Raw genomic sequence first — 72,089 nt, forward strand, 5'->3', positions numbered from 1 at the left:
AATATATACCACAAAAGTATAAGAATCTGAGTTCAATCCCCAGAAGCTGCATTAAAAAGAAAGAAAGAAAGAAAGAAAGAAAAAAAGAAAGAAAGAAAGAAAGAAAAGAAGAAAGAAAGAAAGAAAGAAAGGAAGGAAGGAAGGAAGGAAGGAAGAAAGGAAGGAAGAAAGAAAGAAAGGAAGGAAGGAAGGAAGGAAGAAAGAAAGAAAGAAAGAAAGAAAGAAAGAAGTCAAAAAACAGTTTTTTAATCCCAGAGCTGGGGAAGCAAAGGCGGGAGGATTTCTGTGGTTTGCTGGCTCTCAGCTCAGCAACCCCAGAGCTGAGTGAGCTATCCTGTCTCAAAAGGCTAAGTATAAAGAAGCTTGGGAGATGCTCAGTGGGAAAGAATGTTTACTGAATAAGTCTGAGGACCTCAGTTCAAATCCCCAGAGCCCACAGAAAAGGCCGAGCATGGCTCTGGGTTGCCTGAAAGCTCTGAATTGGGTAACGGAAACAAATGGACCCCGAGAGCTCACAGGCCTGGTGGCCTAGACAGAAGCGGTGAGAGACCTTCCCAAGGCAGAGAGCAGTAGAGAAAGACACGGTGTCCTGCTCTGGCCTCCGCATGCTTACACAAGACTCTGTGCACTCACGCTTCACAGACATGCTCTATGAACGCACATCCCAAGCTTGCACACACGCACACAGAGGGGTGGGGAGAGGGGACTCTGCCCTCGTGAAAGTTTGTTTCAGGAGACCCTGTCAGATACTGTTTGGTTGATCCTGGAAATTGCTAAACCCAATCTCACCTCACCTTTGCCCTTGTGGCTCCCTATACAAAAGGAGTAAATTTTTGTTTTTATTGTTTTTTCCCACACCCTTTCCACCTTTGGAGCTCACATTTCCCAAATCGCCCCCCCCCCACTATTCATTTACTGAACATTGGCTGACAGTAAGAACAAGTATAATCTTCCTTGTGAAGGATCAAGTGTCTCACAGGGACTCTAGCTGCCTGTGCATGACCAACAGAGCTCTGGCAGGCCTTGCCTTTCTCCCTTACTCTCTCTGCCCTGCTTAAAAACCATTAGATTCTATTTCTGCAGCTTCCCACCAAGTCTGTTCCCTTATTTAGTCACTTTCTCCTCCTGAGACTATCAAAGTCCAGCTATCAAAGTATTGAAGCTCAGCAATCAAAAGTCCCCTTTGGCCGTCCTAATTAACATGCTCAACTAGAATGAACACCTCATTCTGACGGTGGTTTCCCCTTTTACCCCTACAAATTGTCTTTTTCCTATGTGCCTGTCTGTCTCCTCTCTATTCAGAGGCAGGCCTTGTTCCTCTGGGACAAATACCTCTCCTCCCTGTTCCTTATTCCCTTTCCCTTCTCTCTCATCCTCTATCTCCGGTCTTTGTCTCCTTCTCTCTCCTCTGCCCTCCCTCTCCTCCGAAAGTAAATCTCCTTTGTGCTGAGAACTTGCTCTTACTGTGTCCAGAGCAGATACTGACCTTTTCACACTTCCCATGTGTGATATCAAATACTGTCTCATTAAAGAAAAAAGAAATCTAAGGTGAGTTAAACAAAATGTTTTTGTATGGAAGTTTAAGATTTTTTTTTCAATTTCATGAATAATTTTATTGGAAATTTAACACAATCGTATTAAATCTGTAAAGTGCTTTGGGTGCGATGGCTATTTTAACAATATTAATTCAAAGACTGTGAGAACCTGGAGCTGCAGATGACTAGAAGGAGACGCAATTTTCCAGACACAACAGGGCAGATGCTCAGATGAACTCAGAGAAACTGCGCATTCGCAGTACCCGCACAAGCTCAAGCCAGATACAACCCTCACAGGGAGTGGGCACAAAGCTCCCCCCAAACCAAGAAACTCTTCACAAATGACAGCTGATGGCAGAGAAGAAAAACATTTCTTCAAGGGAGTGACACTGGTTTTATCAACCACACTCTAGTGTGGTTCCCGTGCTCAGAAGTTAGCCAACTGAAATCAGACTCCATGCTTTTTTTAAGTGGCTTTTCTCTGTTTAAAGAGAGAAAGAAAATGAAGTTGGCCAGGTTAAGGAAGGGAAGAGGATCTCTGAGAGGTTGAAGGTTCAGGAAATAATATGATGTTACAAAATTCTCAAATAATATAATTCTCAAATAATAATAACCAACAACCAACCAACCAACCAACCAACCAATCAACCAACAACCAACCAACCAACCAACCAACCAACCAACCAACCAACCAGAAACAGCTTGATTGGCTGTAGTTTGCTTCCCGTGGAAATGATCTATTCAATTTCGAGCCTGTGACTGGCTGAAGCTCGAATGCTGGGACTGGCCAAGACACAGTTGCTTGGTTACCTTGGAATATGTTTCTTAGGCTATTGTTTGTTTACACACAAAGCAGGGTAAGGTTCAGTGTATACAGAGACCATTTTGAATCAGTCTTTATCACCTTGGTACATATGGACATAGGCCAAATTTATCTATCTAGCCCTTTCACCAACTATTGCTGGTAGAGAATAAATATAGGGTTGGAAGGGAGAGGTACAGGTTTTTAAACTTGCTTAACCTGAACGCAATAGAAAATGTCAAGTTCGGATTCTTGGCTTCTGAGTCCCCTGCTCTTTGTCACTCTGCTGAATGTGCAAACCCATGTTTCTGTCCCAGTTCTAGCTTGCCACGAGGGAGCCACACAGCACTGTAATAAGATCCGACATATGAGCCTCTACAGCTGTGTGTGGAGATTTTAATGTAGAGACCGGATGACAGAAAGAGGTGACTGTGAGGTGGGAAGGATGGCGCAGTGACTAAGGGCATTTGTTGCTCTTGCAGAGGACCAGGGTTTAATTCCCCGTGCCCATATGATAGCTCACGTGACACCTACACCCTAGTTCCAGAGGAACTAATTTGTGTGCATGCATGCAGGCAAAATTTCATATAAAGTATAAAATAAATCTAAAATGGTAAGTCCTATTGAAGTATAGATCCTCCTGGAAGTTAGAATGTGGCATGTGGCATAGAGGAAGGACCATTAAAAAGGGCACAAAGGATTAAGAATTTTTCAAAGATGGAAATGGAGTCCTTAGCAGGACACTAGCGAGGGGCTAGGGCCGTGGCTCATTTGTGGAGCACTTGACATTCTCATGGCCCTGGGTTCATTCCGGGAACAGTGCCACAATGAAAAAGAGGTGTATTTAATGTGGTTTCCACAGAAAAGCAAGGTAGAACACACCAAAAGGCTAGGGTAACAATTTTGAATAATCCCAGCCCCACTCCCCCCCCCCCGTGTGTGTGTGTGTGTGTGTGTGTGTGTGTGTGTGTGTGTGTCTGTGTGTGTGTCTTCATGCCCATGTGCAGAAGTTGACAGGTATCCTCTTTTTCCATCTTACTCACTTCAAACCTGTTCTCTCGTTGAGCCTGAAGCTCGTTACTATGGCAGCCAAGAATGTTTCTGTCTCTGCTCCCCCTGCCTGTGCTATTGGTACAGCTGTACATGGCCATGCCCAGAGGTTTACACGAATGATGGGGATTTGAACCAGGGTTCTCATGCTTGCACACTGAGCACTCATAACCCAGAGAGATGCCTCTCCAGTCCAGTGTCGATTTTCATTAGTTTCCTATGCCTTCTCCAAAGCTGACCGAGGAAAGGAGAAATAGTAACTTGGCATGTGAGAAGTTTTGAAGAAGTTGGGGGCACTTGTATGTCCCCCATAGGTCTATATAGTAATTCAATATTCAGGATGACCCTATTTGGAGATGGTGGAACTTTTCAGAGGTGGTGACTTGTGAGATGTCCTTAGTCCTGGAGGTATGGCTGAAGAGACTTTGGGGGACCTGTATCTCTTCTTTTTGTTTTCTTTTATTTCCTTTTCCCTTCTTTCCTTCCTTTCCTTCTTCATCTCTTTCCTTCCTTTCTTTCCCTCCCTCCCTCCTTCCTACCCCCTCCTTCCTTCCTTCCTTCCTTCCTTCCTTCTCTCCTTCCTTCTCCCCCTCTCTCCCTTCCTTCCTTTCTTCCTTCCTTTTTCTTCTCTGTTCATGAAGTAAGAATAACTTGTCGCACCAAACACTCCCTACTCCTGCTATACAACGTGCCCCCCAGATGGTCCACAGCAACGGGCCCTCCTGCTTATAGTGGAGCCTTCAAACTTTGAGCCAAAAGGAACCATTTCCCTGTGTAAGTCAGTTGTCTTGGCTGGCATTAATGAAAAGCCAAGAATGAGGGTGTTATCTCCTGGAACCAGTGCTCCCCCTGTAGGGAAAATACTGGAGTGGGCTAGTAGAGTGAATAGGAGGTAAAGGATCCTGGAGCTTTCAACACAGGTTCTTAGGCTGAGAGAATGTGGCCTTCAGTGCCACCGTCTCGCCTATTCCGTGAAGTCCAAGGTTACAACCAAGCCCAGCTGAGTATCTCAGGCCTATACTAGTACCCAGGAGGTTGGGGCAATAGCTTCTGAGGATGACAGCCTGCATTATACAGCATGACCCTGTCTCTATTTACATTTTCATATCAAAATGTTCAGGGATCCAGGGATGTGGTTGTTTTGTTGGTTGGTTTTTTTATTTTGAGACAGGGTCTTACTAGGGAGAAACGCTTGGGATGAAAAAGTCTCAGCGAGGTATAGTTTACATGGGTGGGCATGTCTGTGGGAGTTTGTCTTGAGTGTTGATTGATGTAGCAAGACACAGCCCACTGTGGGTGGCACCATTCCCTGGCTTGAGGACCTGGACTATAGAAGAGTAGAGAAAGTTCGCTAAGCACAAGCAAGGGTGCGTTTTTAATTTCTGCTCTTGACTGCGGATGTGGTGTGAACCTGTTTGAAGTTCCTGCCTTGACTTCCCCTTCACTGATGGACTAAAACCTGAAATCATAAGGAGAACAAACCCTTCCTCCCCTGCGCAGCTGTTTGTCAGATATTTTATCATGTCAACAGGAACGAAACCAAACAACAGGTGCCTGTTCTTGGTTTAATTCCCAAATCCCACACTTAGCATCTTGCCTGCCCCCTAGTGGACACCCAGGAAACAGTTGTCATACCAATGACCAGACTGAAAAATACTCCCTCCCTTCAAGGGCATTGAAAAATTCAAGCTGTCACCAAGTGGTTTTCCACTTAGTGAGCTTTGTAGGCAAAATAAAGACTTTTATTCGTGAAGGCTTCTTTGTGAACATTACACAAGAATTAGCAAAATATTTACGTTGTGAAATAGAAAATCACTTTATAAGAATGCATGTTGCCAAAGGAATTTTGCAAACAAAATGTCTTTGTAGGTTGTAAGATACTTTATAACACACCGTACTTGTAAGAGTTCAGTCCTGTGTACAGTCTACAATTGTACATTTTAAAGGGCTTTGTAAACTTCCAAGCTCTTTAAAAACACACACACACAAAACATTCTCTAAATGCCAGACTCTTCATATTGCAGAGTGTTCTATAAACATCAAGGCAGGTGCACAAAGAAAACAGCTTTTTATTATTATAATAGATTCTCTACATTGGATTCCCTTTTAATTATATAGCACACCCTAAATTTTTTATTAAATTTTGTTTGTGTGTAGATGGGTGGATGCATATGTGTGTGTGTGCTATGTGTGTGTGTGTGTGTGTGTGTGTGTGTGTGTGTAGTGTTCATGTTATATGTATGTATGTGTGTATATGTATGTGTGTGTGACCTGTGGTGTGTGTGTGTGTGTGTGCAGTATGCATGTGTGTAGTGTGTGTATGTATGATATGTGTGGTATTTGTTTACATGTTATGTGTAGTATGTGTGTAGTGTATGTGTATGTATGTTTTTTTCATGTTGTGTGTGTGATGTGTTGGGTCTGTGCATATGGTGTGTGGGGTATGTGTGTGTGTGTGTGTGTGTTGTTTTATGTGAAGGTCCTCCAGTTGTTTTACTGAAGGTCCACACTCAGGTCCTTGTGCATGCTCAGCCCTCACCCCAGCACCATCATTGTCCCAACCTCCACAACTCTTCCTTCCTTCCCTCTTCTTTTTTCTCTTTCTGTCTGGAGTTGTGAAGGGCCCTGGATTCCCACAGCCGTGGGTACTGGCAGATGAACCACCTTATATTCACACAGGGAACTGAATTCCAGTCCCCTGAACGAGTAGCTTGTGTCCGTCTCTGCTGAGCTGCCTATCTGGCTTCTGGTTGCTAAAGGTGGTGTTAATACTAAGTCTATTAAAGTATTTCTTGACCCTGAATTTCTAAGGATTCCTTCTAGGTAAACTGTGAAGTCTGTCCTGAGACATCTGGGGGCTACAGTAGGTTGGATGGTGAGAAATTTTATGCAGTTAAGTGCAAAAGCCAAAGAACTTAGGAGGCCCCACAGTTTCCTTCCCTCCCATTTCTTTAAGTCCAGCCGAGCTCTAAACCTTCCACTGTGAAGTTTCCTGCTCACCCACAAATCCCATTGCCTGTCCCAAGGGCCTTAAAGAGCAGTGCAAAACATGTGAGCATGAACGCACGCGCGCGCACCCACCCACCCACCCACCCCCCCACCCACCCACCCCCCCACCCACCCACCCCCCCACCCCCCCACCCCCCCACCCCCTCCACCCCCCCACCCCCCCCCCACCCCCCCACCCCCCCACCCCCCCACCCACCCACCCCCCCCCACCCACCCCCCCACCCCCCCACCCCCCCACCCCCCCCACACACAGAGAGAGACAGAGACAGAGAGACAGAGAGAGAGAGAGAGAGAGAGAGTGCGCAGGCAGGAGAGAGCTTCTCTACCCACTTGCTGACCTTCCTTCCTGACCAGTTGCCAATCAGTGCATCTCATAATGTAGTGCTGCCATCTGCTGGCCAGAAACGACCCCTTGTGGACTCTTGGCAGGTGGCACAGCTTCTGGGCCTGGGAGGATGGAATTCTGGCTGCAGAGGTGGAATGGGGAGTGATGGAGCAGGATGGATTAAGTGGTGTGAGGAAAGTGAGGGCAGGGTAAGGGAGGGAGTATGGAGAGGGACAGTTAATCCTAAAACTGCAGGGAAGGCAGGGTGTGAGCCAAACACAGGAGACCTTTTTACCATATACAAAGCCACATGTAGTGTCTGGAATAGGAATGGTCTCCATGGGTTCACATAATTGTTGATTAGGGAGTCACACTATTTGAAAAGATTAGGAGGGGTGGCCTTGCTGGAACGGTTGTGATCTTGTTGGAACAGTTGTGATCTTGTTGGAAGCAGTGTGCAACTGGGGGTGAACTTTGAGGTTTCAATTGCTCCTGCCAGGCCCAGTGTCTTTCTCTCTCTTCCTGCTGCCCGCAGAGCCAGAGCTGGATGTAGGACTCTCATCTACCATGTCTGCCTCCGTGTCACCATGAGAATAATGGATCAAACTTCTGAAACTGTAAGCCAGCCCTCTTATGAGTTGCCTTAGGCTGTCGCTCTCTGAGTCCCACCCCAACAGGACAGGCTGTTGTCATCACTCTTGGTTCCTGTGGTGGGTTGAGTAGATTTGGCCCCTGTAGATTCATGTGTTTAAATGCTTGGTCCATAGAGAGTGACACTATTAGAAAATGTGGCCTTGTTGGGGAAGGTATGGCCTTATGGGAGGAAGTGTGTTGCAATGGAGGTGGGCTTTGAGGTCTCATATATGAGCTTAAACTACACCCAGTGCAGAAGAGAGTTTTCTCCTGGCTACCTGCAGAAGAGAGTCTTCTCCTGGCTGCCTTTATATCAAGATGGAGAACTCTTGCCTCATCTGCCTGCACACTGCCATGCTTCCCACTATGATGATAATGGACTAAACCTCTGAAACTGCAAGGCAGCCCCAAATAAATGTTTGCTTTTATAAGACTCGTCTTGGTCATGGTATCCTTTGACAGCAATAGAACATTAACTAACATAGTGTTTTAATATCTCCCAGAATTTGATGGATAGTAACACCCCATTGCTGAAGACACTACATACTTGAATCAGAGAACACAGAGAAATCAAGCAGATACAGACTGGCCTGGAAGCTTTAGCCCTATTGGCTAACATTCATGGTATTAGAGGTGCTATGTTAATTACTGGGGAAGGAATGCAATCGTCAGTCGTACCCAGCTGTGTACTCTGTGAGCAACAGTGAGGACCAGCCTGCAAAGACATGCCCATTGCACAACAGAAAAACTAATTTTATGGGACACTTAGTTTGGAACACTTTCTGATCGGATTTTAAGTTCCACTTCATAAGATACAGTCTATGCCTAGCACTAGTAAGGATGCCAAGAACACATGGCCAGGTGGATTACAGGCTCTAAAGGAGAACCTACTATTGTTCTGTGAATTGGATAACATACCAAAACCCACTCCTAAACATTTATTCATCTAGTCACAGATTAGTGCATCTCTCATCCACCATCAGAGAAGTTTCTTAGCCGGGCAGTGGTGGTGCCCACCTTTAATCCCAGCACTTGTGAGGAGGCAGAGGTAGGCAGATCTCTGTGAGTTGGAGGCCAGTCTGGTCTATATAGTGAGTTCCAGAGCAGTCAGAGCTATAGAGAAAGACCCTGTCTCAATAAAACAATGACAGCAAGAATAAAAAGAAATGAATGAATAGAAACAGCGATGCTTAGTTTTTGTAGTAGACGGCAAATGACAGAGACCCACAGCTGGCCACAGTGCTAAGAACAAGAGACTGTGGAATGCACATTCGTGTATATATGTACTTGCACACACACATTTGCATCTATATGCAAGTAACAGCAATTAATGAAGAATTAAACAAAGAAGAGTATATGCTATCATTTGGATGGAGGACAGGGAAGGGGGAACTGATGTAAATATACAATAATTTCAAAAAAGAGGCAAAAAGGAGTTCTGTGGCCCTCTCTCTTACTTTCCCCTGTTTTTCTTGAGGGGCAGGTTTCTATTATATCTTTGAGGTTGGAGGAGGAGGGTTTATCAGGAATCTGCCTTTGCCAAGAGCCTGGTAACTTTCCAAAGGCTACAGGGCATGCGGGCAGAAATTTAGTAGCTCAGACTTGAGGCTGAAAGCCTCAATGGCTGGTTGGAAGTGTCATCACATCTGTGGCTCTTAAGTAAACAGCACTGCCCTTCAGGGAGTCTGCGGATCCCAACAGTGTGGTGTGTGGAGGCTGAGAGTATCAGGTGGCTCCAATAAAAGTGTGGCTCCGGGCCACCTCTGTCGGAAGTGTCAAGGCAGCAAGAGGGATCAAGAGCTGATAGATTGCAGAACAGGAGCAAAGGTGAACCCTCTGAGGATAGGGATTAATTCTGGGCATCATATGAAAGTGACATAGGTCTGGCCACACAATGGGTGAGTTGAATGACTGGCTGTTTTCATCACTTTATTTATGCCTTTACTTATTCCTTCCTCGGCAGATGTTTTGAACATGTGGCATCAGCTACCTGCTGTTCCAGGTGCTCACACTACAGCTGTGAACAGGACAGTAGGTTGGCCCTTCTCTTACCCAGTGAGGATGTGATGGGAAAAGTTCTTACCAGAAGACCTTCTGGAGATTTCTCAGTGATTAAGAGCACTGGCTGCTCTTCCAGAAGACCTGGGTTCAAGGCTCAGCACCCACACGGTAGTCACAACCATTAGGAACTCCATTTCAAGGGATCAGATGCCATCTTTGTCCTCCACGGGCACCAGACACTCACATGATGCAGGTACGTATATGTAGACAAAACATCAACACACACACACACACACACACACACACACACACACACACACACACCAAACAAACAGACAAAACCAAAACAAACCAGCAGTGTTTAACCAATGTGTGGCTGAGGCACATGGATTTTAGTGAGCTCAAGACCAGCCAGGGCTACATAGTGAGATCCTGTCTCAACAAGCAAGCAACCCACACTCAAACTAAATCATAGCAGGGATTCTTTCTTGATGGGTGAGAAAGGCTCGGTGTATGTATGAGATCCATGGAGGACTTACAGGGGGATGTTTGAGAATCTAAGCGGAGTCACACAGCTCAGGGGCAGAGGGTGGAAGACATCCTTGTCTAGAGAGAAGTTTCGGGGAGAAGAATCTAAGAAAGAGAACAGGAAAGGTGTGTGAAGGCGTGTGACTGTGACCTGCACAGTCTGGGGACTTGAGAGGTAGGGCGTGGCATAAAAAATTGCATTGTTGCCTTTTCTACAATACACACAAGTCAGGCCAGCCCGTTGTCATGGAAGTCAGACTGTGTGTGGCAGGGTGGGCATTGGGTGTAGGGGAGGCTACGGAGAGAGGGGACAAGGGATTGATATTTTAAAAGGTCGGGGCTTGGGGTCGTGTTAGTTAAGTGTGACAGAACACCTGGAATTAGACAGTGAAGTTGTACAATATTGCGAATTAATTAAAAGATATCATAGTGTAAACATTAAGATATTGTCAGTTTAAAATCTGGGTGTAGGCCCATGTACCTGTGGTGCCGGCACTGGGAAGTAGATACAGATTTCAAGACATTTTTGGGTGTATATAGGATTTTGAGGTCAGTCTGAGCTACATGAGACTCTGTCTCAGAATCTGAAACTAAAAAATGTGGTCAGCTTCCTGGTATGACTTTCATCTCAGTTTAAACACAAGAAGGGAAGGGGGGTGCCTTTCTAGACTCACAGTGTAATCTTGTTCCCCACTACTCGTGTGTGATGCCATCATGTGACCTGTTACTCATCTATAAAGGGCGTCCTCAAACATGACCCTTCAACGCAACACATGGGAGTTTGATGGAGCAAACTCAAGAGAGACCATCGTTAGTCTGTTAGCCCACATCATGGAGTCTAGGGACCATGGCAGTTAACAAGAACAAGAGAGGTGACTCAGAACAAGCCATGGCCTCCAGAAGACTCTTTGTCCATACATCAAGAAAGACGCTTCATTGGGTCTTTCTATTCTATTCACAGGGGATGGAGATGGGGACACGTGAGGACCCGATGTCCGTTGATTCTCTTTTCTCAGCCCACTCAGCGGGACAAGAAGCGAATCTGGTATGTCGGGGGTAGTTTGCCTACACCATTGTTTTTGGGAGTAAGATCAATGTTCTCAGGAGCCACTGGGCTGGCCAAAGAGAAGTTCTGGAGGATGGCAGTGAAGAAAATGAATAACTCATCGCGGGCAATGCCTTCTCCAAGACAAATGCGCTTTCCTGTGGGTACAAAGCACAAGTCACGTGAGCTTCGCAGCAGTACTTTTGTACTGTTCCGTCCCTCAACCCAGAGACAGACCTTGGATATTGCAATGAAAAGTGTGAGTTTGCCCCTTAACCCACATTGCTATGAGACTATAAAGAAATCCTCAAAAACCTCAAAGAAGCCACGTAAAATATTTGGTGGATGGGTTGGCATTCACTTGTGAGAGTTGGACTTCCAAGGCATCTGTTGCTCCAGAGGAAGTTAGGACCAACTTGGAAGTTGAGGATGGATAGGTGGGTGGTTGTGGACATTTTATAACATGATATCTTTAGGATTTTTAATTTTCTCTCATGAGGATGATGGCAGCCAGTTTGTAAAGTTATTATTGTGAGTACAAAGTTAATGTTTGTAAGGAAACAAACTGACACCTGGCTGGTATTAATAATTCTGTGTGAACCAGACAAGGTGGTAGATGCCTGTAATTCTAGCATGTGGGAAAATTGACTGAGATGGATCAAGATTTTGAAACTGCCTGGGCTCTATAGCAAGGACCCCCCTCCCCCTATCCTAAAAAAAAGTAACAGGAGAAGAAAGGGGAGGAGAAGGAAGGGGAAGGGAGGAAGAGGAAACAATAGAGGGTGAGAGAGGAGGGAAAGCGGGAGGAAGAGAAAAGGGAAGAACACAGGAGAGTGAGGAGAAAGAAAGAAAAGAAGGAAGGAAGAAAAGCTTCTATTTGTGTAGAGTGTTAATGTGGGTGTGCAGAAGGTGTTTCTGGATCTTACTCACCCCTCTTTCCGGTCTCAGCCCTAGATTAATAAGCTTCAACAAGTTCCTAGCCAAACAGCTCAGACAATGGAGAATGGGCAGGTGCATGTGATAAGGGGTCTGTGGCAACCACCAGGTTCTCAGAGCTATAAGGAACCCTTGCTGACTGGAACCTCAGTGATGGAGCACCATAGACCAATGGAAGCCCAAAAGCTTGTGGGCAGGGACCAGAGCCTGCCCTGTATCTCAGGGATGTACACCCCCAGGACCCCCAGGTGCAGGAGGGATTTCTCAGGGATCCCTGTGCCTGTTGTTGGGAAATTGGGCCCGTGTAGGAGTTAGGAAAAGCACCCTATCACTTTGGACATGTTCTTTCCAGAATTTAGATGACACAAGCTTAGTGATTTATGGAGTAACTCTCTAGGATGGTCCTAGAACCAGTTTTGTGACCCAGATTTTTTTCAGAACACCTTCATGACTTACACTTACCTCTCTCTCTCTCAATACGATGTCCCTGGCCTGGAGCTGGCAATTTGGACACCTTCCACGGCTCTCTAGCTCTAATGCTTTTGGGCTTCATTTGTTTTTCTTGTAAGCCAAGGCAGTCAACGTGTATCTTTTTACCCACCAGACATTATTTTTCTTTTACTTTTTTCTTTTTTTTTTTCTGCTTATTTTTGTCTAATCTCCCCATTATTTATGTTTCTCCCGTGCCCCTCTCTCCTCCTCTCTCTCTTCTCTCTCCCTCCTCTTTCTATCTCTCCCTATCTTCCCTCCTTCTCTCCCTCTATCTTTATCTCTCCTCTCTCTCTCCTCATCCCCCTCTCCCCACTTCTCTCCCTGTCTCCCGTCCCCATCTTCCCTCCTATTTTTTCCTTGTCATGTGTCTGTGCAGGGTCCTCCTCTTGGTGTTCCTTTGGTCTCATTTCTTACTCTGTCCCTGTCTCTCTCTCCATTTCCCACTACCCCCTCCTGATCTTACACTTCCTCCTATCAGACCTCTCCACCCCTATTCTTCTACTGTCCCACTCCTCAGTGTATCTCTCCTCAAATGCCTCTTCCTGTCCTGGCCTTCTTGAGTCCTGCTTTTAACTCTGTTGCCGTGACAAATAACCCAACAAAATATCATGGATGAGGAAGGGGCCTCTCTTTGACTTACAATTTCAGATGACTGACTCATGTCATGCCAGAGAAGTCAAAGAAACAAGAGCTGGGGTCAGCTGTTCACACCCACATCTACAGTCCAGAGCATGCTGCCTACTTCCTTGGAGCTCAGCTTAGATCTCACTTCTCTTCCAAGGTCTCATACAAAGACTAATGCCAGCCACAATGTGCTGAGTCTTCTCATCTGTTAACAAGGAACAGACTGTGCTCATGTAGGCAGTGCCTCAGCTGAAACTGTCTCGGGCAATCCCATGTTCACACATTGACATTTAATGTTGCCTAGAGCTCCTTGTCCTGGTCTCCCTTTGCCTCCTGTCTTGATTCCGTTCTCTACCATCTACTCTTGCTCTCTAGCCTTATTTATCTCCATTCCTGCCTCCTTCTAAACTTACAGCTACAGAATGGAGACATTCACCTTTATCCAACTGTATGTCTCTATACTCAATCAAGATCAAACAGGGAGAAAAGCCAATACATGGGCTATTTCAGGGGATGGTTGAACCCTGAGTCACTGAACTCATTAACACACTCAACTTAAGACAGGGTCTGGGGGCATGGCTCAGTGGGGGGAATCTCCTGATTAAAATCCTCCAGTGAGGGGCTGAGGGTGTTGCTCAGTGGTAGAGCATCTACCTAGAATCCCCGAGTGAGGAGTTGGGGGTGTGACTCAGTGGTAGAGCCCCTGCCTAGAATCCCCCAGTGAGGAGTTGGAGGCGTGACTCAGTGGTAGAGCCCCTGCCTAGAATCCCCCAGTAAGGAGTTGGGGGTGTGGCTCAGTGGTAGAGCCCTTGCCTAGAATCCCCCAGTGAGGGGCTGGGGGTGTGGTTCAGTGGTAGAACATTTACCTAGAATCCCCCAGTGAGGGGCTGAGGGCATGGCCAGCGGTAGAGCCCCTGCCTAACGTTTGCAAAACCTAGGTTTAATCATTACTACAGAATGAAAAGGTCTAAGGAGTTCTTTCTTGGACTTTCCTTTATTTTCAAAGATAAGCAGTCTATCTAGATAGAGTTTTCCATGGCTACACCTTGTTAAAATAAATTCAATATGGCACAAGGCTGCCCATATACATAACAAAAAAATCAACCTAACTTCATTAGTGGTGAACTGCAAACTGCATTGAGGTTATATTTTACCAGCAGGTAACTATTCTGCTAGCAAATAACTGAATCACGGCCAAACATAGCAACAAACCAATTCCAGGCTGCCAAGTACTATAGAGTGGCCAAGTAAGAGAACAGTGAAGCTGGCGCAAGTTGGGTTATATCCACAAGATCAGCTCCAAATGGCTCACCTCAGACCAACACTTCTGTCTGCTGTAACTCTGAACTTTTTTGGCTTGGGATATTAGCCATTATGAATGGGATCTTTGCTCAAATAGATGGTCAGGATTTTTATTTCTAACAATTTAACAAGCTAAGGAGGATTCGATACAATCAGGGACAAGCGTGTCAAGACATACCCCATCTCCCCAGTGCTCACAAATAAAGTCAACACCTCCGCAGCTGTCAAGACACAACCAAGCTCATGGCAGTGTGTGTGGCAGATGATGTTGGTTGGTCTTGTTGTTGCTTCATAAGAAAATGATTTTTCTTGGGTTTAGAGGCTTTTAAATACACCTCCAATGTCCCCCTGACCTGGATTCTTTAGTTCATGGGGCCATAGCCAGGATGAATGGGATGGTTCAGGTAAGGCAGCTGGGAGAGACTCAGTTGACAGGGACCTTATTGCTGTTTGATTCCTGGACGGAGGGCCTGCCCTCTGGTGTCTGGGAAAAAAATCGCAGGTCGGTCTCACCTGCAGAGAAGGGCATAAAAGCTTCACTCTTCTTCAGTGCCCCATCGGCATCCAGGAAGTGCTCAGGATTGAAGATGTCTGGTTGTTTAAAGTACCGTGGGTCATGGAGAGCTGAACTCAGGATGGGGTACACCTCAGTGTTCTAGGAGAAGTTGTGAGACAAAGATGTTAATGTACCCTGACTCCCATATGCAAAACAGTCCGTCCCTAAGCAACACAGTACTGGAAAACCACAGACAGGATGAGGTTGGTGATTAAGAGTGGGGTATGTTCATGGAGTAGCAATGGGGAATCGCAGCTGGTCTCACCTTGGGGAGCAGGTACCCTCGAAACATGGTGTCTTTGGTGACTCTGTGTGGCAGACCAAGTGGGGCAAGATCTGAGAATCTTTGAATCTCGTGGATGACTGCATCAGTATATGGCATTTTTGAGCGATCCTCAAGGGTTGGTAGCTGATGTGAGCCAATGACCTGATCAATCTCCTTTTGAACTCTCTCTGCACAGAAAGGGGAGACAGTAGACAGTGCCCTCTTCTCGGAGGTGATACACAGAGACCCTATTTTCTGGGATCCAATAACCCAGAAACAGTTCTGAAGGAGATTCTGCTGAGAAAGACCTCTTGGGTGCCCACACTTGTGCTCCTATCAAGGACCTATCTCTCCATCCATTCTTAGAGCACGTTAGAGTCTCTTCTCAACAAGCTCCAGCCTTGCTTGTAAAAGAGAGAAAAGGCAAACCTCCAGCAAAGGGCCATTTTAACAGTAAATCCAGAGTGAGGGCTGGAGGGGAAAATAGCAAGAATGTAATGAGTGTTACCGACTGTATTCCTGCATGTACACATTTTTACACACACACACACACACACACACACACACACACACACACACGAGGCTGTGCCACTCTAGCATCGTGAAGACAGCATGGGTTTGCAAATCCAAGAATTCAGAAAGCATATTTCGATTTGTATTTATGTTTGTGTCTACATTTGGGGCTTTGAATGAGCTCTGTCTGTATTTGCTTTTCCAGTACCACCTATCTGCCCCACAGAAAGACAGGATGGATAGATGGGTGGATGGACAGATGGATGGATGTAAAGACAGAAGGATAGAAGTAGGGAAGGAAGGTTGGATTGATGGATGGATGGATGGATGAATGCAAACACAAAATAAAAGAGAAGGAGAGTGGTGGAATAGATGGATGGATGGAAAGACAGAAAGACAGAAGGAGGGAAGGAAGGTTGAATTAATGGTTGAATCAACCTTTAAGTGACAGGAGGAAACAACAGAAAACAGGTCAGCAAATTGCTCATTCACACACCACCACAGCACTGCTGTGAAAGCAAGCCTTCAGAGCTCCAGATGTGAAAGGCCCATGTCTCTCTTATTCACACAAACTCCTGAAGCCAAAAGGGAGTTGAAGATCCTCCAACTGTCCACTCATGGCCTACCTGCGACATGGGGGTACTTGAGCATGAGCAGGAAGCCATAGCGGAGCGTGGTGCTGGTGGTCTCAGTGCCAGCAAAGAAGAGAGACAGCACAGACAACGTGAGGTTCTGGTGATGGAACTCCGTGTGGTGGTTCGACTTCTCCTGATTCCGGATGGGAGAGAGAAGGATGGGTCAGGAGTGACTGTATTCTTGCACTGAGATACATGTGCCTTTCCAGTCACAGTCCTTGTGTCTCACACTATCTAGACCACCGGGCGTATGTCCCCTCAGCAGTTCACACCCAGTGGTCCATTGTCTCTTATGCTCTTTTTACTCAGTCTTCACCCGACTCCTCCGCTCCTTAGAATCTCACTTTTCTGTCTCTTTGGTCATTTCCAGCTCCTTTAAGAAAGATTTATTTTATGTATTTTTATGTGTATGTGATTGTGGGTGTCTGCTGTGTGTGTGTGTGTGTGTGTGTGTGTGAGCTGGAGTTACATAGGACCATGAACAGCCAACACAGGTTTTGGAAACGGAAGTCCAGTCATCTGCCATAGCAGGCAGTGTTTCTAAACCATGGGTGTCTCCAGACTGTGTGGTCTTGTCTGCTTTATGTGCTTTGCCCTGTTTCTTCCCCCATCACACCCCTTCTTTTTCTCTATGTTGTTTTCTTCTCCCCCTCTCTTTTCTTCCAGATGTTCTGCATCTCCTCCGCTCTCTTTCTACCTATCCTCATCATCCTCTGTCCTCTCCCCTCTTTTCCTCTGATCACATCCTCATCCTTCACGCTCTCCCATAACATCTCTTATCAGGGCTGGACTAACCCTCTCCATGCGCAGAAGGTAGGTATCAATAAAGTCTCGTGGAGCGCTGGGGTCCAGGGTGGCCTTGTGCTTCTCCACACTATGGCCAATATAGTCCAGGATTTCCTGGAGGTTTTTGGAGATTTGTCTGTGGGTACCAGGAAAGTACTTCAAGATGGCGGAGAAGAGCTCAAACACCTGCAAGAAGAAGGGCCCAGGAGGTCATCTGGAGATATTTTCTCCCTCATTCACCCACAGAGTAATCTCTTATTTTCTCTGCCCTGGACATCCTTCTCTCCCCACTCACTGACCTGGCTGGAAAGTGAGTTCATCAGGGAAAGTGTCTGATAGATCAGATCCAGCAGACGCAGGAACTGGTGGTCTTTGTAGTCAAAGCGCTCTCCAAAGACAAAGGAGCAGATGATGTTTGCTGCGACGGACTGGAAGAAGAAGGTGGGGTTCAGGGGGGATCCTGGAGGATGAGGAGGCAGGACAAGGGACAGGAGATAAAGAGCCAGGGGAATATTTGAATTTATTTTCATCGAATGCATAATTTTATTTAATTTCTCAGGATACTGGACATAAAATGCAGTGTCATTGGCATACAGAGTTCACCAGGATAACACAGCTACTCATGACTGGGGACAGGACCCAGACCCCCCAGGGGCATAGAGAGACAGCATGTATAGTTAGTCTCCACAATGCATCTCCTCCCTGATCCCCATTCTGACTCCGAGCTGATCGTTAACTCCCAGTGGCAGGAAAGGGCAGAGAAAGGTTTAGGGGTTGCCTGTGTGGATTCACAAGTTCTACATACTCCACTCACATCTGCCAGTCTTCCTTCATCCCTTCTCAGACTTCTAGGCTCTGCGGTGTTTCAGAAGCTATCAGGACCTGCTACCTGCTCTCTTTGAGGGCTGTTGTCTGTCCAACAGTATTGGACCCTTGTTGCTGTCTCCCTGGATCTGTCTTGTCTATAGTCTCTGATTCCCTGTAGAGCCTTCCCTGAGGGTACTCATCTTTACTTTCAGCCTTACAGCTTGACTTCCTTTGGGTCCCTCCATCTCTATGACTTCTCTCTCCAGCCATTCTTCCCACTCTCTGCATCTTTCCTCCTCTCCTGCCTCTGCGTTGACATCATCTCAGCTGTCCTGAGAAACGTCCGTAAGAGAAGGCAAGTGCTCACGGTAAAGAAATGGAGCTGCATACCAAGCTCTGCGTTTCCAAGATGTCCTTGTTATAAGGAACCATGAAGGACCCAGAAGTGCCTCAGAATTTCTACTGAACTACAACTCCCAGCAGCCTCTGTGCTCACTGATTCCCAGGACCACAAGCACAGGAACCACAGTTTCTGTGTAGAAAGTGTCTGCAGTTCTTCCTGCTTCCTCCACTTTCATTTACCTAGGCTCTGCATTTGCCTTTGACTAAGACCAATGGTCATCAACTTATGAGTCATGATTCCTTGGAGATCAAACAACAAAGGGGTTGCTTGAGTCTATCAACAAATACGGGTATTTACATTATGATTCCTAACAGCAGCAAAATTACAGTTATGAAGTAGCAACAAAAATAATTTTATGGTTGGTGGGGTCACCACAACATGAAGAATTGTATTAAAGGATTATAGCATTAGGAAAGTTCAGAGCCATGAAACTAAGACCATTGTAGGATGGGGAAGGCATGACAAAGGTTAAGCCAAGGTGGCCTTGAACCCTATATGTGGTAGATAATCTTGAAAATCTCAGCATCCTGAGGGGATTTGCAACCCCATAGGAAGAATAATTTCAACCAACCAGAACCCACAGAGCTCCAAGGGGCTAAACCACCAATGAAAGAGTACACACAAAGGGACCCATGACTTCAGCTGCACATGCAGAAGAGGATGGCCTTGTTAGACATCAATGGGAGGAGAGGTCCTTGCTCCTCTGAAGACTCGATGCCCCAGTGTAGGGGAATGCCAGGGCAGGAAGGTGGGAGGGAGTGGGTGGGTGAGTGGGTGAGCATCCTCATGGAAGCAGGAGGAGGGTGGATGGGATGGGGGGTTTCCAGAGGGGAAACATGGAAATGGAATAACATTTGAAATGTGAATTTAAAAAATCATTCAATAAAAGAAAGAAAAAAAATATCTCAGCATCCTGCCTCCACCTCTGGACTGCTGGGATTACAGGCACACCCCACCATGAACACTATATATGAAACTGGATATATACTTTTCAACTCACCCACAGCCACCGTGTAAGACAGGACCTCACAATGTGGACAGGACTGGCCTTGAACTCATGACCATTTTGACTCTGAGGTTAAGTGTACACCAATCATACTCAACTGACAGATAAAATTAATTCAAAGATTAATTTTTCTGTACACGAGTACCAGTATGGTTTGTCTGTCTCTTGAGATATTTGTAGATAATATAAGTCTCACTTTTCTTTTTCTGTCTCTGTATTTCTCTCTCTCCCACCTTTGTCCATGCCTATTTTTCTCATCCCCCTTCTGTCTCTACTGTCTTTCTGAATTCTGTGTGTCTCTTTCTTTTGTTGTGCTGTCGTATGTTCTTAATGCCCATTCTCCAAGACTCACCCTGGTATTTCTTCAGTTCCTCCACCAAACATAGGGCCTCCTCTTTTATCCGCTCTTCCACACTACGCTTTCCCATCCCGAAGTCTCTCATGGTGGCCAGAGAGAATCGCCGAAGGGTCTTCCAACGTTCCCCATTGGCAAAGACCACACCTAAGAAGGTAGGGGAAACATGAGTAAGTGGGTTACATTCGAAGTTCAGAGAATCCTGAGTTTTTCCCTACAGCTCAGGTCCCACCTCTCAGACTCACCTTCCAGCGCCACATCCTCCTCTCCACCCTGTCCCATGTCTTACCATATCCCTGTACAACTGGATCAAGCACAGCGACTGTCCCCCGGCCGCAGAAAGCCTCAGCGTGGTCTACCAGAGCCTCCCTTATGGTGTCTGTCCCATACAACATGACCACGGGCCTCGGTCCCAGGTGTACTGTGAACACATCTCCATATTTTTCTTGAAGCTGCCGAACCATAAGGGCACCAGGATTGCGACTAGTCAGGGAGTCTCTTCTTCTTCCTACTAAGTGACCTCCAAGAGCAAACACAGGCTAAGCCCACAGGGCTCAGGCCCTGTGCATGTCTCACCTGCACGAAAGAGTTCAGAAGACCTCTTCTGTTCATCTGCAAGAGGTTCCCCAAGAAGGGCAGGGGACGAGGTCCCGGTGGGAAGTGGCCGTGGGTCTTTGGCTGATTTTGGTTGACTAAGAGTAACAAGAAGCCCACAGTGAGAGTGAGGAGAAGCAGGACACTGAGATCCATGGTCCTGGTCTAACCACTGTTGACTTCAGTGCATACTCCAGCTGGATCTTTTACGGTGAACCTGCCTCCCTACTCACTTATGCAGCTTGAATTGTTCCCGCCCCCGGTCTCATCACTGTCCAGGTATGTTAGCACCCACACTTCTTGTTTGGGCTGCTGGTGACCTGCTTACTCCCCATTCTTTTACACCAACCCTAGATATTGGCTAAGACATCGTGAAACAGATACACAGGACAAAGGGGCATTGGGAGTAACACATTTTGTTTTTTTTTTTTTTACACATTAGCTCAGTTTTATCTGTTTATTTACTCAGGCATGGACCTGTGTGTGAAGGAATGTTTCCTTTTTTCCTATTTATTTATTTATTTATTTATTTATTTATTTATTTATTTAATCATTTTACAATCCAATCATTGCCTCCTCCTCAAGATCCCCCCAACTACCACATAGTCCCTCTACCCATCCTTCCCTCTCCTTCTCCTTCGAGAGGGCAGAGGCCCCCACTGGGTATCCACCTACCCTGGCACATTAAGCCTCTACAGGGCTAGGCACATCCTCTCCTGTTGATGCCAGGACAAGGCAGCCCAGGTAGAGGAACAGATCCAGAGACAGGTAACAGTTTTAGGGACAGCCCCCACTCCAGCTGTTGGGGAGCCCACATAAAGATAGACCTACATACACATCTGCTATGTGTGTGTGTGTGTGTGTGTGTGTGTGTGTGTGTGTGTGTGTGTGTGTGTGTGAATTAGGTCCAGCCCATGTATGGTTGGTGCTTCAGTGTTTGAGATCCACCAAGGGTCCAGGTTAGTTGACATTGTTGGTCTTCCTATGGCGTTCCTAACCCCTCTGTGGCCCTTGATCCTTCCCCCAACTCTTCCATAAGAGTCTCTGAGCTCTGTTCAATATTTGGCTGTAGATATCTATATCTGTTTCAGTCAGACACTGGGTGAAGCCTCTCAGAGGAAAGTTATGCTGGGCTCCTATCTGCATAAGAGTATTGTTAGTAGTGTCAGGATTGGTGCTTGCCCATGGGATGGGTCTCAAGTTGAGTCAGTTATTGGTTGGCCATTCCCTCAGTCTGAACTTCATCTTTCCCCTACATTTCTTGTAGACAGGACAAATTTTTGGGTCAAAAGTTTTGTGGGTGGGTTGATGTCACTATCTCTCATCTGGAGGTGCTGCCTGGCTACAGGAGGCAGCCACTTCAGGTTCCATATCCTTACGGGTAGGAGTCTCAGCCAAAATCACTTCCATAGTCTCCTGGGAACCTCCCCATCCCAAGTCTCTGGTACATTCTAGAGATGCCCCCAACTCCTACCCTCATTAGCCACCAACTTCCATTCATTCTCCTGGCCCCCTGACCCTTTCTCTTGTTTCTCCCCACACCTGATGCCAAACATCCCCCACCCCATTTTTCTTCTTATCCCCTCTCTCACCCAGTTCCCTCCATCTAACCCCTATGACTATTTTATTCCCCCTTCTAAGTTAGATTCAAGATTCCTCACTGGGGCCTCCTTTCTTGTTTAGCTTCTTTGGATCTTTGGAGTGTAGTGTGGATACCCGTTACTTTATGGCGGATATCCACTTATATATGAGTACATACTACGTGTATCTTTTTGAGTCTAGATTACTTCGCTCAAGATGTTATTTTTCTAATTCCATGCATTTGCCTACAAAATTATTGTTACCCTTGTTTTAAATAGTTGAACAGTATTCCATTGTGCAACTGAATCACATTTCTTATATTCAGTCTTTGGTTGAGGGACATATAGGTTGTTTCCAATGTCTGGCTATTAACAACAAAGCTACCATGAACATAGTGAGTAAGTAAGTGTTCCTGTGGTATAGTAGGTCATCTTTTGGGTAAATGCTCAGGAGTAGAATAGCTGGGTCTTCAGGTAGAACTAATATTTTGAGAAATGGATGAATTGATTTCCAGAGTGGTTAAAGTTTGCAATTCCACCAGCAATAGAGGTGTGTTCTGAAGGGATATTTCTTATGTGAATGTGCATGCATGGTCTTCTGTTTTCCTCTAGATGTGTGTGTGTGTGTGTGTGTGTGTGTGTGTGTGTTGTTAGTCTGTGTTGGTTAAACTTTATATAAGATTTTTCTGTGTAGCCACAGCTTTCCTATTACTTGCTCTATAGACTAATCTGGTCTCCAACTCAGAGAACCTCCTTCCTCTGCCTCCTAAATGTTAAGATTCACAATCTACGAACATCTCACAAGTATATTCTTGCATTGTGGAGTTACTCTGTATGTTCTTAGTTTCGTGTGTAAGTGGTGGCTACAAGTAGAGTTGCACATTACTGTGTTTGTACAATCCCCAATCCCCACAGATGTGATTTCTTCAGAGTCCCCATTGCACTCTGTAACCTGTGACACAGATGAGGAGCAAAGGGAGAAGGGAGGGGAGAAAGAGATACAGGTATGGCGAAGCTTAGCAGTCAGGTGGAGAGGCTTCAACCTGGAGGAGGAGCAGTCTCTGATCACCGTGAATGGTGATTGCTTCCTTCTGGCTGTTTGAAAGCACATGAAGACTGTCCTCTTGCTAGTTGTATCTGACAGTGTCTCTGTTTCCCCTGTAGACTCTGCACTGGAAGATGCAGAGCCTGTCTTAGTCTGTTCTCTCCTGAAGCAGAATGCCATAGACTGGGTGGTTATCATTGGCAGACATTTTAGAAATAGTTGTTTTCAAGAACACATCACCAGTACCTGGTGAGCCCTTTGCTGCTGTACTATAACATGTCATAGGATCAAGCAAGTGTGATAAGTCTGGGAGAGCTAAAATGGACCCTGAACTCACCCTTAGAAGACACACTCCTATAATACTGTCATCAATCTATTCATGGACTGCCATGGTTAAAAGAGTGAGGTTGAACTCTCACTCTTTTTCCTGCTCTTGGGACCCTTTCCCTCCTACTGGCTTGCCCCATCCAGCTTTGATATGAGGATTTGTGCCTAGTCTTATAGCTTCGTGTCATGTTGTGTTTGGTTGATATCCCTAGGAAGCCTTCTCTTTCCATAGGGAAAACAGAGGATCAGGGGATCTTGGGGAGAGGAGAAGTATGGGATAAAACTGAAAGAAAAGGAGGGAAGGAAAGCTGTGGTCAGTATGTACTATAAGAGAGAAGAATAAGTAAAAAGAAAAAGGAAGAATGTGAAATATCTCCCATGATTCCATGTGTTTGAATGCTTGCTCTCCAATGAACAGTATTTTTAAAGTTCTGATACATTTTACATGGAAGACTTAGATTACTTGAAGGACCTTCTCCCCCCCCCCCAGCCCCTGTCTCTCCTTCCTGGCTGCCATGCCTCTCTGCCATGAAAATAACCATAAATAAATCCTTCTGAACATTTGCTTCTGTTCCTATATTTTAACCACAGTGAGAAATACAGGAACTAATGCAGAAACTCAGTAACAGGAATGGGGTTCTAGTGTGATAAACATCAACTTGCTGTTCCTAGCCTAAAACTCTTTGGGAGCTTGGGCTCAGCTTTAATATGGAAAATTGTCACTGATCAAACAGTAAGAGTAGTAGTAGCAGCAGCAGGAGGAGGAGGAGGAGAAAGAGAGAGACACAGAGAGACAGAGAGAGATACATAGAGAGACAGAAAAACAGACATAGAGATACAAGAGGTAGATATAGGACACACATAAACACAAATAGAGGGAGGCTAACTGTGAATCGGAATGGAACCAGGGTCAAAAGTAATAAATTTTTGCTTGCCCGCCCTCATGCACCCTGGCAACTTTGTCTAACCTTTCACTTGGCTGATACTAAGTCCAATTTCTGGATTGCAACAGGCAATTAACACTAGCAGCTCTCTCAACATCTTTCAGCACCGTAGCACTGTGTGGGACAGATGAGAATTACAGTCTTATGGATGTACAACTACCTAACTCCCCTTTCCATTACAAATCCAATTGTTGCACTACTCAGCCATGGCCTGAAAGCCACTGTAATAATCCCCATAGATAGATGATAACTAGATAATTGAGATATGCACACACACACATGCATATGCAGGATTGATTCTGTCAACCCTGTTCCTTTCAAGAACTCTTACTAATGCAGGCATTGGTGTGATTCCTGGAAGATTTAAAAAGAAACATACAGGAACTTGAGGTTAGTGTTCAGAAACATGCATCTCAGATACCATTGCCTGAGGAGGCCCCAGCCTAGACATATGAAGGAAGAGGGTGCTAAGAAAGAACACGAGAAAGGCCCATGAAGGTGTGTGACTGTGGCCTGTAGGATACAGAAAACTAAGTAAAATTATGTGAAGTAAAGGCAGGACACACCAAAGAGGGCACACTATTTTGATTCCATTTAGCCAAACCCTACATATTATGCGTGTCTATGGACATAGAATTCAGACCCTATGCGGAGTCCATTAGTATAAGTCACAGAGCATGGAGAGCTGGTTAGTGGGGATGTGGGTTGTTGAGAGGAAGAGGGAAATGACTCAGCATGAGACTTCTGTTCAAACTAACAGAAAGAGAGTTGAACATGCTTTGGAGCTTTGAAGAAGCCACAATAGAAGATAGGATGTGAGTAGCTACCTAGGGCCTGGTTTCCAGTGCTCTCCCAGAGGTGGAATCCTGGTGACATTTTCAACACAAGGGGGGACACCTGGCTGTCTCAGTCCAATCAGGGGGCTAAGAAGCATATCTGGTACACTGTGGGTATTTTTCCAATACCACTGTCCTTGGGAGTGAGGTCAATGTCCTCAGGAGAGACTAGGCTGGACATTGAAGAGTTCTGAGGGATGGTAGTGAAGAAAAGGAGCAATTCCTTGGGGGAAATGCCTTTGTCGAGACAAATGCACTTTCCTGTGGGCAGAGAAAGTAAACCATGTGAGCCCCCGGCCAGTATACAACTTTTGAACTGTCCCATCCCTAAATCTATTTAGACAACTCTGCCCATTGTAATGAGTAAGAATGTGTTTAACCCTCAACCTATAATTCAAATGAGAATCTTAAGAGATTCCCAAACCTAAAAGAATTGGTGCAAGCGCCAGTGAGATGCCTTATCATGGGCAGGAGCCTGCTACCAGTCCTGAAAACATGAACCCGATCCCCTGGACACACCTGATGGAAGGAGGGACACTCCCCCCACCAATCGCATACTGTAGTGCATATGTACACACATGCAAACACACATTCAATAAGTAGACTATAAAATGAAGATCAAATTGTTGGCGTATGTCTCATGGTCACTTTTGACAGATTTGTAGCTTTTGTTAGATTATCAGAGCTCTTCTCCCAGAATTGTAAAAAACCACATAGAATGGATGCAATGTGTTTATACACACATTTATAATGCAAGATCTTTAGTGTCCCTCCTTTGTCATATGAGGAGATTGATACTCATCCCATAGGGCTGCTCTGAGGGGAAAGGTACTGTTTAGAAAGAATCCTATATGCATGGAGGTACAAGCCTATAATCCTAACTTAGGAGGTTGACGTGGGAAGATGATGAGTTCAGAACAGCCTGGGCTACATAGGAAGATCTCTTTCTCTCTCATCTTTCTCTGTTCTTTTTGTCTCTCATCACCCCCTCTCTTTTTCTTTCTTTGATATTGTTCTATACCTTGAGATTAATGAGCTTGAACAAGTAAATTCAGAAACACAATTGTTCATACAATTGAGAATGACAAGGCACTCATGATAGGGGGTCTTTGGCACCCACTGGGTTCTCAGAAGAAGGAGGATCACTTGCTGGTTTGTCACCTCAGGCATGAAGCACCACAGAGCAATGGGAGCCTGAAAACCCATGCACAGGCACCACCACCTGCCCTGTACCACAGTTATTCTTTATCTGCATCTGACTGCCTGTGCCCTCCAGGTTGTTGGAAAATTGTACCTGTGTGGGTGTATTTTAAAAAGCACCCTATCTTTTTGAGCATCTCCTTTCCAGAATTTAGATAACACGAGCTTAGTAATTAATTTATGAAGTAGCTATCTAAGAAGACTCTCCTAGAACTGGTTCTGTGACCTAGATTTTACAGAACAGCTTACATGACTTATTTCACTCTCTCTCTCTCTCTCTCTCTCTCTCTCTCTCTCTCTCTCTCTCTCTCTCTCCCTCTCTCTCTCTTGCCCTCTGTCTCTCTTTCTCTCTGTCTCTGTCTCTCTCTGTCTCTCTTTCTCTCTATCTCTCCACCATAGTCTCCCTGAACCCATGTCTGTTCTTATCATTATGTCTTTTGATCTATTTTCTCCGTGTCTTTCTCAGTTCCCTAGATACCATCCTAACCTTTCTCTGTCTAAGGACAGCTTGTCATGCATTCCTTCTCTGTTCTCTCTCATGTTCCTTAGTATATTTATAGTTGTGTTGTTTTCTGTCCTTCCCCTCTCTTCCTGTCTGTTTCATCACCTTTTTCTGTGTCAAGATTATTCTCGTTCCCACAAAATGTCTCTTCTTGTTGGAGCTGCCATGTTTCTCTCTGTGTGCCTCTCGCTGTCGGCATCTGTTTCAATGTCCTTGCTTCTCTGTTGTTAACTTATCTTTGTCTTTTTTCTTCACATTCCTGCCATTCTAATTTTGAAACTGTTCTATAAACCATTCATATTTTATCTCACTGCCCTATGTGTCTCCAATTCCAAAGATGAAATGTGAAAGAGGCCATTATACCAGACAGAGCCAGGAGCCAGGCAAAGTTCAGGGTCATTGAAGTCACACTCAGTTCTTAATTGAGGCATGGCTCAGCAGAAGAGCATTTACCTAAACTCCCTCAGTGAGTGATGAGGGCAAGGAGGCTCATCAGAAAGGGATCTTCTAGATTGCACCAGGAAGGGACTGGAAGTGTGAACTACTTGCAAGAAAGCCTTCTGAAAACCACACAGTTCTGGGTTCCATTTCTACAATAAGGGTTGTGGCAAGGGGAGGGGGTTAGTGACTGTAGTCTATAGAATTGTTTCTAGAACATCCCTGTCTCCGAAAGATAAGAAACCTGAACACAAAGTTTCCATGTTCGCGTCTTATAAAGTTCATTTAACTGACTGAATTTGGCTAAAGCCAGCTTCTGGGTATAACAAACTAACCAAACACAAACTGAAAAAGAGTCAACTGGACTATACGGTAACTTGAGATTACATTCTTCCAATGAAGAACATGTCGCTGTCACCAATCCCAGGTTGCCCGGCACCAGTCAAGCTGTGTCACATGCCTAGGTCCTCTTTTATCTATGAACACTGCCTGCTGACACTAATGGGGTCTGCCACTCTGAACTTTCTCAGGTTCAGGATAGTACCCATCATGAATGGATTCTTTGCTCAGATATATGCTCATAGTGTTGATTTCTCTTATAATATAACAAACCAAAGAGTAGTCAGTGCAAATGGAGGTGAGTGTGTCAAGGAATGCTTCAGCACCCCACTGTTCGGAGATCAAGTCAATGTCCCCAACAGTGGTCAAGACCCTGACCAGCTCCAGGCCCTGACCATAGATGATCTCAGTTGTTCTTGCTGTTGTTTCTTGTGCAAACAAATATTCACACTTTCCTAACCCAAAGGCCAATCCTGCCTGGGAGCCTGGTAGTCTGCCTGTAGATCTCCACCTTTCCCTCTGTCCCCCCAGTCCTGCCTGAGAAACACTTAAAGAAATTCTCAACATCCTTGGGTATCAGGGAAATGCAAATCAAAGCTACTTTGAGTTTTCTCCAATCCTATTCATTTGCTTGCAAATTTGATATCATTTTAACACCTGAATAATTCTTCTTTGTATAAATGTAACACATTAAAAAATCTATTCTACTGTTGAGGATCATGTATGTTGTTATCAATTCTGATTATTATGAATAGAGTAGCAATGAAGACGGTTGAGAAAGTTTCCCTGTGGTAAGATGAAGCATCCTTTGGTACCATCGTCCTAACATGGCATGTTAAAGATGGTATAGCTGGATCTTGAGGTAGATTAACTCCTCTGAGGAAATGCCAGTCTTATTTTCATAGTGGCTGGACAAGTTTGTACTTCTACCAACAATGGAGGAGTGTAGCTGTCTTTTGCTACTTTGCAAATTCCTTTTTCTTTCACTCTTCTCCACCCAGTTTCTACCCTTTCAACTCCCCCCCAGCAGTAGATAGAAAGGAAGAGATTCCTGAAAAAATTAAAAAACTTAAAGAGTTTAAAGGGGGTAATAGTGTCCTTAGACTACTTCTTGCTGATGAAGAGCATCAAGGCCCTTGAGGCAAGTTTGATCTTCATGGTCAGGATATCCACGTTACTCCTCTTCCTCTTCCCCTCATCCCACTTCTTCTTATCTCTACTCTATGCTCAAATACTCAACAAACTGTGGCCAACCATGACCAATCACTCACCAATAACCCAACCCCTCAGGGGCCCTAGCATTTATATACCTCTGAGAACTCCCAAGAATTCCAGATGTTATGTAATTTCAGGAATTATTTCCAGTTGGCAAAATCATGCCCCCCAAACAGTCAGTTCCTGTGGAAAATCTGAAGCAGCCCATTATCCCACACCTGGGATTCAAACAAGAACACATTCCCATAAATTTCTGTGTTTTTCAAAGAATCGAAAACTCCAAAATTGTCACTACAGAGGACTGTTCTTCTTGCTCCACATCTTTGCCAGCATGAACTGTCACATGTGTTATTGATCGTAGCCATTCTGACAAGTGTCAGATAGACCCAGAGAGGTTATGAATAGACAAAGGAGGGAGGCAGGAATCTCCCTGGGAGGGGAAAAATAGAATGGATTATATGAGTAGACTAGTGATCACAGAGAAAATAGTAATGGGAGGATCAGATGGGGGAGGGTAGACAGATTTGAAGGATATAATGTGAGGAGAGACAGCTAGAATTGAAGGGTATTTGAGGAGTTGTAAAAAAAAAAAAAACCTAGTACAGTAGAACCTTCCTAAAATATATAAAGGTTATTCTAATGATGTCTCCAAATGATGAGAGAGACGTAGTCCCAAATGGCTATCTCTTATCACCATATGAAGCTACTAGTACCAGGAGTAGGTTACATTGAGTTGTCAACCAAAGGGGTCTCATAGAAATCTCCAAATAACCCAGAATATTGCCAGGAAAATAGGTTCCTCTCCACAGTCGACAGCAAGGACCCATTTCTGAAAACAGTGCCCACACAACTCATTGGGCAAAGGGAGCTGGGGCCTATAGAGAACCATAATCTGTATGCTTCAGTGTCTTTGATATGGAATGTACTTTTCAGACACCTGAAAGAGAATGTGCACACCAACTCAGCCATGATATCTTTGATGTACAGTGCTCTACAGACTGCTAAATGTGCGTGGGTGCAACGGTGGCACAAAGCTTGTGAGAGTAGCCATCCCAGGTCTACTGACAAAGAACCAGGAACTAAATAGCCCAGAGACACCTAGGACAAGACCAAATACTACTGGTAAAAAAGTAACAATCAAATGAATCTTAAAGATATTTTGTTATATTATTAACTTATTATTGTATTATTATACAGACATTATCAGAGAGACTTCTACCTGAAGCAGATGGGAACAAATACAGAAAACTACAATCAGATATCGCACACACACACACACACACACACGCACACACACAGACAGACAGAGAGACAGAGACAGAGCTTCGAACCTCCAGGTCTAAATGTGATGTCTCCATCAAATCCTTCCCATCTGAGGCAGGGAGCCTGAGGAAGAGGAGGTGAAAAAAGTGGAAAAGGAGATCAAATGGAGTACTTACACGACCAAAGCTTTTATTTTTTTTCCTTCTGATTGTTATATATACACACTTCACAGGTTTATTATTATTTTTTTAAAAATCTGTACACTTCACAAGACAGTACAAATTAGCTACAATCTGCTACACATTAGGGCATTAACATAGCCCATGATTTCTGCCCTAAAACAGGCAACTGTGCTACTCCAACTCTCTGAAGAGATGTCATTTGGCCCAGGCACCTCCTCTTCTGCACCTCCACTCTGGACTCACTGCTTCTCAGCCTTTTGACTAAGATCAAGTGTGGAACTGAGCCCACAAGCTCGAGCTATAATATCTTCCTTATTTCTATTTCAGGTTCAGCTCAAAGAGGGTATTCACTTCTTCATCTTCATATCTGCTTCAATGGCACAGCGGCGTCCCCTGGTTCCCCCATCAAAGAGAGAGAGAAGGAAGGCAGGAGAGCCCATGGGGACACTGTCCTTCTCGGAAGCATCTTGCTTTCGGGTAGAGTCTCTTCCCCGGAGACTTTTAGCACTGATTCCAGACTCAGATGTTTGCATAATCAACTGCGTGGTCAAGAATTGCTGGATCTGTTCCAAGACATCTCTCTGCATCTCTACTGCCATGTGATAGACATCATGGTCTGAGCTATTGTACATAACAGCATTCTGAAACATCAGCATGATGTCACGCTGAAACTCAGCTGTGCTGCGAATTAGTCCATTTTCAATGTTTTTCTTTATAGTTGACAAATCCATAGGCCTCTGTACAATACTATGGTAGCCAGGAGCTATGTCATCTGTAACAGGCTGCAGAAACACATTGGCATACCTATGATTTGCTGCAGCCCTCCATACAAGCATGATAGCTTTCTTCCATATTTTCTGAGCCTGAATTGCTTCTTGATCTTCACTGCATACGGAAAACTGCGAGGAGGCAGGGCTGCTTGGGATGGAGTCGGCCAGAGTGTGTGACTGCAGTGTGGCATTATGTATACTAAAGCCATCATCACTTTCGCTCACGGGGGGCTCATTATCTATCTCAGACAAATAGCCTTCTCCTTGGTCCTCTTCCTTAGGCTCCTCTAGGCTAGCTGCTTCACTGACTCCATCTTCTTCCTCCTCCTCACCTGGAGCATCCTTTATCTGGCTTCCAAAAATAGTCCCTGATTCTTCTTTCAATGAGTCTGACATTTCAAACTTGTGTTGTGTCTCTGCTTCTAAAGGATCTTCAATAGGATTTGAGCCATGTGATGGAGACAACATGCTTTCAGGGGATGCCTCTGTCTTCACAGCTGAAAGTGGCCTTTCATCGCCTTTCCCACTGGAACCATCTGCCTCAACAATCTCTCCAGCTGCAGAGCTTCTAGGTTCTTCATCTAAGTCTTGACTCCTGAGTTCTGGTGGCTCCATACTTGAAACTGGACCAACTCCAGCTACTATCTCAGCCCCAGACATGCCTGGCTCTGGCTCTGTAGGTTCCACCTTAATCTCAACACCTGAATCCCTGATGTCTACCAGTTCATGGATCCCTTTGTTTTCTGAGTCCTCGAAGTCTAGCCTCTCTTGTTTGACTGTCATCTCTGGTGCTGGAAGAGGTACTGGCTTCTCCCGCTCCTGCTGGATAGGATGCTCCCAAGGGCCAGGCAAGGACTGGGGATCATCATTTTCTTCACAGAATGATAATGCTGCTTCTACAGCCGCCACATCCAACACTTCAGGGTGATCATCCACCTTGTCCTCAATGATGGCAGTGATGTCTCCAACTGTTTCAAAGTCCAACTCTTCACCTGTGTAAGACACAGCAATATCCATCTTCTCAGCCAGATCTAAATCTTCCTTCCCATCTATGCTGGGAGCCTTTGATCCACCAGGAGCCTCTGCTACCCCTGAGCGGAAACACTCTTGATCATGGAGATTTCATTGCTATCCATGGAAACAGTCACAGTATGTGGATCCCCCACTGCTTCCAGCGGAACACAGGGCTCAGGCTGGCTCACTGGAGCTACACTTTCAGGAGTGGAGACAGCCGGAGCAGAGGATGGTGCTGGCAGCGCAGGCATCATGACAATGGTAGCCTGGGACACAGACTCTACAGGGGGTGGCACAAGCTTAACTGGAGGCTCACTGGCAACAGTAGTGAAGGAAGGAAGAGGAGTGGTGAACTGTGTGGGACCAGCTTCTAAAAGCCGGGAAAGAGTGGGAGCACCTGAGGCAGCTGGGGAGGCGGCCACAGCACTGGTGGTTGGCTGTATCTCCCGACCATGCATCATGGGAAGAACCCCGCCTACCTCCAGGAGAACCCCCGTGCTGCTGAGATGGCCCGAGGACACAGGCATTTCACTCTCAGTCACCAGTTTGGGGCTAGTAGGCAGGAGGCTGCCCTTCTTCAAGAGCTCTGACAGCAGAGGGGAGGGGGGTGGAGTTGCTTTCTGTCCAAGCATCTTTTTCTGGGGTGAATCATCTGTTACTGGGGTCATGGGGACTTCTAAGGGTGCAGAGCCTGGAGGAAGGGTGTCAGGAATCCCAGGAAACGAGGTGACTGGGGTACTCGGCAAAGTCCCAGGGGTTACCCCAGAGGTAGCCTCTTCCATAGTGTTTGGAGTCAAGTCTCCAAGTGGATAATCACCTCCTGGGGAGGCAGAATCTATAGGAGACCGCACCATCACCGTAGGTAACCTTCGAGGAGGTGTTTTTACTGCTTGCCGAGCCTGGTATGCAGCATCTGTGGCCTTCCTTTTTACTTCAGCCTCTTCCTCCTCCAATTTCTTTTTCATTGCAATGTCATTGCAGAGCTCATCCAGTCTGCTGTCCATGTGTCCAGCTTGAATCAGTTCTGCATCTCTTTTCAGACGCCTGTATCTCTCCTGTGTCTCCTTTATGACTTTCTTCAGTTCCTCAACTCTCTCAGCAGTCAGTTTTCGAACAATAACATCTTCAACAGTTTCTACCACTTCTCCTTTTTCACCCCGTTTCCGTTTTGGAGTCTCAGTAGTCTCTAAGAGCTCAGAATACTGAGAAGCACAATGTTTTTGAGAGAACCAGTCTGGAGGCCGGCCAGGCTCTGCAAAGGGCTTGATTGCTCTGCTAACTGATACCCAGTTCTGATCCTTACTCCTCATGACAGAAGATGCTAAACACAACTTCTCTCGGATAGACCTTGGTTCTGTTGGGCCAGTACTCAGCAGCTTGTGCTTGCCAGTCCCGGTCGCCATTTTGGCCTCGACGTCTTCACGACCAAAGCTTTTAAATCAACGTGATTGACACTCATTTGAACTCACAGATGGAGGTTGCACTCAGACGGCCTCACGGGGCTGTACCAGGTTCCCCATGTATAAATTATACAATTCAGTTCAGTATGACCATGGGATTTCTGAGTGTGTGAATAAGTGGGTATCAGGTCCTTGAGCCTTCTCTTGGGTTCTTTTCCTTCTGTTGGTTTCCCTGCTCTAATTCAATGTGATGAGTTTTGTCTTATTGTAATAGATTTCATTTCATTATCGCTAAGAAACCCACTCTTCTCTAATGAGTGGTTCCAGTTGGGAGAGGAGGTGAGGACTAACTAGAAGTTGTAGAAGGAGGGAAACTGTTACCAGGATATATTGTGTGAGAAAAAGAGTCCATTTGTAGTAATAGTGAAAAAAGAAAAAAAAAACATAAATTTAAGGGATACAATTGAATATTTTGATGCAACAAAAACAAAATTGATGGGTTATTTTGGTCATTACAGTTCCTAAAGCGAAGAAGTAATCTTCTGCTATTTTTAGGACTTTGTATAGGAGATATTTGTTGGCTTTAAGGATGTCATGGGCTTTCTGACAGCTGAATACTTTGTGTTCCTATTTCCTCTATCAATCTGTTATTTATTACTGGAACAGTGGTGGATTTACACTGAGCTCATTTTGTCCTCTGTAAAGATTCTCTTTGGTTGGGCATTTAAACATGATTAAAGCCAAATCCTTTCACTTATTTGAAAAGGTCTTCTCCTAATTATAAAAGAAAAAAAGAAAAGTGAGGGCTGGAGAGATGATTCAGTGATTAAGAGCACTGACTGCTTTTCTAGGGGACCTGAGTTTAATTCCCAGCACCCACATGGTGGTTCAGAACCCTCTCTAAGCTTCAAATCCAGGAGATTTTAGACATGCATGCAGGCAGAACACTGTGTACAGTAAATGAATGAATGAATGAATGAATGAATGAATGAATATTAAAAAAATTAAAAGAAAATTATTTTGCCCAGATTAAGAGGCTTTTAAATACTTTCCCAAACTCCTCCTAACTAGAATAGTTTTTTAAATTCAAGAGTCCAACCATGAGGCACACCCAGGGTGAATAGGATGGTTCAGGCAAAGCAGCTAGGAGAAACTGTGTAAACAGGGACCTATTGCTCTTTGGGTCCCAGAGGTTGGGCCTGCCCTCTGGTGTCTGGGAAAGGAATCGCAGGTCTGTCTCACATGCAGAGAAGGGCAGAAAAGCTTCACTCTTCTTCAGTGCCCCATCGGCATCCAGGAAGTGCTCAGGATTGAAGATGTCTGGTTGTTCAAAGTACCGTGGGTCATGGAGAGCTGAACTAAGAATGGGGTACACCTCAGTGTTCTAGGAGAAGTTGTGAGACAAAGATGTTAACGTACCCTGACTCCCATATGCAAAACAGTCCGTTCCTAAGCAACACAGTACTGGAGAACCACAGACAGGATGAGGTTGGTGATTAAGAGTGGGGTATGTTCATGGAGTAGCAATGGGGAATCGCAGCTGGTCTCACCTTGGGGAGCAGGTACCCTCGAAACATGGTGTCTTTGGTGACTGTGTGGCAGACCAAGTGGGGCGAGATCTGAGAATCTTTGAATCTCGTGGATGACTGCGTCAGTATATGGCATTTTTGAGCGATCCTCAAGGGTTGGTAGCCGGTGTGAGCCGATGACCCGATCAATCTCCTTCTGAACTCTCTCTGCACAGAAAGGGGAGACAGTAGACAGTGCCCTCTTCTCGGAGGTGATACACAGAGACCCTGTTTTCTGGGATCCAATAACCCAGAAACAGTTCCGAAGAAGGAGATTCTGCTGAGAAAGACACGGTGCCCTCTTGGGTGCCCACACCTGTGCTCCTATCAAGGACCTATCTCTCCATCCATTCTTAGAGCACGTTAGAGTCTCTTCTCAACAAGCTCCAGCCTTGCTTGTAAAAGAGAGAAAAGGCAAACCTCCAGCAAAGGGCCATTTTAACAGTAAATCCAGAGTGAGGGCTGGAGGGGAAAATAGCAAGAATGTAATGAGTGTTACCGACTATATTCCTGCATGTACACATTTTTACACACACACACACACCATTGCAGGGAATTTATATATAAAAACCCAGGGGCCTGGAGAGATGGCTCAATATTTAAGAGCACTGACTGCTTTTCCAGAGGACTCAGTTTCAATTCCCAGCATCCACACAGCAGCTCACATTGTCTCTAACTCCAGACACAAGGAATCCAACACCGTCCCACAGGCATATGCAGTGAAATCACCAATGCACCTTAAATTAAAATACAATCTAATGTCCAAGCTAAGAATCTGAAGCTATGTATGCATAACTGCATACAACACAGGAACACATTGGCTAAAATGGCTCAATTAATAACATGCACTTGATTTGCAAGCCTGACAGCCTGACTTTGACACCCAGAGACCATGTGCAGGTAGAAGGAGAGAACAGAATACACAATTCTCTCATCTCAACACACGAACTGTGGTAGGCATGCTCACAATAACTTGAAGTCATTTTTAAATTTTTAAAAGGTGAGTATGAGGAATCTAAAAATTGATGTATATTTTTCTTTCTTTACCACTTTATTTTCAAAAACAAAGAAAAATGTACAAATTTTAAGTATTTTTTCATAAAAGTATACGAATACAATTTCTCAGTGCTTGGTTTTTTTTTTTAATTTTGATAAGGTGCATTAAGATATTACTCGTATTGCACACAGAACGAGCCTCAATCGATATAAGAAGATTGAAATACTCCCATGCGTCCTCTCAGATCACCATGGTCTACGGCTGGTCTTTAACAACAACAAAGACAACAAAAAGCCTAAGTACACATGGAAACTAAACAACGCTCTGTTAAACGATAGCGGGGTCAAAGAAGAAATAAAGAAAGAAATTAAGGACTTTTTAGAATTCAATGAAAACGAAAACACAACACACCCAAACCTATGGGATGCAATGAAAGCAGTACTGAGAGGAAAATTCATAGCCCTAAGTGCTTACCAAAAAAAAAAAAAAAAAAAAAAAGAACTGGAGAGAGTTTACATCAGCAACCTGACAGCACAGCTAAAAGCCCTAGAACAAAAGGAAGCAGATATACCCAAGAAGAGTAGACGGCAAGAAATAATCAAAATTAGGGCAGAAATAGACCAAATAGAAGCAAAAAGAACCATTGAAAAAATCAACAAAACCAAGAGTTGGTTCTTTGAGAAAATCAACAAGATTGATAAACCCCTAGCCAGACTAACTAGAGGTCAAGAGAGAGTATACAAATTAAGAAAATCAGAAAGGAAAGTGGAGACATAACAACTGAAACTGAGGAAATTCAAGAACTCATCAGATCCTACGACAAAAACTTATACTCCACAAAATTGGAAAATCTGGAGGAAATGGACGAATTCTTAGACAGATACAAGATCCCAAAGTTAAACCAGGACCAAGTAAACCATCTAAATAACCCTATAACACCTAAAGAAATAGAAGAAGTCATCAAAAGCCTCCCAACCAAAAAAAGCCCAGGTCCAGACGGGTTCAGTGCAGAATTTTATCAGACATTTATTGACGACCTAATACCAATACTCTCCAAACTATTACAAAAGATAGAATCAGAGGGAATATTACCCAACTCATTTTTTGAGGCTACAATAACCCTCGTACCTAAACTACACAAAGACCCTACAAGGAAAGAGAACTTAAGACCAATCTCACTTATGAACATTGATGCAAAAATACTCAACAAAATCCTTGCAAACCGAATCCAAGAACACATCAAAACGATCATCCATCATGACCAAGTAGGCTTCATCCCTGGGATGCAGGGATGGTTTAATACAAGGAAATCCATCAACGTAATCCACCATATAAACAAACTCAAAGATCAAATCACATGGTCATCTCACTAGATGCTGAGAAAGCATTTGACAAAATTCAACACCCCTTCATGTTAAAAGTCCTGGAAAGAACAGGAATCCAAGGTCCATACTTAAACATAATAAAAGCAATATACAGCAAACCAACAGCCAACATCAAACTTAACGGTGGGAAACTTGAAGCAATCCCACTAAAATCAGGGACTCGACAAGGCTGCCCACTCTCCCCCTACCTATTCAACATAGTACTGGAAGTCCTGGCTGGAGCAATTAGACAGCAAAAGGAGATCAAGGGGATACAAATCAGAAAGGAAGAGGTAAAAACATCACTCTTTCCCGATGACATGATAGTGTACTTAAGTGACCCCAAAATCTCCACCAGAGAACTCCTACAGCTGATAAACAAGTTCAGCAAAGTGGCTGGATACAAAATCAACTCAAACAAATCAATAGCCTTCCTATACTCAAAGGACAAACATGTGGAGAAAGAAATTAGGGAAAAGGTACCCTTCACAATTGTCACAAAACTATGAAATACCTTGGTGTGACTCTAACTAAGCAAGTGAAGGACCTGTACGACAAGAACTTCAAACCTCTAAAGAAGGAAATTGAGGAGGATCTCAGAAAATGGAAAGATCTCCCATGCTCATGGATTGGAAAGATCAACATTTTAAAAATGGTAATACTACAAAAAGCAATCTACAGATTCAATGCAATCCCCATCAAAATTCCAACACAGTTCTTCATGGAATTGGAAAGATCAATGTGCAATTTCATATGGAACAACAAAAGACCTAGAATAGCGAAATCCATCCTCAACAACAAGAAAACATCTGCGGGAATCACTATCCCTGACCTCAAGGTATATTACAAGGCAATTGTGCTGAAAACTGCATGGTACTGGTACAGAAATAGGCATGTGGATCAATGGAATAGAATAGAAGATCCAGAAATGAGCCCTCACATATATGGTCACCTGATTTTTGACAAAGGAGCCGTAAACATTCAATGGAAAAAGGACAGCCTATTCAACAAATGGTGCTGGTCCAACTGGCACTCAACATGCAAAAGAATGAAAATAGACCCTTTCTTATCTCCTTGTACAAAGCTCAAGTGTAAGTGGATCAAAGATCTCCACATCAAACCAGATACACTGAAACTATTAGATGAGAAAGTAGGGAAAACTTTAGAACATATAGGCACAGGAGAAAATTTTCTGAACAAAACACCAATGGCTCAAGCTCCAAGGTCAAAGATTAACAAATGGGACTTAATGAGATTGCAAAGTTTCTGTAAGGCTAAGGACATTGTCAAGAAAACAAAACGGCAGCCAACAGAATGGGAAAAGATTTTTACCAACTCCACATCAGATAGAGGCCTAATATCTAAGGTATACAAAGGACTCAAAAAGCTAGACATCAGAGAATCAAATAACCCTATTAAAAAATGGGGTACAGAGATAAACAAAACGTTCTCAGTTGAGGAATATCGAATGGCTGAGAAATATCTTAGGAAGTGCTCCACATCCTTAGCCATCAGAAAAATGCAAATTAAAACAACCCTGAGATTCCACCTCATACCAGTCAGATTGGCCAAGATCCAAAACTCAGATGACAACAGATGCTGGCGAGGTTGTGGAGAAAGAGGAACCCTTCTCCACTGTTAGTGGGGTTGCAAACTAATACAACCACTCTGGAAATCAGTCTGGCGATACCTCAGAAAATTGGACATAATACTACCTGAAGACCCAGCTATTCCACTTCTGGGCATATACTCCAGAGACACCTTAGTACACAACAAAGATATATGCACCACAATGTTCATAGCAGCCTATTTATAATAGCCAGAAGCTGGAAAGAACCCAGAGGTCCTTCAGAAGATGAATGGATACAAAAATTGTGGTACATTTACACAATGGAATACTACTCAGCCACCAGAAACAATGACTTGACCAAATTCTTAAGAAAATGGCTGCATCTAGAGAATATCATTCTGAGATAACCCAGTCATAAAAGAACAGACATAATATGCAGTCACTGATAATGGGATGCTAACCCCAGAGGCTTGCATTCCCCCAGAAACAACTCACAGACTGTATGAAGTCCAAGAAATAAAGAAAACAAAACAAAACAAAACAAAAAAATCTTTATACAACAAGAAAACTTTGACTATTTTCATCTTACATTCTGTTTTACATGTACTTTATGCTCATTGTAACTATTAAGTTTTCAATGCATATTATCAAACCTTTAAAAAAATCAAGTACTGACTAACAAATATATTCATACAGTTTTATGTAAAATTATTTTAAAATCTGAAAAAAAAGTACTGACACAAATGTATTGTATAATTTTATGCAAAAAATGCTTAAAATCTGTACATTTATCTTTGTTTTTTAAAATAATATTGTTAAAAAAAAGATCTTACTCATAACAATGAGCATAAAGTACATGTAAAACAGGATGTAACCTGGAATTAGTCAAAATTTTCTTGGTGTGTAAGGATTAAGCATAATGTTTTTTTCTTTTCTTTTTTTTTCTTTTTTTTTGAACTTCATATAGTCTGTGAGTTGTTTTTGAGGTGTTCTGAGCTTTCTGGGTTTAGTATCCAATTATCAGTGACTGCATATTATGTCTGTTCTTTTGTGACTGGGTTATCTCACTCAGGGTGATATTCTCTAGATGCATCCATTTTCTTAAGAACTTCATAAAGTCATTGTTTCTGATAGCTGAGTAGTACTCCATTGTGTAAATATACCAAAATTTTTGTATCCATTCATCTACTGAAGGACATCTGGGTTCTTTACAGCTTCTGGCTATTATAAATAGAGCTGCTATGAACATTGTGGTTCATGTGTCTTTGTTGTATGTTGGAGCTTCTCTGTGGTATATGACTAGAAGTGGAATAACTGAGTCTTCAGGTAGTACTATGTCCAATTTTCGGAGAAACAGCCAGACTGATATCCAGGGTGGTTGTACCAGTTTACAACCCCACCAACAGTGGAGAAGATTTCCTCTTTCTCCACATCCTTGCCAGCATCTGCTGTCATCTGAATTTCTGATCTTAGCCATTCTGAGTGGTGTGAGGTGGAATCTCAGGGTTGTTCTGATTTGCATTTCCCTAATGGCTAACGATGTCAAGCACTTCCTTAGATGTTTCTCAGCCATTCGATATTCCTCAATTGAGAACTTTTTATTTAGCTCTGTACCCCATTTTTAATAGGGTTGTTTGGTTCTCTGGTGTCTAGCTTCTTGAGTTCTTTGTATACTTTGGATATTAGGCCTCTGTCTGATGAGGGGTTGGTAAAGATCTTTTCCCAATCTGTTGGTTGCCGTTTTGTTTTCTTGACAGTCCTTAGCCTTACAGAAACTTTGCAATCTCATTAAGTCCCATTTGTCGATATTTGACCTTAGAGCATGAGCCACTGGTGTTCTGCTCAGGAAATTTTCTCCTGTGCCTATGTGTTCTAAGGTTTTCCCTACTTTCTCTTCTAGTAGTTTCAGTGTACCTGGTTTAATGTGGAGATCTTTGATCCACTTGCAATTGAGCTTTGTACAAGGAGATTAGAAAGGGTCTATTTTCATTCTTCTGCATGCTGAGTGCCAGTTAGACCAACACCATTTGTTGAAGAGGCTGTCCTTTTTCCATTGAATGTTTACGGCTCCTTTGTCAAAAAATCAGGTGACATATATATATATATATATATATGGGCTCATTTCTGGATCTTCTATTTCATTGATCCACATGCTTATCTCTGTACCAGTACCATGCAGTTTTTAGCACAATTGCCTTGTAATATAGCTTGAGGTCAGGAATTGTGATTCCCGCATATGTTTTCTTGTTGTTGAGGATGGATTTTGCTATTCTAGGTCTTTTGTTATTCCAGATGAAATTGCACATTGCTGTTTCCAACTCTGTGAACAATTGGGTTGGAATTTTGATGGGGATTGCATTGAATCTGTAGATTGCTTTTGGTAGGATGGCCATTTTTGCAATGTTGATCCTTCCAATCCATGAGCATGGGAGATCATTCCATTTTCTGAGATCTTCCTCGATTTCCTTCTTTAGAGGTCTGAAGTTCTTGTCATACAGATATTTCACTTGCTTAGTTAGAGTCACACCAAGGTATTTCACATTGTTAGTGACTATTGTTAAGGGTATCTTTTCCCTAATTTCTTTCTCCACATGTTTGTCCTTTGAGTAAAGGAAGGCTATTGATTTGCTTAATTCTATATCCAGCCACTTTGCTGAACTTGTTTATCAGCTGTAGGAGTTCTCTGGTGGAATTTTTGTGGTCACTTAAGTCATCTGCAAATAGTGATGTTTTTACTTCTTCCTTTCCAATTTGTATCCCTTTGATTTTATTTTGCTGTCTAATTGCTCCAGCCAGGACTTCCAGTACTATGTTGAATAGGTAGGGGGAGAGTGGGCAGCCTTGTCGAGTCCCTGATTTTAGTGGGATTGCTTCAAGTTTCTCACCATTAAGTTTGATGTTGGCTACTGGTTTGCTGTATATTGCTTTTATGATGTTTAGGTATGGGCCTTGGATTCCTGTTCTTTCCAAGTCTTTTAACATGAACGGGTGTTAAATTTTGTCAAATGCTTTCTCAGTATCTAGTGAGATGACCATGTGGTTTTTTTCCTTTGAGTTTGTTTATATTGTGGATTACATTGATGGATTTCCATATATTAAACCATCCCTGCATTCCAGGCATGAAGCCTACTTGATCATGGTGAATGATCCTTTTGATGTGCTTTTGGATTCAGTTTGCAAGGATTTTGATGAGTATTTTTGCATCAATGTTCATAAGTGAGATTGTTCTGAAGTTCTCTTTCCTTGTAGGGTCTTTATGTGGTTTAGGAACGAGGGTTATTGTGGCCTGGAAAAATGAGTTCGGTAGTGTTCCATCTGACTCTATTTTGTGGAATAGTTTGGAGAGTATTGGTATTAGGTCGTCAATAAATGTCTGATAGAATTCTCCACTGAACCCATCTGGACCTGGGGTTTTTTGGTTGGGAGGCTTTTGATGACTGCTTCTATTTCTGTAGGTATTATGGGATTATTTATTTGGTTTACCTGGTCCTGCTTGGTTTAACATTAGTATCAGGTATCTGTCTAGGAATTTATCTATTTCCTCCAGATTTTCCAGCTTTGTTGAGTATAGGTTTTTGTAGTAGGATCTGATGATTTCTTGAATTTCCTCAGTTTCAGTTTTTATGGCTCCACTTTCCTTTCTGATTTTGTTAATTTGGATACTCTCTCTTTGCCCTCTAGTTAGTCTGGCTAAGGGTTTATCAATCTTGTTAATTTTCTCAAAGAACCAGCTCTTGGTTTTGTTGATTCTTTGAATGGTTCTTTTTGTTTCTATTTGGTCAATTTCTGCTGAGTTTGATTATTTCTTGCTGTCTACTTTTCTTGGGTGTACCATTAAGTTTCTATTAGCTTCCTGGAATGTAAAGTGGTCTAGATGTTAGAAGAGGATGAAGGTTGGTTATTTATAAACATGCACCATTCTATTCAATGGCTTTCAGCACTGGAATGTTTTGATATTTCTGGGACCAATTCCCTGGGGATGGCAAGAAATGGGTATACTACCTTGTAGTTTCCCACCTGTATTTCTGTCAAAATGATTGACAGTTCAGAACACCACTAGGTGTCATCCATTTCCCCTCCCAAGTAACCCTGTGAAATGGTCAGTGCCATTCTCTTTAACTATTGTCAGATTATGTTGAAGCTGGGTCACAGGAAGAATCAATGGTTCTTAAATGAGATGCTACAAACTGCTGGCCAGCTGAAGGGCATGGTCAGAGATCTGTATGTATGTAACTATCTATCTATCTGTCTGTCTGTCTGTATGTCATCTATCTATTTCTGTCTCTGTCTCTGTCTCTGTCTTCATCTACATCTACATACATACATACATATAAAAGATAGGGTCACCTGTGACCCAGGTTTTCTTCAAATCGATGTGTAGCCAAAGATATTATTGATTCCCTGGCCTCTACTTCCCAAGTGCCAGAATTTTAAGCACATGTTACCTTTACTTTCTTAGTCAGGTTTTATATCCCTGCACAAAATATCACGACCAAAAAGCAAGTTGGGGAGGAAAGAGTTTATTCAGCCTACACTTCCACATTGCTGTTTATCACCAATGAAAATCAGGATGGAACTCAAGTAGATCAGGAAGCAGGAACTAAGGCAGTTAATGGAAGGATGTTACTGGCTTGCTTCCCTTGGCTTGCTCAGCTTGTTATCTTATAGAACCCAGGTCTACCAGCCCAGGGATGGCACCACCCACAATATCCTGGGCCCTCCCCCTTGATCACTGGTTGTGAAAATGTCTTAGAGCTGGATATCATGGAGGTATTTTCTCAACTGAGGCTTCTTTCTCTGTGATAACTTCAGCTTGTGTCAAGTTGACACAAAATCAGCCAGTATAACACCCCTATTCTACAGTAGACTGGTCCATTGATTAGGACACTTTATTAACCAATATAGACCTAGTGGTGAAATGACCCTTCAACTCTTAGATCATCAGAAGGGGAAGGGTGGCCAGAGGAAGAGATACCCATTTATCAATTTGTATCTAAATGTTTTAACAGTTTAACAATGTCTGTACTGACTAGCTGAAAATAGTGCCTTTATGGTTTGGCAGATTCAAGAAAAATATGGAGGTGTGTTTACAGTACACCTGGGACCAAGGCCTGTTGTCATTTTGTGTGGGACAGAGACCATGAAGAAGCTCTGGTTGACCAAGCTGAGGCTTTCTCTGGCTGGGGAATAATTGCTGTGATTCAGTCAACACTACAGGACTATGGTGAGATAGTCCTATAAGACAGGGTGGAGAAGAGACTATGGCCCTGGAAGGGGAATTTGAGAGGTGGGACCTGAGCTGTAGGGAAAAACTCAGGATTCTCTGAACTTTGAAAGTAACCCACCTAGTCATGTTTCCCCTACCTTCTTAGGTGTGGTCTTTGCTAATGGGGAACATTGGAAGACCGTGTGGCAATTCTCTCTGGCCACTATGAGAGACTTTGGGATGGGAAAATGAAGTGTGGAGGAGCGGATAAAAGAGGAGGCCCAATGTTTGATGGAGGAACTGAAGAAATATGAGGGTGAGTCTTGGAGAAAGGGCATAAATAAGACATGAATGAAGTCACAACCAAGAGAGATACACACACAATGGTAGAAGCACACACAAACACACACATAGCATGTTGGGATGATGAGATATGAATAGAGGTTGAGGGGGGAGAGAAAAAAAAGGGGCAGAGAAAAATGTGAGATCTATTGTGTCCAAAATAACTCAAAACATGTCTTTAACCTGGTGGTCACTTCTCTTCAGAAAAACCCATCTTTGAATCAATTTTATCTGCTAGTTGGGTATGATTGGTACACACTTGTCATCTCAGAACTCAGAAGGCTGAGTCATGATGATTATGAGTTCAAGGCCAGTCCTCTGCACATTGTGAGGTCCTGTCTTATACTGTGACTGTAAATGAGTTGGAGTGCATCCAGTTCCATATGTAGTGGTCATGGTGGGGTATAGCTGTAATCCCAGCAGTCCAGAGGTGGAGGCAGAATGCTGAGATTTTCAAGGTCATCTTCTATCACATAAAGTGTTCAAGACCACTTTGGCTTTATTGCTGTCATGTAGTATTCTTCAAACAATGGTCAAAGGCACATGCAGAGGTTAGGCAAATGAAAGTAAAGAAAGCAGAAAAACTGCAGACCAGATCAAAGCAGGAACTCTGGTTTCTCCTTGTGATTGTGCTGATGAGTATCCATGAGCACAATGGCTCTTGGGTGTTTAGTTTGGTAGAAATCAGAAGTATGTCTGGGTGCATCAAGATTCGTTCTAATAAGGGCATCCTGGTGACCAAGACCTTTGTTGCAGTTTTCTTTCTTTCTTTCTTTCTTTCTTTCTTTCTTTCTTTCTTTCTTTCTTTCTTCTTTTATTTAGTTCTTTCTTTTGTTCCTTCATTGTTTCTTTGATTTTTCTGTCTTAATTTAATTTTTTCTTATTCACTTTATATCCTGCTCATTGCCAGCTCAGCGTCACCTCCTCCTACAATCCTTTCCCATCCCTTTCCCATGAGTCCCAGAACCCTCATCCCAGTTATGATTAGTTGAGCTCTTTAGTGAAGTTAGCTTCCTTGCCTGTGTATATGAATAGCATCACATCTTCTGTATAGCACCGAGGGAAGTTAAATGAAATGATACATGTGTCACTGAGCACAGGGCCTACCACATCATATGTGCCAATGGGGCAGTAGGCGTTTCAATTCTCTGAGTAGTAAAAGAGGCAATCTCACAGTAATGGATCTGAAATGAAATGTTCCTCAGGTCCTTGGCCCCATGGCTCATGCCTTGTCTCCTTATCCCCCAGGAGGCCCACTAGACCCTACCTTCCACTTCCAGTGCATCACGGCCAACATCATCTGCTCTATTGTCTTTGGAGAGCACTTTAACTACACAGACCACTAGTTCTTGCACCTGCTTGACTTGTTGTATCAGACGCTGTCACTTATCAGCTTATTCTCCAGCCAGGTTAGTCCATGTAAAGAGAGGAGCATCTAGGGTAGAGGGATTAAGAGGCTTCTTTGTAGGTAAGGGAGGGAGTGTCAGATCTGGCAGAAGGACTAAGAGACATGGAGAGGCTGAGAGGAGGCATGACAGGTGTTTTAGTTAGGGTTTTACTGTTGTGAACAGATACCATGACTAAGGTAACAACTTATAAAAAACAACATTTAATTATTGCTGGCTTACAGGATCAGAGGCTCAATACAGTATTATCAAGGTAAGAGCATGGCAGCATCCAGGCAGACATGGTGCAGGAGGAAGTGAGAGTACTACATCTTTATTTAAGGAAGCCAGGAACAGACTGAGCATCCTATGGCATCTAGGAAGAGGGTCTCCAAGTCCACCCTCAGAGTGACACAATTCCTCCAACAAGGCCACATCTTCCAATAGTACCACTTCCTGGGTCAAGCATATGAAAATCATCACAGTAATTACAGGAGTAAATGGTGAACAGGACAGAGATACCTGAATGTGGAAATACAGAGCCATAAACATACATATAAACTGATGTCGATGTCATGAGTAATGCACCCATAACCTAGAGGGTAAAGGACTTGTTTTCCATGCATGAAGCCCAGCACTCTGTATCCTGGCTGAGGTGGTACAGAACACATACAATTCCAGCACATAGAAGCAGGGAGAATAGAAATTTAGTGTGATTCTTGGCTGCATGTTGAGTTTGAGGCTAGTCTGACACACAAGAGACCCAGTGTTTATAAATTAAATTAAAACAAATAAAGAAAATTTAGCAAAGAGGATTAGGAGAGAGAGAGAGAGAGGAAGAGAGGGAAAGAGAGAGAGAGAGAGAGAGAGAGAGAGAGAGAGAGAGAGAGAGAGAGAGAGAGAGAAGGAGAAGAGGGAAGGAAAAGAGAGATACAGAGAATTCAAGACAAAGGTTAGAGACGGATTTAGAGACAACTCCAAAGCATGTATGTATATAGTGTACATATTTTAGAACTCTCTGTGTGTCTTTTTGTGTGCCTGTGTGTGTGCACATCACCCTATTTCTGTGTATTTGTTTTGTGTGTTTCTTCATGAAATATATAGACCTAGTCAAAAGTTTAGTGGTCTTTTTGGAATCAGAAGAGGACACACCCAGATACCAAGTTCTTGGATAGAGGAAATTTATTCCCTGGCAGTGGCAAGCAGGAAGGGAGCCACAAAGACAGACAGGAAGATCAAGAAATTTCTGAGTCAGTGATGGACCTTGGGGACCAGTTTTAGAAATATTATCTAATGTTTTAACAAGGGAAAAAGCATCAAAGATATAACCTCTTGGCACCATATTTGCCGTACTTGGGCCTATGAGAACCTGTCACCTAGAAGCATGTGGTAGTGAGATTGGGCTCCATAGATTAGTATATTTACATACTTGGACCATAGTTGAAGAGCTCTTAAAAATATTTGGACTTGTGTCCTTGTTGAAAGAACTGTGTTGCTAGGGATGTGCTTTGAGGCTTCAGAAGCTTGTGCACAGTGCATTGGTCAGTGTTGTTCTTCCTGCCTGTGTATTAGGATATTATATCTCAGCACCGTGCCTACCTGCCTACTGTGTGCTTCTTGTCATGATGATAAGATACTGAAGCAGCTCTCTGAAACAGTAGACAAGTCCCCACTTAAATGTTCTTTTGTACGAGTTACCTTGTTTGTGGTGCCTCTCACAGCATTAGAATAGTGATTAAGATAGTAAACTGACAACTTCTTGAGACTCAATAGATCCAGGTGCCCTCCTGGGCCCTTCTTTCTTACAGGTGTTTGAGGTCTTCTCTGGATTCCTGAAGTACTTTCCTGGCACCCACAAACAAATCTCCAAAAACATACAAGAAATCCTCAGTTTCATTGGCCATCATGTGGAGCAGCACAGGGCCACCTTAGATCCCAATGCTCCATGAGATTTCATAGATACCTACCTTCTCAGAATGGAGGTTAGTCCTGCATGGATGAGAGGGGGGTAGGTGAGAGTGAATGAAGGACAGGGATGGTATCAGAGGTGAAAGGAAGAGAGAGAGAGGATGGTGAGGAGAAGTAGAAATGGAGTGAAGGAGAAGCAGAACATTTGGAATAAAACAAAAAAATAAGGAAAAAATGACAGAGGGAAAGATTGAAAAGGTATGGCTAGAAAGAAACATAAGGATGGTGCAAAGAGAAGAAAGAACACAGAGGAAGGAGCCTAGGAGATAAAGCATAAGCCACAACATAGCAAATAGAGATGGAAGACAGAAGAAACAAAAGGGCATCATCTAGGGCCTAGTAATGTTCAGAGGTCCATTTTGTCTGAGACTCACAAACAGAAAGACTACGCCAAGAGATGTGTGTACACCTCCTTGCACAGGCCCCGTCCTAACTGTTCCCTCTTCCATCTGAAATCAGGAGAAAACCAATGACCACATGGAGTTCCATCACCAGAACCTCACGTTGTCTGTGCTCTCTCTCTTCTTTGCTGGCACTGAGACCACCAGCACCACACTCTGCTATGGCTTCCTGCTCATGCTCAAGTACCCCCATGTCGCAGGTAGGCTATGAAAGGACAGTTGCAAGAACTTCAACCTCCTCTTGGCTGCATAAGTTTGTTGTGTATGGTTGAGACATAAACCCCTCCATCTGGAACTCAGAAGGTTTTGCTCTACTTGCAAGCCAAGGCAGTGCTTTGGTGGTGTATGAATAAATAATCAGCTGACCTGTAACCATCCATGTATCTACCCATCTAACATCCATCCATCCATCCATCCATTCATCCATCCATCCATTCATCCATCCATCCATCTATCTATACCTACTTCCTTCCTTCTCTGCTTGCCTTACCTCCATCCTTCCATACATTCATGCTTCTTTCTATCCATTCACGTCTTCATCTGTTTACTCATTCTCTGCATTTTCTCACCCACCTATTATCTACATATCTTTTTTCCATGTGTCCATTTTTAAATTGATTAAAATCATTGGTTATAAGTAGAAAATATACTTATGTTGGACTCGGTTCATTCCCACACTGTCTGAAGGATTGCAATCTCACACTACTGATCTGAGGGAACGCAGCTTCTGCCATTTTCAAGCTGGCACGAAGGAGTTCAAGCTGGGAATCTTGGGAACAAGTCTCAGTGGGGTGCTGATGATGACCTGAGAACTCTGGCAGGTCAGTGCTCAGCGGGGTACTGAGATTAAAGCCTGAACACTGGGGTGTGTTAACCATGGCCTGGCTCTCAGACAAAGGTAGAGCTTCAATAGGGTTCCTGAATAGAGCATTCACTGAGGACAAAAGAAGCCAAGACCTAGGAGGAGATTTCAACTCGTGTGCCTTTATTTCGAGTGCTTCTCTCCTTTGTTCTGTCCTTTTTAAACATCTTGGGATCCAACCACCCATTTCCCATTCATTGTCCCCCGAGATTGGCCATAGTTGTTTTTCTAGGGCTACATGTGTGTGCAGGGGTGGGACTTAGGGAGTGGCTGATCTGGCTATAGTCTATGTCACCTTCCCCTGTGGAGGTGGGAATTGGGGTGTGGTTAGAGCTTTGTACAGCTGCCCCACTGTGGTGTTTGGCATTCCTACTGTGGTGGCATTAAGGTAGAGTGGGTTTACAATGCAGGAGTTCAGAAAGCACCTATTATGTCATAATTACATTCATAATCATTCTCAGGGATTAACTAATTCCATCTGGTTTGTGGCCCCAGCACTGCCTGACTGCCCCACATACTTACAGGTTTTAGTGGGCTCATTTGCATCACTCGTCAATCTTTCCTTTTATTAACTGAGTCGTCCATTCCTTGCATGTAAAAATTTTAAAACAACTTGATGCTACTGTGAACATGGCTGCCACAGATCATCCAAGGACATAGTTCCAGGTCCTCAGCCTGGATTTAAAATTCTATTTTAATTTGATGTGCATTGATGTTTTGCCTGTGTATGTCCTGGTGAAGATGTGGGATTTCCTGTACTAGAAATTACAATGTGAGCTGCAGGTGGGTGCAGTGAATTGAATATGAGTTCTTTTTTAGAACAGTCAGTGTCTTTAATATCCAGCCTCCTAGGCTTTATATATAAATTCTATATAAAGAGGTGTGTGTGTGTGTGTGTGTGTGTGTGTGTGTGTGTGTGTGTGCATGTGCATGCATGTGTGTGTTTGTGTGCATCTGTGTCTGTGTTTGAAGATGTGTACATGTAGGAATACAATTGATAACATTTATTACAATGTTGCTTTTTATCCCTCCAGCCCTCACTGTATATTGACTGTTGAAATGGCCCTTTGCTGAGGTTTCTCTTTTCTCCCTTTAACAAGCAAGGCTTGTTGAAAAGAGACTCTAATCTGCTCTAATCATGAATGGAGAGATAGGTCCTTGAGAGAAGCACAGGTGTGGGCACCCAAGAGGGCACCGTGTCTTTCTCAGCAGAATCTCCTTCTTTGGAACTGCTCCTGGGTTGTTGGATCCCAGAAAACAGGGTCTCTGTGTATCACCTCCAAGAAGAGGGCACTGTCTATTGTCTCCCCTTTCTGTGCAGAAAGAGTTCAAAAGGAGATTGATCAGGTCATCGGCTCACACCGGCTACCAGTCCTTGACAACTGCATGAAAATGCCATACACTGAGGCAGTCATCCATGAGATTCAGAGATTTTCAGATCTTGTCCCAGTTGGACTGCCACACAAAGTCACTAAAGACACCATGTTCTGAGGCTACTTGCTCCTCAAGGTGAGAGAAGTTGTGAATCCTCATCGCTACTCCATGAACATACTCCTCTCTCCTAATCAACAACCTCATCCTTTCTGTGGTTTTCCAGTACTGTGTTTCTTAGGGACTGGCTGTTTTGCATATGGGAGTCAGCATATATTAACACCTATGTCTCATAATTTCTCCTAGGACACTAAGGTGTACCCCATCCTGAATTCAGCTCTCCATGACCCACGGTACTTTGAAAAACCAGACACCTTCAATCCTGAGCACTTCCTGGATGCCAATGGGGCACTGAAGAAGAGTGAGCTTTTCTGCCCTTCTCTGCAGGTGAGACGGACCTGTGATTCCTTTTCCAGACACCAGAAGGCACTCCCACATTCTGGTACACAAACAGCAATAAGTTACCTCTTTACTGAGTCTATCCTAATTGCCTTTCCTAATTGATTCCATTCAGACTGACATAAGTCCCATGGGGGAGTCTTGAACTGAAGGAGCACCCTGGTTAGGAGAACTTTGGAGAAGTATTTAAAAAGTCTCTAAACCTGAGAAAATTCAGTTTCTTGGTTTTGGTGTTGTTATTGCTGTTTGTTTGTTTGTTTGTTTTGTTTTGTTTTGTAAAAGTTAGTGGAAGCCCTTCCAAAAAACTGAAAACATTTGTCTTTAATCATAATTAAATGCTGGACAAAAGAGAATCTTTACAGAGAACGAAATGAGCTCATTGTAATGGAGGGCCTCCACCACTGTTTCTGAAATAATGAGCAGGTTAATAGAGGAGATGGTGCACGGAGTATTCCATTGTCAGCTAGACATCCTTAAAGCCATCCAGTAGTTTCTATACAAAGTCCTAAAAGTAACAGACATGGATTCTTTGCATTAGGAACTGTAATGACCAAAATATTCTTTTTAGTTGGATCAAAGCCACCAATTCTGTCCCCAGACTTTTCTTTTTTCCTTTCCTCCTTCACTTCCTTCCTTGCTTCTTTCTTTCTTTCTTTCTTTCATATTATTGCAAATAGATTCTTCTCTCACACAATATGTCCTTGTAACAGTTTATCTCCCTCTAATCCTCCCAGTTCTCCCCAACTCCTCTCCCAACTGTAGCCACTGATTATATAAAAAAAACAGGCTTCTTAGAGATAAAAACAACCCCTAATGAAATAATATATAATATCCTAAAACAAAACATATCACATTAAAGTTGGACAAGGCAAACCAACAGATGAAAAAGAGCCCAAGAGAATGAACAAGAATCAGAGACACACTCACTCACACAGTAATTCACAGAAAGACTCTGGTGCAGACTTGGACAGTCCCTGTGCATGATCTATTAGTCTGTGAGGGTTTTGAGGGACAACCCTGTTTAGATTTGTGTGTTCCAAGTCCTCTTTATGAGTAATGTCTGGTTGTGGGTCTCGGTATTTGTTCCCATCTGCTGAAGAAGGATGTCTCCCTGATGGTGGCTGAATAAGGCAACAAACTATGAGCATAGGGAAATTCCTTTAAGATTTACTTTAGTATGACTCTTTTTTACCTGTAGTATTTGTCTTTGTCCTATGTCTCTGGACTACCTAGTCATTGGTTCTGTTCATCAAACCAGACCTTGGATGGCTACCCTCACAAGCTTTGTGCCACCATTGCACCCCAGAACATTTTGTAGGCAGGACAGCACTGTATATCAAAGATATCATGGCTTGGTTGGCATGCACATTTCTCATTCAGTAATCTGTAGAGTACCTTCTATATCAAAGACACTAGAACAGGAGGTTGAAAGTTCTATGTAGGCTCCAGCTTGACCTCTTCATATTTGATGAATTTTGTGAGTGTTATCTTCATCAATGTGGCCTTGCTGTTGTTGGAGAAAAATCTGTTATGTAGTCAGTAACATTGATTGTTTGGGGATTTCTACAAGACCATGTTGGTTGACAACTCAGTTGGTGTAACCCAGTCCTGTTACTAAAAGCTTCATTAAGTGACAGAAGTGGGCTATTTGGGACTATTTTTCGATTTATTTGGAGTCTTCATTAGGACTGTCTTCATATATCTTAGGAAGTTTCCATTGCGCTATGCTTCCCTAACACCCCTCAAATGCCCCCGAATATCTAGATGACTTTCCTCACACTTTATCCCTCAAACCCTCTTTCCTCTCCACATGATTCTCCTATTCATGACTCCCCTGCTGCCCCTAGGTCACCCAGGTAACGTATTCTAATTTTTTTCTTCCAGAAAGATTCATGCTTCCCTCCAAGTCATTTTGTCTATATATAACATTTTTTAGTTTTATGAATTGTAGCATGGTAATCATTTATTTAATGGCAAATATCCACATATAAGGGAGTACATTCTATATTTGTCTTTCTGTGTCTCAGTTACCACACTCAGGATGATTGTTTACTAATTCCAACTATTTGCTGCACATTTCGTGATATTAATTTAAAATAGTTGAATAAAGGTGCCACGTGTATTTTATTTATTCTTCTGTTGAGGAACATGTATGTCGTTTTCAGTTCTGGCTATTTTTGAACAGAGCAGCAGCAAACATGGTTGGTGTAGTGTCCTTGTGACAGGATGAAGCATCCTTTGGGTATAAGCTCAATAGTGACATAGCTGGATCTTGCAGTAAATAAATTTCCAACTTTTACAGGAACTGCCTCACTGATTTTCATAATGGCTATACAAGTTTGTACTCCCACCAGCAATGGAGGAGTGTAGCTGTCCTTTGCTAATTTGTGGGTTCTTTCTTCTTCCTCTCTTCTTCACCTCCTTCCTACCCTTTAATTATCAAACAATTAATAAGAGGGAAGGAAGGTTAAATAGGTAGCAAAAGAGATACCTTAGCACAGTTAAAAGATGGAAAGGAAGCAATACTGTCACTAAATTACTTCTGGCTGCTTTGGAGCACTGAGATCCTTGGAATGAGTTTGGTCTAACCTGTCAGAATGTGTAGTTTCTTCATGTTGCTGTTTCTGTTTTACAACTGAGTGATTAACAAGCTGAAACCAACAACAACCAACAACCCACCAAAAATCCATCAACAAACCACCAACGAATCAACAACTGACCCCACATCTTGGTAGATTTACCATTTATATAACCACTGAAATGTCCTTAACATCCTAGACATCACACACTCACAGAAACTAGGTACAGATGCCACAATCATGCCTTTGCTAGAGCACAAGAAAATCACAGACATTGCCTGTGGACAATCTAAAGCCCAGAGAGGGACAGAGATGGAGATATAGAAGGAGGAAGAGGAGGAGGGGTAGAGAGAGGGAGACTGAGAGAGTTAGATCCATAAAATATGGCCAGATCACCAGATCCAGACATGGAGACATTGTGTTAAAACTGAGATAAGACATTAAGTTGTTCTGGAAAAATCTAGGTCAGTGTGTCAGTTCTAGGAGAACCAACTCCAAGAGGTATGCCATAAATTCTCAAGCTCATGTCAACTAAATTCTGGAAAAGAGATGCCCAGAATAATAGGGTACATTTCTAAATACTCCAACACAGGCACAATTTTTCTGTATCATGGAAGGCGTAGAAATTGCTAGGAAATTCCTCTTGTACCCATAGGGCCCAGGCAGTCAGTTGCTGATAAAGCATCGCTGAGATACAGGGCAGGCTGTGGTGCCTGTGCATAGGTTTTCAGGCTCGGATTGCTCTTATGATGCTCCATATTTGAGGTTACAAATCAGCAAGCGCTCCTCATTCCTCTGAGAACTCAGTTTGTACCGTCATGTGAACCTGCCCATTCTCAATTGTCTGAGCTCATGTTATCTACTTCCTAGCATGTGTGTCCAGGGGATTGAATTCATATCCCCAGGACTGGTGGCAGGCCCTTGCCCATGCTAAGACATCTCATTGGCTTATGCACCAATTCGTTCAGGTTTGGGAATCTCTTAACATTCTCAAAAGCATTCTCGTTTGAACAGTAGGTTGAGAGTCAAACTAATTGTTATTATTGCAATGAGCATATTTGACTAAATGGGATTAGGGATGGGGCAGTTCAGTTGTTGTATACTGGCCAGGGGCTCATGTGACTAACTTTCTCTGCCTATAGGAAAGCAAGTTTGTCTTGGTGAAGGCATTGCCTGCAATGAATTGTTCTTTTCTCCACTGCCATCCTCCAGAACTTCTCAGTGTCCAGCCATGTGGCTCCTAAGGACATTGACCTCACTCCCAAGAAGAGTGTCTTTGCCAAAATACCCCCAATGTACCATATTTGCTTCTTAGCTCGATGATTGGGCTGAGGCAGCCAGGTGTCTCCTCTTCTTTTGAGAATGGCTTCATCTTTGTGCCTCTGAGAGAGCAGCTGGGATCCAGACCAAAGGTCACTGCTCACATCCTTCCTCCTATTGTGGTTCTCCAAAGACTTAATGAATGCTCTTCTTCCCTGTGAATGGACTGGAGAAATAAATCAACTATCTTTCTTGAGCTGTAAACAGAGACTTCTGAAGGCCACATCTCATGCTGAGTCATTTTCACCTTCCTCACAACAGCCCAAGTCCATACTTATCAGCTTTCCACAGTCTGTGGTCTATGCTTATGTTCGCTGTATAAGGTTTGAATTCTATGTCTACAGACTTGCATAGTATGTATGGTTCAGGTAAACAGAATCACATACTGTGTGATCTTTGGTGTCTCATGCTTTTAATCATATAATATCATCTATGTTTCTTTATTCTATGAGCCACAGTCACGCTTTTTTGAGCCATGGGTTTTTCTCATGTTGTTTCTTAGAGTCCTCTTCCTGCATCTTCTGTCTTCGTAGAGGCCTTCTCAGCTCGTGTCTCTTGAGCCATATTTTTCTGAACATGGACCTCAGGTTTGTTTATGTTTCCCTCTAAATCTACCAAAAATCAAACTAATGCCTGTATTAATAAAGATTCTATAAAGGATAAGAACTGGCAAAAATCAATTAATCAACCAGGCTGTATGTTTGTATGCCTGCCCATCTGTCTATCTGTCTATCTACCTACCTATCTATCTATCTATCTATCTATCTATCTATCTATCATCTATCTATCATCTATCTATCTATCTATCTATCTATCTATCATCTATCTATCGATTACCAAGCATTTCTCTATCCACCATCTAGCTACTTAACATTCTATCTTCATATATTTGTCTATATATCATGTATGTATGTATGTATGTATGTATGTATGTATGTATGTATGATCTGTCTGTCTTTCTGTCATCTATCTATTGGATTTGTTAGAGTAGTTTAAATTCTGTTGTCAGATAGTATATCAATGACTGTTCCATTCTGGAAAGGCATCTCTCCCTTATCTGTGTTACTGTTCAGCAGACAAGATACAGGGATGATAATCCTGAAACTTCAACATATAGGGCCATCTCTACTGTGCTGCCCAGGTGTGGTACAGTGGCCTACCAAGAGTCATAGATAAGACCAGAGAGACATAAATGCACAAGGAGTAACAGCAAGACATGCCCTGTGAATAACAAACATGGTGAGGTGGGAATATTGGCCAACTAAGAAATGGCACCAGTCAGGTGAAGGTAAGCCTGAGGGAAAGTGTAGGGATCACCCAGACATCTCTGTTATACCTCTAGTCTGAACCCATTTCTACTTTTTCACAATGCCATAGCCAACATCATCTGCTCCATTGGTTTTAGTGAGTGCAAGATTCAAATTCATATGTTCACTAAGCTTATTAAAGAACTAGTCACTACCATCAGCTCTTTCTAAAGGAAACTGAGGTTCAGATTACACATTGGGCCAGGAATAAATGCAGGTGGATCTTGTGGAGATACCAGGTGTTTTGAGTTTAGAATGAAGAAGCAAGAAAGCCTTCATGGGTCAGATTTTCAGAGGAATGGAAATTAATTCAGCCTTTTTATGATTCTGAGCATAGTAAAGCTCTACCAGTAAATGTCAGCACCCATAGTGATAGAACAAACATAGATATGCTCAGGTGTGCATGGATCTCAGAGTGTGTGCAGCACACACAAAGTCCTGAATCTGAAACTTAGCATCACATAAGGTGTTGATACAAGTCTGTTATATTAATATTTAGAGGATTGAGGCTAAAGAGTACAAAGTTATCCTCGGTTTCTTACATGGAAGCCAGCCTGGAATACATGAAACCCTATTTTAAAAAAAAAAACCCACTAGACAAAACTTGCCTTTTTCTCAAGGGAATATTTTGTTTACTTGTTTCCAGATATCCAAGATAGCATTTCTATTCCAATTTGACCATCCATATGTTAACAGACTCCCATGAACACATCTTATCTTCCCAAGTGAGGTGACAAGTCAGGTTACAGATAGATATTATAGTCTAAACAAATGGTTCCTGAAAAAACAGGTTTTACTAAACTTGTAGTGAATTTTTTATAGCTGTGGAGGTAGCTCTCTCTCTCTCTCTCTCTCTCTCTCTCTCTCTCTGTGTGTGTGTGTGTGTGTGTGTGTGTGTGTGTGTGTGTGTGTTTGTGTGTGTGTGTTTGGGTGTTTGTGGGTGTGTGTGTGTGTTTTGTGTGTGTGTGTGTTTGTATGTGTACCCATATGATCACTTGAGAGCACATTTCCCAAATCTTCAAAAGGTCACAGACCAAAAAGAGACATGCCAGGAGTTAACAGGGCACAGGATTTCCAGGGCAGCCTGGGATGAGACTCTTCCAGTCTCCATCTGTTCCCAGAGCTGGGGCTGTCCCGTAGCCCTCTAGACCCAAAACCTGCCTGGAGAGAACTGATCTCACAGGAGCACTCTTACTATTAAGCCCACAATTAGGACCCCACTTTTGCTCTACTGACTGTCCAAGGAGAGACCAACCCAAAATGCACAGGGTGCAGAAGCTGCAGCGTGGCCTGGGACAGAACTTGTCTAGTCTCCATCTGTGTACAGAGCTAAGGCTGTCCTACTGCCCTCCAGAGCTAAAACCAGCCTGAAGTGTGCTGGTAACTCAGGAGTGCTCTAATTCCTAAGATCATAGGCTAACAGGCCCATAGGACAGACAAGCTCTAATAAAAGACAGGAAGACTAACTAACATCAGAGATAACCAGATGGGGAGAGGCAAGGGCAAGAACCTTAGCAACAGAAACCTAGAAATTTTGGCATCACCAGAAACCAGTTCACCCATCACAGCAAGTGCTGGATTTCCCCACACACCAGAAAAGCAAGATATGAACTAAAAACACACTTCATAATGATGACAGAGGACTTTAAGGAGGACATGAATAACTTCCTTAAGGAAATAGAGAAAAACACAGGCAAACAAGTGGAACCCTTTCAAAAGGAAACACAAAAAACGCTTAAAGTGTTACAGGAAAACACAACCAAATAAGTGAAGAAAATGAACAAAACCATCCAGTATCTAAAAATGGAAATAGAAACAATAAAGAAATCACAAAGCGAGACAACCCTACAGATAGAAATCCTAGGAAAGAGGTCAGGAGTCATAGACACAAACATCACAAAATACAACAGATTGAAGAGAAAATCTCAGGCAAAGAAGATACAATAGAAAACGTTGAAAAATAGTCAAAGAAAATGCAAAATGCAAATGCTCCTTACCCAAAACATCTGGGAAATTTAGGAAACATAAAGAAGACAAACCTAAGGATAATAGGTATAGAAGAGAGTGAAGATTCCCAACTTAAAGGATCAGTAAATATCTTCAACAAAAAAAAAAAAAAAAAAAAAAAAAAACTTCCATTACTTAAAGTGATGAACATGAATTTACAAGAAGCCAACAAAACTACAAATAGAAAAGAAATTCCTCCTGCCAATAATAGTCAAAACACCAAATGCACAAAGTAAAAAAAAAAAGAATATTAAAAGCAGTAAGGGAAAAGGGACAAGTAATATATAAAGGCAGACCTATCAGAATTGTGCCAGATTTCCCAACAGAGACTGTGAAAGCTAGAAGATCCTAGAAAAATGTCCTAGGGATGCTAAGAGAAGACAAATGCCAGTCCGGGCTACTATATCCAGTAAAACACTCAGTTACCATTGATGGAGAAACCAAGATATTCCAGGACTAAATCAAATTTACATAATATCTTTCCACAAATCCAGCCCTACAAAGGATAATAGATGGAAAACTCGAACACAAGCAGGGAAATTACACTCTAGGAAAGGCAAGAAAATAATCTTCCAACAAGGCCAAAAGAAGATAGCCAAACAAACATAATTTTACTTCTAATCACAGAAATGACAGGAAGCAACAATCACTATTACTTAATATCTATTAGCAGCAATAGACTCAATTCCTCAATAAGATGACATAGATTAACTGACTGGATACATAAACAGGACCCAGCATTTTGCTGCATACAGGAAACTCATCTCAGTGACAAAGACAGACAATACCTGAGAGTAAAAAGCCTGGGAAAAAAATTTCAAGCAAATGATCCTAAGAAACAAGCTGATGTTGCCATTCCAATATGGAATAAAATAGACTTTCAACCAAAAATAATATAAAAAAAATAAGAAAGGACACTTTTACTCATCCAGGGAAAAATCTATCAAGATGAACTCCCAATCCTGAACACCTATGCCCCAAATGCAGGGCACCCACATTCATAAAAGAAACTTTACTAAAGTTCAAAGCATATATTGTACCTCACACAATAATAGTGGGAGAGTTCAACACCCCACATTCATTAATGGAGAGATAATGGGAAAAACTAAGCAAAGACACAGTGAAACTAACAAAAGTTATAAACTAAATGGATTTAACAGATACCTATAAAACATTTCATCCTAAAACAAAAGAATATACTTTTTCTCAGAACCCCAGTGTACATTCTCCAAAACTGACGATATAGTCATTTACTAAATGGGCCTCAACAGATACAAGAAAACTGAAGTAATGCCATGCATTCTATCAGTCACCTTGGACTAAGGCTGGTCTTCAATAACAACAAAAACATCAGAAAGCCCACATACACATGGAAGCCGAACAACACTCTACTCAATGACAACTTGGTCAAGAAATAAATTTTTAAAAAGACAATAGAGCCTCTTTAGAATTTAATGAAAAGGATGGCACAACATACCTAAACTTATGGGATATGATGAAAGAGGAAAACTCATAGCTCTGAGTGCATTAGATAAACCATTCAAACAGTTCCATATCCCCTAAAGAAATTGAAGTGGTCATTAAAAGTATCCCAATCAAAAATAGCTCAGGACCAGGTGGGTTTAGTGCAGATCTATCAGACCTTCAAAGAAGACCTAATTTCAATACTCTTAAAACTATTCCACAAAACAGAGACCAAAGGACCACTATGCAAATTGTTCTATGAAGCTACAATTATGCTAACACCTAAACCACACAAAGACCCAACAAAGAAGGTAAACTTCAGACCAATTTCCCATATGGATATCAGTGCATAAATATTCAATAAAATTCTCAAAAACTGAATCCAAGAACACATCAAAATGATCATCCACCATGATCAATTAGGCTTCATTCTAGGGATACAGGGATGGTTTAATATATGAAAATTCATCAAAGTAATCCACTATGTAAAAAAGGTAAAGTAAAAAACCAATAGCTCATCTAATTAAATGGTGAGAACGGGTTTAGCAATTTTAAACACCCCTTCATGGTAAAAGTCTTGAAAAGATCAGGAATTTAATGCTCATACCTAAACATAGTAAAAGTAATACACAGCAAACCAGTATCCACCATCAAACTAAATGGTGAGAAACTTGAAGCAATCCTACTAAAACTAGACAAGGCTGCCCACTCTCTAACTACCTATTCATTAATGTTCTAGAAGTCCTAGCCTGAGCAATTAAAAAGACAAAAGAATATCAAAGGATACAAATTGGATAGGAAGATGTCAAAATATCACTATTTTCTGATTATATGATAGTCTACTCACATGATTCTCAAAATTCTACCAGATAACTTAAACAGATGATAATAAACAACTTCAAATTAATGGCTGAATAAAAAATTAACAAAATCTGTAGCCTTCTACTAATCAAAAAATAAACTGACTGAGAAAGTAGGGAAATGACACTCTTCACATTAGTTACAAACAATAAATAAAATACCTTGATGTGACTCTAACCAAGCAAGAGAATGATCTGTATAACAATAACTTCAAGTCTCTAAAGAAAGAAACTGAAGGATATGTCAGAGAATAGAAAGCTCTCACATGCTCATGAATTTACAGGATTAATATAGTAAAAATGACCATTTGCCTAAAGCAATCTACAGATTCAATGTAATCCCTATCAAAATTCCAACACAGTTCTTCATAGAGTTAGAAAGAGCAATTTGCAAATTCATTTGGAATAACAAAAATTCTAGGATAGTGAAAAGTACTCTTAGCCATAAAAGACCTTCTGGGGGAATTAGAATTTCTGACCTCAAGCTGTATTACAGATTAACTGTGATTTTAAAAAAAGTTCATGGTATTGGTCCAGAGACAGGCAGGTAGATCAATGGAATAGAACTGAAGACCCAGAAAGGAACCCACCCACCTATGGTCACTTGATATTTGACAAAGGAGATTAAAACATCCAATGGAGAAAATACAGCATTTTCAGCAAATGGTGATGATTCAATAGGAGGTCAACATGTAGAAGAATGAAAATTGATCCATTCTTATCTCCTTGTATCTCATGATTAAGTAGATAAAAGAGTTTCACATAAAACATGTGCACTGAAACTATAGATGAGAACGTGAGAAAGAACCTCAAACACATGGGTACAGAGGAAAATTTCCTGAACAGAATAGCAATGGCTTATGCTCTAAGATTAAGAATTAACAAATGGGATATAATAAAACTACAAAACTTCTGTAAGGCAAAGGCCACTGTCAAGAGGACAAAAGGGGACCCAACAGACTGGGGAAATATACATAATAATCCACCATCTGATAGAGGACTAATATCAAATATACACAAAGAACTCAAGAAGTTAGACAGTAGAGAATCAAATAACCCTATTAAAATGGGCTTAGAACTAAACAAAGAATTCTCAACTGAGGAATACAGAATGGCTTAGAACACCAACACAAATGTTCAACATCCCTATTCAAAGCATCAATCAACATGGAGGGACTCATGGCTCCAGCTACATGTGTAGATTGTCCTGAAGTTGTTTGTATTTTGTTAATTACACTTCCCCAAGAAGGGATGGCTAGTCACGTGACTAAAACTGAACCTTCCCATTTTAACTAGTGAAATACAGGAAAGCCAGTGATTTGGAGGAGCTAGGGAAGTAGAGAGGGCTGAGAGGTTGGAGGAGGTCAGAGGATAAAGGTTAGAGATCATGGCGACACGGAACTTTCCAAGGACCAGCTGGACCAAGGTGGAATTTGTTGGTGTTAAAAAGCTATGAACATTAAGGATTGTATAGGTCTAATATCTCATATAGAAGGGCAATTTGTATCTTCGTCTATCTGATGTAATCTTGTTGTGTAGAGGATTTATGGATTGAGAGTTGAATATATAAACCTGCATGAAAAGCTATCTGGCATTAGAGTTGTCTTTGTGTGGGATTTGGGGGTACAGAAATACCCTGGGACAGATGGTAGAGAACCGCCAAGGGAAGGGAGTTTCTCAGATGAGTTGGGCCATGTTGGTGTCTCAGACTGGGCTCCAGAGGTGCCTGGGCTCCGTATCAGGGTCAGTCCTAAGGAGTGTGACCTCAGCACAGGTAAAGAAACAAACCATTTATTATTATTTAATATTTAGTGGAACATGCATGTAGATGATGGCATTGTTTGGTACCAGTAAGAGAAGAAACACTTTGTTCTGTGAACACTCATATCCCCAGTGTAGTGGAATGCCAGTGTGATGAGTTCGAAGTGAGGGGTAGTGAGAGCATCTTCATGGAAGTAGCAGAGTGGGAAGAGAGCATGGGAGAGGAGAGAAAGAGGATAACATTTGAAAAGTAAATACATAAATGTTCAATTAAAAAAGAATGGGACAAATTCACAATGGAGATTGTGAGAGATGCTAAAAAATGTTGCACACAAGAACCCCTCAAACTTCACTCTCTCTGAAAGAGTTAAAATTTTAAGCTAGCCTACTAACCCTACCTTGAGGACAAGTATGTCTCAAGACTGAGAACAAAAACTACAGACCACCTGGTCTCTATAATGTCTGGCTCTGCAGTCCTGAGAAAAACTAGTATAAAGGTCAGTGTGCCCCAAAACAGGGTGATCTGGAGTTGAATCATATCCAAAAGCAGACAGAGAATGCAAATTTGAATAAACCAATGAAATTTCTATGTTCCTGTTGCTAACTACCTATGTAATTTTCCCTATAAATATGTACCCCTAATTAAGTTCAGGGTCGACTCTTCTATCTCCTGCGTGAGACATGTGTCGTCCCCAGAGGTCTGCTGCCCCCCCCCCATAAACCTTTTGCCTGAGTGCAGCAAGATAGGCTCTCTGTGAGTTATTGGGTTCGAGTTCTCCTGGTACTAGAATGAGTGGCTTCCCCAATTTGGGGGGGTCTTTCAGTTGGGGGCTCGTCTGGGATTTCGCAACCACCCAAGACTCCAAGACCCTATTGGAGGTAAAGGGGATTCCCCAATTTGTGTCTGAGTGTGTCTGGGTGTACGGCCACTGTCTGTCTCTGTTCTTATCTGTGTCTTGGAAGTGCTTTTTGTTTTGCAGCTGCTTTTTGGAACCGTGATGCTTGGGGGAGTTGTGTTTGACAGACGTGTCCAGGAAAACACAGGCTGCAGCCCTGAGAGACGCCTGACAGCCTCCTACTGGGTAGGGGAGGATTGCGTGTAATCCTCTGGGAAGAGAAACAAGGGAAACCTCTTCCTTCTGAAACTGCTTTTGGCTGGTGCCTACAGACTAGGCATGGCCGTTGTTGTCTGGATAGTGTGGTCTCTTTGTGTTGTCTACTGTTTGTCTATCTAGGTGGACACAGGTTAGATTATTTCTGCATGTCTTAGGTTTCTGTTTTAAGTTACTTGTGACTTTGATGATGGGACAGACTGTGACAACTCCTCTGAGTTTGACTTTGTTGGACTGAAGTTAGGGGCAGAACACACACTATGTCAATTAAAGTTAAGAAGAGAAGGTGGCAGACTTTCTGCGCCTCTGAGTGGCAGACTTTTCAGCATCAGCTGGTCTCACGAGGGCACTTTCAACCTGACTATAATTTCTGATGTTAAAGCTATTGTCTTCCAGAAAGGACAAGGGTCGCACCCAGGAGCAGTTTGTGGGTAGGAGGAGGCTCGTGTGAAGAGATGGGGCTGTGTGAAGAGGAAATGAGTGCGGGGAGCAATGGAGCCCATGACAGAGGCCAAGAAGTTTGGCGAGTATGGTGATGGCAGGGCAGTGAGATGGCAGGGAGTCTCTGCCTGCAGTTGCTAAGTTGCAGTGGCCATGTTGTGATGGTGTAGTGGGGCCTGCAGACAGGGGAAGAAGGCTGGAGCGGCTTGGTGCACCAGTGGCAGCACGCTGAGTGGCAGCCGTCCCCGCCCCGTTGTCCCCCGGTGCCTTAAGAGGCCAAGCCCACCATGGCAGCCCAGGTAGTGCTGGATGACTACAAGGTGCCCGCTGAGAAGGCAGCGCTGCTGGAGCGAAGCCTTGGGGTGCATCGAGGAGCTGTAGCCGAGGCAGAAGAGGGACTGCCTGCTGTGCCAAAAGAATTTGACCCTGGGAGCACCAGTAATGGCCAGGGCAGGGCGCAGAGGTCTTAGGAAGCCAAGCGGGGATGCGTGGATGTGTTGGAGAGCTCAGGAGGGTCCGTGGATGAGCAGGAGCTGGGGTCCTAGGTGGCCGCTCCGGAGACCAGCTGGGACAGGGCGCGTCTCAGGAAGCCAAGCAGGCATGCACATGTACCAGTAGCTCTCGTCCCGCTCCCCCCCCCCCTTCCCATTGCCGGGTGGCCGGTCTGAAGCTGCAGCATAATGAGCTGGATGACCGCCCCGGATCGAGGTGGCGCAGGGCTCAGCGGTGGGCAGACTCAGGGCTGGTCCAATTGCGTCTGCTTGGAGGCAGGAATGATTGTCAGTCCACTCTGGTGGCAGGTCTTAAAGGGGCTATGCCCCACCAATTTGGCTTAGGTAAGAGAAACTGGGAGAGGGGAAAAAGAGAGAGTAAAAAAGAAAACAGATGTATCCAGTCAGGGAGATAGAAAAAGACACTGAGTGTAAAAGGAAAAACAGACAAATAGGAGGGGCAGAGAAAGTGATTAGACAGCAGCAGTCAGGTAGGGAGAGGGACTGAGAGGAGTGACATAAGTCAGGAGAGAGAGAGAGAGAGAGAGAGAGAGAGAGAGAGAGAGAGAGAGAGAAGCGGGAAGCAGAGGAAAGAGAGAATAGGAGGGATCGTAGAGAAGAAAGAGAGAAACAGAGTTAGGAATCAAGGCTGGCACTAAGAAGGAGCCTCTCAACAAGAATCAATGTGCTTACTGTAAATAAAAAGGCCACGGGGCCAGAGACTGTCCCAACAAGAAGAAAAGTGGACCCTAGGAACAGGACCCACGGACCCATGGCCCCTAAGTTCTGACCTTATGGTTCCCTGTAGATGCAGGGGATCAGTCCTCTGTCAGGGAATAACAAAGATATTAATTTCTACATGTATCTGTTGATTGCCTAATTTAGTAATATACCTATTTAACTTTTACATTTCTGAGGACATAGTTTCAAGTTCTTAATATAAAGTCCCACATAAAGTTTTGTGTGTGTGTGTGTGTGTGTTCGTCTGTCTGTCTGTCTGTCTGTCTGTGTTGTGTGGTCAATATTTTGCTAAGGTGAGAATTTCTCCTGCTTCGCCCCCAACCAGCCCTTGTTGAATCTTTATGATTGCTGAGAAGTCTCTCTGTGTAGTAGCCATTTGCTGTCTATTTTTTCTTTAGTAAACACCTGCTGAAATGAGTTTGAAGCTCATGGAGGAGAGATTTAATATAGTTTTGGACATGGGCATAGAGAGGTACTTAAGAACAAGACAGTTGTTTGTACCCTCGAAAGCTCTCAGTTTCTCTGCAAGGTTCCATTTCTGTACCCCTATAGCTGATCCCAAAAAGTACTTACTGACAGGAACCAGACAGAGATGCCCCTCAGGAATTATGCTAGGGTCATATAGATACAGCTGAGCATGCTTGCAGCTCACCACTGGTCTGAACTCAGGGAATCCCAATGAGGTTGCTAAAGAAAGGACCTAAGGGACTGAAAGGGGTTGCAAACTCATGAAAAGACAACATTATCAAATACCCAAACCCTTCAAAACATCCATGGAGTAAAGCACCAACCTTTGTGCACACAATGAGACACTTATTGATCCAGTTGAGTATGTAGCTGAAGATAGAAGTGTCTGGCATCAATGTGAGAAGAGAGTTTTATTGCAGAGAGTGCACATTTTCCCAGTGTAGAGGAATGACAAGGCAATGGGATGGAGAGGTGGATCAGAAGGGAGTGCACCTTTGTGAAAGCAACTAGAGAGGGAGGGAGGATGAGGGCGGGGTGGGGCAAAGGGATAACATCTCAAATGTGAATACAGAGTATCTAATGAAAAAGAGGAAAATATTTAGAAAACCATGTAATCAATTATCCTGCTGTAACTCTCTCTACTGTAACATTTTATCTGTGAGATAAATTTTTTTCTTACAAAGAAATTTTTTGTCTGAGGTAGTATAAGCTCTAAGAGCAAAAATAAACTTGGGTTGGATCCCTTGTTTGATCCACTGAATATGTATGATTGTGTAGGTGTGATTGTGTATGAGTGTGTCTCTCTGTTTGTATATGTGGGTGTGTATGTGTGTTTGTGGGTGTGAGCTTTTCCTTTTCCATTTTTTTTTTCTTCAGCCCCTCAAGAATTGAAGGAGTTCAGAATTTCTTGCTTGTCACCAAGAAGCTTTGGGTCCTAGTTTATTTTTCTAGTCTCCTGCTGCTATCAGCAAGAGTCAATTGTAAAAAGCCATCTTATCTGTTCACAGAATAGTGAAAGAGTGTTAATTGCCAGAAGCCATCAGCTCTGGCTCTACAAGAAAAAAAGAATGCCAAATTGCCAGGACCTAACTGCTTTTGATTTGTTGAGGACTCTTCTTCTCACTTCAGCTCAACCCTCATGTCAAAGCTGGACTTTGACAAACATCTACTTATGGAATTTATTAGACTGGCTTACATGCTATGACTTGGTAGTGCAACAATATCCGTCCTATAATGGAAATGCTGAGAATTTAGTAGTTGCTTATTCAAGAGTCTGTCCCCATCAGTGCTTCAGTCCTGGAAGATGCCTGGAGTGCTGCTGGTGCTTCTGTCTCTGTTGAAATTCAGAAGTTGTTTGATTTAATACCAGCTACTCGAACAGGTTAGATAAACTTGCAAGGAAAATGAAGGCAGGCAGGAAAAAAGCCTAATTTCCTACTTTCATGTGTTTTGCCAGCAGAAGGTGTAATGCAGGTTTAGGAAGAGACTTACTGATTCAAATAATATGATCAAGTGACTCCATCACAGATAAAAAATTGTGGTATATTTATACAATGGAGTACTACTCAGCTATCAGAAACAATGACGTTATGAAATTCCTAGGAAAATGGATGCATCTAGAGAATATCATCCTGAGTGAGGTAACCCAGTCACAAAAGAACAGACATAATATGCAGTCACTAATAATTGGATGCTAGCCCTAGAAAGCTCTGAATAGCCTGGAAACAATTCACAGACCATTTGAAGCTCAAAAAAAAAAAAAAAAAAAAAAAAAAAGCCTAAAAGCCAAAAAGTGAAAGCCTCAGTCCTTCTTAGAAAAAAATAAGTGTATAGTACCCTGTCAAAGTGTGGTACACCTAGACCTTAAATCATTAGTAATTCAAGAGCTAAGAATATAGCCTTGTGGCAATGTTTGGTATTAAAAAAAATCATTATGTTTAATCTATACACACCAAGAAAACTTTGACTGTTTCCATGTTACATTCTGTTCTACATGTACTTTATGCTTATGGTAACTAGTAAGATTTCAATGCATACTATCAAACCTTAAAAAGAATCAAGTACTGACAAATATATTCATATAGTTTATGCCAAAATGCTTTTAAAAATCTGCACACGTATCTCTCTTTTTTAAAATAAAGTCATAAGAAAAACTATTTTTTCTAAGTTAAAAAAAGAGACTCCATCACAAGAGTGCCTAGAAGTGTAGGTTTATTTGATGCCAGATGTAGTCTAGGTAATATTCAAGAGCATTCCAGACCCATGATCTCTCTTATATTTTTACATGTGACCTCTTGACAGGTAGTCATGGATCCTTCCAAAAGGGTATTCCACTGCAATCCCATCACATTTATGCAAAATTAATGAAGGGACAACTGTTGCTTTTTCTTCCTCTACATTGTGAAAACCTGGGAGTGCAGTTGGCTGTTGCAATGTGCTTAAAGTGGCAGAAGACAAAGAATAAAGAACCCAACAATGTCAAAGCCAGCCTAGAAAACTCTCTCTTGGAAATCACTGACTATCAGCAAATACCTCTCAACAGAGCTCTGAGGAACTCAATTTGCACCTACTTCGGGAAGCTCAGAACACAGAAGTCATATAGAAAAAACAGGAAAGTTTGACTCTGTGTAATACCAACACTTGGTAAGCAGAGATAACCACATAAGAGTTTTGGAGAAAGAAATTAGTTTAGTCTGTTAGTCCAGTGAGACTGTGCCACAGTGAAGTAGAACATCATCAAGAAAGACACCTAACTTTATCTTCAGCCCTGCATATAAATGTGAATGTGCATGTGCACATCCATAGAAGGTACACCCATATGCAAACACATATACCCTCATGCACAGACAACACATATATATGAAAAAGAGAAAAGAAAAATTCTTCACTAATATACTGGATTTTCAATGATCAAAAAAGCACCTAGAAGGATGGCCAGCCAATGTAATTTATTAAGACATATCATCTGGTGTTTGTATTCTAATTGTCATTTGTTGATGGGAAGGGTGACAAATGAAAGTTAACACAACAGGGAGACTATTCCAGTCCCCTTGTATTTTACTGATAGAGAGCCACAAATTAAATTGATATCACATTTCTTTTTAAGGCTATAACACCATGTGTCCTTGGGTAATACTTTATCCAGTGGCTGTTAATTCATTAGTAAAAAAAAAAAAAAAAAGGAGGAGTATGCTAAGACATGCACTTTGCCAAGTCAAGTTGCAATATAGCATGGGCATCCAGGGGAAAGTTTGCATTTGTTGATACCTCTGATTCTTTTTTTTAAAGGATTTTATGTGAAGGAAGGAGATGAAAAACCCCTGAATTGGGGAAGCTCCTTACTCTAGTATGGGGAGGGGGGTGAAGCCAGAGCTCTGGGTATGGACAGTGAGTGTGGCGGCAGTCCAAAGATGGTGCTTGGGACTCTGGCCTAGTCTTGTGATTAGCACCTGTCCCCAAGATCAGCCACTCCCACCGTGTGAGCTGCGCAGGCACACCTATGATGCAAGATCAGGACAGATGACACGGACCTATGAACTGCAGCCACGAAACATGGACTGAGGAGGTGGAGTGGAGAGAGGGTAAAAGGGACTGCACTTGGGGGCAGAGAGGAAGAAAGAGAAACAGAAAGAAAGAGAGAGAAGGGGAGACAGAAAGATTTTAACTTGCATGCTGTAAGATTCCTGAATAAACCACTTTGAGAAGAACTCTGTGTCGTCACTCCTTTTCTGCTGGTTGGAGAAAAGTGGTGGCCTGTATGGCGACCCTCCCCTTCAGCGTTCAGAACTCATCGCGGTCAGGTTGACTAGTCGGTAAGCTCCCAAGTAAGTGGGACAATCAAGGTTTTTGGTTTGAGACTATAAGGCTCCCCGGTAAAGGGGACGAGTAAGGTTCTCGGTTTGAGACTATAAAGCTCCCCAGTAAAGGGGACGAGAAAGGTTCTTGGTTTGAGACGATAAAGCTCCCCAGTAAAGGGGACGAGGAAGGCTCTCAGTTTGAAACGATAAAGTTTCCTGTACAGGGACAAGTTGCACCCGGCACTATGGGAAACACAACATCAGTTCAGACAGTTTGCCAAGCTCTGAAGGATTAGCTGAAAGAGAAAGGAATCCGGCTAAGAAAGGAGACTGTAGAGAATTTTTTAAAAGCAGTGGACCAGGTTGCTCCCTGGTTCCCAGTATCTGGACATCTCACAATTTCTAGTTGGGAAAAATTAGGAAAGGATTTGCGGTTTGCCGAAGAGTAAGGGGTACTAGCTAAAGGAGTGCTGCTGGTATGAAAATTGGTAAAAAAAAAAAAACTGTATAGGAGATGAGGAATGGTGTAGTGCGGAGCTGGAGATGGGAAATGAGGCTCTGAATCAGGTTAGGGAAGAGTGCTCCCAGAATTCAGAGGCGGGAGAAGTGTCTAGTGAGGGAGAAATGTCAGAAGACGACCTAGAAAGAATAGCCAACAGTTTGGAGAAAATAAAAGTATGGGTTGAACTGTCAGCTCCAGGGCCGCCAACTCTGCGGCCGCCAACTCCGCCTCCTTATGCCCCAGGTGGAGTGGAAGGGCGTACTTTGCATTCTGAAACTTGGAGAGAGCTACGAGCCCAGTGCTTTACTGTATTTCAGGATGCTCCGGGTAATTGTTATCATGAGCCGCATTACAACTGGTAGAGCAGGGCATCCAGACTTTGGCCTTAAAACGCCAGGATGAGTCACACCCATTTTGCTGTGTATTCTGCCAACAGAGGCACAGCCTACAAGAGTTCTATGGCAAGGAGCTCCTTTGCTTTGGATACATCCCAAGATTTCCCCGGCCAAGACACTTGTGCATTATCCCACTTCAGTGGCACAATTGGCTTTGCTAGTCATTCAATAATGCATACAGTATTTTGGCATCCCACCTAAGGATATTATAATTCCTTATAATGTGAAACAACTAGAAGTATTGTCATCTACTATAGATGACTGGGCTATTCTGAGATGCAGTTTTCAAGGCAACTTTGATAATCATTTTCCTATGGATCCCATCTTACAATTGATTGCCGCCCATCCTGTGGTCTTCCCTCACATTACCTCTAAGGAACCGTTACCTGGTGCCCTGCTCAGTTTACAGATGGCTCCAAGACAGGAAAGGGTGCGAATGTAGTAGCAGGGTCCTCACCTGTGACCATACAGTTCCTACCTGCATTACCCCAAGTTATTGAGTTACAGATCATTCTTAAAGTATTTGAATTGCTTCCAGGCCCTTTTAATTTGATTTCTGATAGCCAGTATGTTGTTAACATGTTGCTCTGCTTAGAAGTAGTGGGTAAAATCAATTCAAAATCTACTATTGGACATCTCGTTGTCACCTTGCATGACTTGAATTTGAAAAGAATGTCCCCCTTTTTTGTACAGCATATCCATGCCCATATTAACTTACCTGGTCCCCTAGTGGAGGAAAATGATATTGCAGATAAAGCCACCAGGGCTTGCTTGATTTTTTTCGATACATTTTCATTGGCTCAAGAATTTCATTCACAGTTCCATGTTAATTCCAAGACCCTGTCCTCACGCTTTAAGATCACGTGCGATGAGGCACAGGATATTGTAAAAGTGTGTCAGAAGTGTGCCCCTATGCTACCCCAGATTGGGTTTGGGGTTAACCCACGTGGGTTGCGCCCTCTACACCTCTAGCAAATGGATGTCACTCACTTCCCTGAATTTGGAAAATTAAAGTATCTCCATGTTTCTGTTAATACAGCCTCTGGGATTATTTTTGCATCTCTACATACAGGGAAAAAGGCACGTCATGTAATTGCACATTGCTTTGAAGCATGGAGAGCCTGGGGGCAGCCCAAAGAATTGAAAACAGATAATGGGCCTGCCTATACTTCTGCTTCTTTTGTGTTCTTCTGCAAAATGATGGGAGTTTGAGTAACTCTCAGATTGCCCTCTAATCCTCAAGGACAAGGAATCATTGAGCGTGCTCACCACACCCTCAAAGAGTGTCTAGTTAAACAAAAGGGGGGAATTGCCTCCGCAGGTTCTTCCCCTAGGGAGAGACTGGCTGTTGCTCTTATTACCTTAAATTTTTAAAATGAAGACAAGCATGGGCAGGTCACTGCTGAGCGTCACACCAATCCTGATGATTCTCCCAAAGGCCTGGTTATGTGGAAAGGTGTTCTGACTGGCAAATGGCAGGGTACCGATCTGGTGTTGGTTTGGGCGAGAGGGTCTGTTTTTGTGTTTCCTCAGGAACATCGACAGCCACTGTGGGTCCCAGAGAGGTTGAGCAGAGTGGTCCAGGTTGAGCGGAGCAACGACCCTGTGGATGAACCTGATGCTGCTGATGCTCCCGGTGGTGAAGACTGAAGATCTGTGATGGGGGCTCCTATCAGTGTTTCCAGGATTGTTATGTTTTCAGATGATTATCATTTTCAGGATATAATTGGACATACCAAAGTCCTGCTCAGGCAATTGCCAGCAATCCCTTTAATGTATAGTTGCTGTGTGGTGTTAATGGTAGTTGCACAGATTTATCTGCTTTAAGTATGCTATTTGAGATGGGGTTGGCATAATGCAAGCTTTCATTGGAATGGGTCCGTGGGATCTGAGACCTCTGTTTCTCAGTTTGTTCTCTGGCCTGCGCAGGCCCCCTCAGCTATGACCTTATTCAGGCCTAAAAGAGATTTTGGATCATCGCCGCCACCTCACGGTTGATAGTATGGGCTGGACTAGCTAGATTAGCCCTTTGTTTGGTCCTCATAAGTGTCCTGGCATTCTGGTGCATGTGCCTTATACAATTTTGACAATGCA

The 72,089-nt window shown here is 43.1% G+C and overlaps 1 protein-coding gene and 1 pseudogene across 2 annotated transcripts; one reads left to right on the forward strand and one right to left on the reverse strand.

The window, feature by feature from the left end:
* Positions 1–10,904: 10,904 nt before the first annotated feature.
* Positions 10,905–20,358, reverse strand: LOC308413261 (cytochrome P450 2B19; the record flags this gene model as incomplete). Its single annotated transcript, XM_080908178.1, has 9 exons — positions 10,905–11,086; positions 14,796–14,937; positions 15,104–15,291; positions 16,243–16,384; positions 17,047–17,223; positions 17,337–17,497; positions 19,606–19,755; positions 19,898–20,060; positions 20,185–20,358. The coding sequence occupies 9 exons, from the start codon at positions 20,356–20,358 to the stop codon at positions 10,905–10,907; spliced, it is 1,479 nt and encodes a 492-aa protein (XP_080764304.1).
* A 22,272-nt stretch (positions 20,359–42,630) lies between these two features.
* Positions 42,631–54,652, forward strand: LOC308413623 (cytochrome P450 2B1-like; annotated as a pseudogene). Its single transcript has 9 exons — positions 42,631–42,649; positions 43,790–43,980; positions 44,129–44,278; positions 45,553–45,713; positions 47,498–47,671; positions 48,117–48,258; positions 50,242–50,429; positions 50,598–50,738; positions 54,472–54,652. The product of its transcript is annotated as a cytochrome P450 2B1-like (transcript).
* The last annotated feature ends 17,437 nt before the right edge of the window (positions 54,653–72,089 follow it).

The sequence above is a fragment of the Micromys minutus genome (genome assembly GCF_963924665.1).
Source record: "Micromys minutus genome assembly, chromosome: 32".
NCBI lineage: Eukaryota > Metazoa > Chordata > Mammalia > Rodentia > Muridae > Micromys > Micromys minutus.